Below are 71,875 nucleotides of genomic sequence, written 5' to 3'. Positions count from 1 at the left end.
CTTTTCACCGCTGCGTCTCATTCTCCCTCTCCTGGGGAGAGTGAGGCGAGAACGTCTGTCAGTCATCCTAGTCCGGACCGCGTTGGGGCGCCGTGGTACTCAGAGATGACACAGATGAAGGTGGGCCAGCCCTGGGCGGTTCCCCAATTCTGGGGAGCGATGTCTCAAGAGGCAGGTGCAATCGGGGCGTTACCCACTCTCGGCCAACCTCTCCAGACTTGGCTCCTGAGAGGGACAGGCTGAGACAGGGTGGATTGACTGACAGTGTTATTCAGTCTATCCAGGCAGCTAGAGCTGGATCCACCACAGCCTGTTACAGGCCAAGGTGGCTAGGATGTCAGCGATGGTGTGAGGAGAGGAGAATAGAGCCCCTATCTAGTGAGTGAGGCTCTATTTCTTTCCTTCTTACAGTTACTGGTGGACAGAGGGCTTGCGCATTCAACAGTGAAAGTGTATGCAGCAGCCATCTTGTCCTGCCATGAGGGATTTGGCGGCAGGTCAGCCTTTAGTCAAGCTTCCTCATACGTTGCACTCGGAGAGAAATAGTTGAGACGGAGACGTCTTTAGCAGCAGGGAGGAGTAACGTTTCACCAATGTTGTGAGGTTTACCTGCCTTAGCTATCCGTAACGCCACTCGGTATGATGCTTCGGTTTCCTTTGTATTCACAGTGCTAAATGTGTCAATGACATTTTTCTGTGACTGCAATTCCTTCAGCTTCCGGTCAAAAAACTCCCGTGGCTTTGTCACCAAACATGGGTGTTTCGTCTCAATATGACGCCAGAGTTTACATGGTCTCATACTGTCATTAGCTAGCACCTTGTTGCAGATAACACACTGTGGAGTGTCATCAGGACCGGTCCATGAAAATCCTAGCTTCAAATAATTATTGTCATACTTCCTCCGTTTTCTGACAGACGCTGTCTCCTCTCTCACTTTAGGGAACTTCACTAAAAATCTATCCATATGTTGCTGCTCGCATACATTTAGCTGAAGTTAGCTAGCTAGATTTCACTGTTTCTCTTTATTTTTTTCTGGCGGCTGCGCCTCCCTTGCAGCTCTCTGGCGCCCCCCAGGGGAGGCGCGCCTCAGACTTTGGGAACCCCTGGTCTATGGTGTCAAATGTATTTTTTAAGTCACTAAATACACCTATTGTGTATTTCTTTCTTTCTATAGCTGCTGTAATTTCTTCTGTTATTTTCATTAAAGCTAAACCTGTAGATCGATTTTTCCTAAATCCATACTGATACTCACTCAACTCATTTCTTTCAATAAAATTATCAATTTTTTGGACAAACAATTTCTCAAGGACCTTTGAAAATTGTGAAAGCAATATATGAGTATTGATATGGCTGGGTGGAGTGGCCTCATTTATGCTGACATATTCTTCATGTCTCAACCAAGTTTCAGTGAGACAGCATATATCAATATTATAATCTGATATTAAATCATTTACCAGTATTGCTTTAGATGCTAGAGATCTTATGTTCAAGAGACCAAATTTCATCTTCCTGTTTTGTTGCACTGTAGTAGTTGTTACATTTATATATATATACGTTAATATTGGGTATTTTATTGGGTTCGGGATTCCTATGGATGACTGCCTAGGAGAGAGCGCAGAGAAGCGTGTAAGACTCCGCCTCCTGGTCTCAACTCCAGTTTGTCATGGATTGAGTCACAAAGCCCTGAAATGTTTGCCGAAATGAGATTTGCACCTTCCAAAGTAGGATGAATGCAGTCTCTCTTAGTCAGACCAGGTTTTCCCCAGAAGGCTGTCCAATTATTTACAAAGCCCACATTGTTTGCTGGGCACCACCAAGACAACCAGCGCTGAAATGATGACATGCGGTGTTTTCTTAAAACCCAGAGACTAGGATAAACTGAAAAGAGTACAAGGAAGCTTATGAAAGTTAACAGCATTTAATTAGACAAAGGATGCGATGACATACAATGAAATGTGCAGTTGGTGGCTCCCCCCATCCCAGCTGTTGGTCCCGTACGTAAGTTAGTGTGAACTTCAGTTTTTTCAGAATAAAACGGCAATAAATTAAAACCCTGTATTTAATTGAAATTACGCCATATCAAAATTGATTTTAATTTATTACAAAGGCTATACATGTCGTCATTGATCAGATTGGGGAGGGGACCAGAGAAATTTTAGCATATCTACACATCGACGCTACTTTATTAATCCCCGTGGGGAAATTGTTTCTCTGCATTTGACCCATCCGAGTGTTTGGAGCAGTGTGCTGTCATTTTGAACGGCGTCCGGGGAGCAGTGTCGGGAACGGTGCCTTGCTCAGGGACACCTCGGTAGCACTTTGACTTGACTTGACGGGACTTGAACTGGTGACCTTCCAGTTGCCAAGCCAAGTCCCAATCGACCTCGCCTCCACCACCCTTCAGTTTAAGATGCGCCTCATCGTCAATTTGACTGAGATTATAAAATACTATAACTATAAAAATAGTCCTCTGCAGTAACACATTTTATTAAACATAAGATCCAAAACACACACACACACACACACACACGCGCGCGCGTCCGGTCCTCCATCTGAGGAAACACAGGAGTTACTGCAGTTCTCATATTTATATATACAGATAGAGTATTAATACATACAGTGTGTACTCCACAGAGTATTAGTACGTACAGTGTGTACTTCAGCGAGGGTTAGAAGGCTCAAGGCGAGTCGAAGAATTTCCTGCCCAGGTTGGTTCTCCCTCTGCAGAAGGGGATTTAGAGTGAGTGTTCCTCATACTGTTCTGTACAGACTGAAGATGGAGCAGGAATAGGGTTGCAAAATTCCGGGAATTTTCAAAGATGGAAACTTTCCACGGGAATTAACGGGAATAAACTAGGAATTTTCAAAATTGAAGGTTGGCTCTTCATAGGGAACTTAAATATAGTTGGGGAAAGTATATGTTAGCCTAATCTTGACTAAAACAAACAGATTCAAGTACACTTGCATATCCATGCCATAGCACACTGCTCACTGCATAGCTATTGAGACCACACAAAGGTTCGCAACAGGATCACACATGTGAGAGTGGAAAAACTGGTTGGCATTCGGGCAAACCTAAGGCTCTCTGAGCCGGACACAGAGCCATCCTTAACCAGGCTGGACAGAGACACGGAAGAGGAAGACTCAGAGTGTGATGTTGATGAGGAAGAGCCCATCGACTGAAAGGCTTTAGCAAAAATGCAGAGGATTGCTTGAAGGAAGATGTGCATGTTTAATGGGGCTTTGTGGAGGGAGAAGGGCTCTTTCCATTTAACATTTTGAATTTGACTTTGTGGGGATTTGTGGATGGGGAGGGCATTTTTGTTCATTTTTTAATGAGTGGGGTTGGGGGTGGATGAGTAATATTTAACTCAACATTCCTGTTTTCGTTCTTCAATGAAACAAATAATTGTTCAATAAAATAATGAAAACGTGTTCTGTTGTACCATTTTTTTTGTTTAAATAATCTGTTGAAATGTCATGTTTTTTTGTTTAATTTTGTATCGAATATTTCCAAAATTCCCCAGCTTAACTTCCCATGGAAACTTTCAGGAAATCTACTGGAAACTTTCCGCCTCTTTGCAACCCTGAGCAGGACTGAATCTCTTTCTGGAGAAGAACATTTGGTCTGTACTAAAGAGTTCCTGTGTCTGACGCAGAACCCATGTTAGTACTTCAGGGTTCAAACAACAATAAACAAGGGTATCGTCAGAATAGAGGTATTCTGACCCGAAGAGAGGGTCCTAAACCTGACCCCTGTGGAAACAGAGAACCAGCGTTAGAGGAGAGACATATATTAAAGAGACAGGTATTAGAGAGACAGGTATTAGAGAGACAGGTATTAGAGAGACAGGTAGAGACAGGTATTAGAGAGACAGGTAGAGACAGGTATTAGAGAGACAGGTAGAGACAGGTATTAGAGAGACAGGTAGATACAGGTATTAGAGAGACAGGTATTAGAGAGACAGGTATTAGAGAGACAGGTAGAGACAGGTATTAGAGAGACAGGTAGAGACAGGTATTAGAGAGACAGGTAGATACAGGTAGAGACAGGTATTAGAGAGACAGGTAGAGACAGGTATTAGAGAGACAGGTAGAGACAGGTATTAGAGAGACAGGTATTAGAGAGACAGGTATTAGAGAGACAGGTATTAGAGATACAGGTATTAGAGAGACAGGTATTAGAGAGACAGGTAGATACAGGTAGAGACAGGTATTAGAGAGACAGGTAGAGACAGGTATTAGAGAGACAGGTAGAGACAGGTATTAGAGAGACAGGTAGAGACAGGTATTAGAGAGACAGGTAGAGACAGGTATTAGAGAGACAGGTAGATACAGGTAGAGACAGGTATTAGAGAGACAGGTAGGTAGAGACAGGTATTAGAGAGACAGGTAGAGACAGGTATTAGAGAGACAGGTAGAGACAGGTATTAGAGAGACAGGTAGAGACAGGTATTAGAGAGACAGGTAGATACAGGTATTAGAGAGACAGGTAGAGACAGGTATTAGAGAGACAGGTAGAGACAGGTATTAGAGAGACAGGTATTAGAGAGACAGGTATTAGAGAGACAGGTAGATACAGGTAGAGACAGGTATTAGAGAGACAGGTAGAGACAGGTATTAGAGAGACAGGTAGGTAGAGACAGGTATTAGAGAGACAGGTAGAGACAGGTAGAGACAGGTATTAGAGAGACAGGTAGAGACAGGTAGAGACAGGTAGATACAGGTAGAGACAGGTATTAGAGAAACATGTAGAGACAGGTATTTTAGAGACATGTATTAGAGAGACAGGTATTAGAGAGACAGGTAGAGACAGGTATTAGAGAGACAGGTAGAGACATGTATTAGAGAGACAGGTAGAGACAGGTATTAGAGAGACAGGTATTAAAGAGACAGGTAGAGACAGGTATTAGAGAGACAGGTAGAAACAGGAATGAGAGAGACAGGTAGATACAGGTAGAGACAGGTATTAGAGAGACAGGTATTAGAGAGACAGGTAGATACAGGTATTAGAGAGACAGGTAGATACAGGTAGAGACAGGTATTAGAGAGACAGGTAGAGAAAGGAAGAGACAGGTAGATACAGGTATTAGAGAGACAGGTGGAGAAAGGAAGAGACAGGTAGATACAGGTATTAGAGAGACAGGTAGAGACAGGTATTAGAGAGACAGGTATTAGAGAGACAGGTAGAGACAGGTATTAGAGAGACAGGTAGAGAAAGGAAGAGACAGGTAGATACAGGTATTAGAGAGACAGGTAGAGACAGGTAGATACAGGTATTAGAGAGACAGGTAGAGACAGGAAGTGACAGGTAGACACAGGTATTAGAGAGACAGGTAGAGAAAGGAAGTGACAGGTAGACACAGGTATTAGAGAGACAGGTAGAGACAGGTAGAGACAGGTATTAGAGAGACAGGTAGAGAAAGGAAGTGACAGGTAGACACAGGTATTAGAGAGACAGGTAGAGACAGGTAGACACAGGTATTAGAGAGACAGGTAGAGACAGGTATTAGAGAGACAGGTAGAGACAGGTATTAGAGAGACAGGTAGAAACAGGAAGAGAAAGGTATTAGAGAGAAAGGTAGAGACAGGAATGAGAGAGACAGGAAGAGAAAGGTAGAGACAGGAATGAGAGAGACAGGTAGAGACAGGAAGTGACAGGTAGATACAGGTATTAGAGAGACAGGAAGAGAAAGGTAGAGACAGGAATGAGAGGGACAGGTAGATACAGGTATAAGAGAGACAGGTAGAGGCAGGAAGAGACAGGTAGATACAGGTATTAGAGAGACAGGTAGAGACAGGAAGTGACAGGTAGACACAGGTATTAGAGAGACAGGTAGAGAAAGGAAGAGACAGGTAGATACAGGTATTAGAGAGACAGGTAGAAACAGGAAGAGAAAGGTATTAGAGAGACAGGTAGAGACAGGAATGAGAGAGACAGGTAGATACAGGTATTAGAGAGACAGGTAGAGACAGGTATTAGAGAGACAGGTAGAGACAGGAAGAGACAGGTAGATACAGGTATTAGAGAGACAGGTAGAGACAGGAAGAGACAGGTAGATACAGGTATTAGAGAGACAGGTAGACACAGGTATTAGAGAGACAGGTAGACACAGGTATTAGAGAGACAGGTAGAGACAGGAAGAGAAAGGTATTAGAGAGACAGGTAGAAACAGGAAGAGAAATGTATTAGAGAGACAGGTAGAGACAGGTAGAGACAGGAATGAGAGAGACAGGTAGAGACAGGTAGAGACAGGAATGAGAGAGACAGGTAGAGACAGGAAGTGAAAGGTATTAGAGAGACAGGTAGAGACAGGAATGAGAGAGACAGGTAGAGACAGGAATGAGAGAGACAGGTAGAGACAGGTATTAGAGAGACAGGTAGAGACAGGTATTAGAGAGACAGGTAGAGACAGGTATTAGAGAGACAGGTAGAGACAGGAAGAGACAGGTAGATACAGGTATTAGAGAGACAGGTAGAGACAGGTAGATACAGGTATTAGAGAGACAGGTAGATACAGGTATTAGAGAGACAGGTAGAGACAGGTATTAGAGAGACAGGTAGATACAGGTATTAGAGAGACAGGTAGAGACAGGAAGAGACAGGTATTAGAGGGACAGGTAGAGGCAGGAAGAGACAGGTAGATACAGGTATTAGAGAGACAGGTAGAGACAGGTATTAGAGGGACAGGTAGAGGCATGAATGAGAGAGACAGGTAGAGACAGGAAGAGACGGGTAGAGACAGGAAGAGAAAGGTATTAGAGAGACAGGTAGAGACAGGAAGAGAAAGGTATTAGAGAGACAGGTAGAGACAGGAAGAGAAAGGTATTAGAGAGACAGGTAGAGACAGGAATGAGAGAGACAGGTAGAGACAGGAATGAGAGAGACAGGTAGAGACAGGAATGAGAGAGACATGTAGAGACAGGAAGAGACAGGTAGAGACAGTTATTAGAGAGAGACAGGAAGAGACAGGAATGAGAGAGACAGGTAGAAACAGGTAGAGACATGTATTAGAGAGGCAGGAAGAGACAGGTAGATACAGGTATTAGAGAGACAGGTAGAGACAGGAAGAGACAGGTATTAGAGAGACAGGAAGAGACAGGTAGATACAGGTATTAGAGAGACAGGTAGAGACAGGAAGAGACAGGTATTAGAGAGACAGGTAGAGACAGGAAGAGAAAGGAAGAGACAGGTAGAGACAGGAAGAGAAAGGTATTAGAGAGACAGGTAGAGACAGGAAGAGACAGGTATTAGAGAGACAGGTAGAAACAGGAAGAGACAGGTATTAGAGAGACAGGTAGAGACAGGAAGAGAAAGGTATTAGAGAGACAGGTAGAGACAGGAATGAGAGAGACAGGTAGAAACAGGAATGAGAGAGACAGGTAGATACAGGTCGAGACAGGTAGATACAGGTATTAGAGAGACAGGTAGAGACAGGAAGAGACAGGTATTAGAGAGACAGGTAGAAACAGGAAGAGACAGGTATTAGAGAGACAGGTAGAAACAGGAAGAGACAGGTATTAGAGAGACAGGTAGAAACAGGAAGAGAAAGGTATTAGAGAGACAGGTAGAGACAGGAAGAGAAAGGTATTAGAGAGACAGGTAGAGACAGGAAGAGAAAGGTATTAGAGAGACAGGTAGAGACAGGAATGAGAGAGACAGGTAGAAACAGGAATGAGAGAGACAGGTAGATACAGGTAGAGACAGGTATTAGAGAGACAGGTAGAGACATGTATTAGAGAGACAGGTAGAGACAGGTAGAGACAGGTATTAGAGAGACAGGTATTAGAGAGACAGGTATTAGAGAGACAGGTAGAGACAGGTAGAGACAGGTATTAGAGAGACAGGTATTAGAGAGACAGGTATTAGAGAGACAGGTATTAGAGAGACAGGTAGAGACAGGTATTAGAGAGACAGGTATTAGAGAGACAGGTATTAGAGAGACAGGTAGAGACAGGTATTAGAGAGACAGGTAGAGAAAGGAAGAGACAGGTAGATACAGGTATTAGAGAGACAGGTAGAGACAGGTATTAGAGAGACAGGTAGAGACAGGAAGAGACAGGTAGATACAGGTATTAGAGAGACAGGTAGAGACAGGAAGTGACAGGTAGACACAGGTATTAGAGAGACAGGTAGAGACAGGAAGAGACAGGTAGATACAGGTATTAGAGAGACAGGTAGAGAAAGGAAGAGACAGGTAGATACAGGTATTAGAGAGACAGGTAGAGACAGGTATTAGAGAGACAGGTAGAGACAGGAAGAGACAGGTAGACACAGGTATTAGAGAGACAGGTAGAGACAGGAAGTGACAGGTAGACACAGGTATTAGAGAGACAGGTAGAGACAGGTAGAGACAGGTATTAGAGAGACAGGTAGAGACAGGAAGTGAAAGGTATTAGAGAGACAGGTAGAGACAGGAATGAGAGAGACAGGTAGAGACAGGAATGAGAGAGACAGGTAGAGACAGGTATTAGAGAGACAGGTAGAGACAGGTATTAGAGAGACAGGTAGAGACAGGTATTAGAGAGACAGGTAGAGACAGGAAGAGACAGGTAGATACAGGTATTAGAGAGACAGGTAGAGACAGGTAGATACAGGTATTAGAGAGACAGGTAGATACAGGTATTAGAGAGACAGGTAGAGACAGGAAGAGACAGGTATTAGAGGGACAGGTAGAGGCAGGAAGAGACAGGTAGATACAGGTATTAGAGAGACAGGTAGAGACAGGTATTAGAGGGACAGGTAGAGGCAGGAAGAGAAAGGTATTAGAGAGACAGGTAGAGACATGAATGAGAGAGACAGGTAGAGACAGGAAGAGACGGGTAGAGACAGGAAGAGAAAGGTATTAGAGAGACAGGTAGAGACAGGTAGATACAGGTAGATACAGGTATTAGAGAGACAGGTAGAGACAGGAAGAGAAAGGTATTAGAGAGACAGGTAGAGACAGGAAGAGAAAGGTATTAGAGAGACAGGTAGAGACAGGAATGAGAGAGACAGGTAGAGACAGGAATGAGAGAGACATGTAGAGACAGGAAGAGACAGGTAGAGACAGTTATTAGAGAGAGACAGGAAGAGACAGGTAGAGACAGGAATGAGAGAGACAGGTAGAAACAGGTAGAGACATGTATTAGAGAGGCAGGAAGAGACAGGTAGATACAGGTATTAGAGAGACAGGTAGAGACATGTATTAGAGAGGCAAGTAGAGACAGGAAGAGACAGGTATTAGAGAGACAGGTAGAGACAGGAAGAGAAAGGTATTAGAGAGACAGGAAGAGACAGGTAGATACAGGTATTAGAGAGACAGGTAGAGACAGGTATTAGAGAGACAGGTAGAGACAGGAAGAGAAAGGAAGAGACAGGTAGAGACAGGAAGAGAAAGGTATTAGAGAGACAGGTAGAGACAGGAAGAGACAGGTATTAGAGAGACAGGTAGAAACAGGAAGAGACAGGTATTAGAGAGACAGGTAGAGACAGGAAGAGAAAGGTATTAGAGAGACAGGTAGAGACAGGAAGAGAAAGGTATTAGAGAGACAGGTAGAGACAGGAATGAGAGAGACAGGTAGAAACAGGAATGAGAGAGACAGGTAGAGACAGGTAGAGACAGGTATTAGAGAGACAGGTATTAGAGAGACAGGTATTAGAGAGACAGGTAGAGACAGGTATTAGAGAGACAGGTAGAGAAAGGAAGAGACAGGTAGATACAGGTATTAGAGAGACAGGTAGAGACAGGAAGAGACAGGTATTAGAGAGACAGGTAGAGACAGGAAGAGACAGGTAGATACAGGTATTAGAGAGACAGGTAGAGACAGGAAGTGACAGGTAGACACAGGTATTAGAGAGACAGGTAGAGAAAGGAAGTGACAGGTAGACACAGGTATTAGAGAGACAGGTAGAGACAGGTAGAGACAGGTATTAGAGAGACAGGTAGAGAAAGGAAGTGACAGGTAGACACAGGTATTAGAGAGACAGGTAGAGACAGGTAGAGACAGGTAGAGACAGGTAGAGAAAGGAAGTGACAGGTATTAGAGAGACAGGTAGAGACAGGTATTAGAGAGACAGGTAGAGACAGGTAGAGACAGGTATTAGAGAGACAGGTAGAAACAGGAAGAGAAAGGTATTAGAGAGAAAGGTAGAGACAGGAATGAGAGAGACAGGAAGAGACAGGTAGATACAGGTATTAGAGAGACAGGTAGAGACAGGAAGAGACAGGTAGATACAGGTATTAGAGAGACAGGTAGAGGCAGGAAGAGACAGGTAGATACAGGTATTAGAGAGACAGGTAGATACAGGTATTTGAGAGACAGGTAGAAACAGGAAGAGAAAGGTATTAGAGAGAAAGGTAGAGACAGGAATGAGAGAGACAGGTAGATACAGGTATTAGAGAGACAGGTAGAGGCAGGAAGAGACAGGTAGACACAGGTATTAGAGAGACAGGTAGATACAGGTATTAGAGAGACAGGTAGAAACAGGAAGAGAAAGGTATTAGAGAGACAGGTAGAGACAGGAATGAGAGAGACAGGTAGAGACAGGAAGTGAAAGGTATTAGAGAGACAGGTAGAGACAGGAATGAGAGAGACAGGTAGATACAGGTATTAGAGAGACAGGTAGAGACAGGTATTAGAGAGACAGGTAGAGACAGGAAGAGACAGGTAGATACAGGTATTAGAGAGACAGGTAGAGACAGGAAGAGACAGGTAGATACAGGTATTAGAGAGACAGGTAGATACAGGTATTAGAGAGACAGGAAGAGACAGGTAGATACAGGTATTAGAGAGACAGGTAGAAACAGGTAGACACAGGTATTAGAGAGACAGGTAGAGACAGGAAGAGACAGGTAGATACAGGTATTAGAGAGACAGGTAGAAACAAGTAGATACAGGTATTAGAGAGACAGGTAGAGAAAGGAAGAGAAAGGTATTAGAGAGACAGGTAGAGACAGGTAGACACAGGTATTAGAGAGACAGGTAGAGAAAGGAAGAGACAGGTAGACACAGGTATTAGAGAGACAGGTAGACACAGGTATTAGAGAGACAGGTAGAGACAGGTAGAGAAAGGAAGAGACAGGTAGACACAGGTATTAGAGAGACAGGTAGAGAAAGGAAGAGACAGGTAGATACAGGTATTAGAGAGACAGGTAGAGACAGGAAGAGAAATGTATTAGAGAGACAGGTAGAGACAGGTAGAGACAGGAATGAGAGAGACAGGTAGAGACAGGAAGTGAAAGGTATTAGAGAGACAGGTAGAGACAGGAATGAGAGAGACAGGTAGAGACAGGAATGAGAGAGACAGGTAGAGACAGGTATTAGAGAGACAGGTAGAGACAGGTATTAGAGAGACAGGTAGAGACAGGAAGAGACAGGTAGATACAGGTATTAGAGAGACAGGTAGAGACAGGAAGAGACAGGTATTAGAGAGACAGGTAGAGACAGGAAGAGAAATGTATTAGAGAGACAGGTAGAGACAGGTATTAGAGAGACAGGTAGAGACAGGAAGAGACAGGTAGATACAGGTATTAGAGAGACAGGTAGAGACAGGAAGAGACAGGTATTAGAGAGACAGGTAGAGACAGGAAGAGACAGGTAGATACAGGTATTAGAGAGACAGGTAGATACAGGTATTAGAGAGACAGGTAGAGACAGGTAGATACAGGTATTAGAGAGACAGGTAGAAACAGGTAGACACAGGTATTAGAGAGACAGGTAGAGACAGGAAGTGACAGGTAGATACAGGTATTAGAGAGACAGGTAGAGAAAGGAAGAGACAGGTAGATACAGGTATTAGAGAGACAGGTAGAGACAGGAAGAGACAGGTAGATACAGGTATTAGAGAGACAGGTAGATACAGGTATTAGAGAGACAGGAAGAGACAGGTAGATACAGGTATTAGAGAGACAGGTAGAAACAGGTAGACACAGGTATTAGAGAGACAGGTAGAGACAGGAAGTGACAGGTAGATACAGGTATTAGAGAGACAGGTAGAGAAAGGAAGAGAAAGGTATTAGAGAGACAGGTAGACACAGGTATTAGAGAGACAGGTAGAGACAGGTAGAGACAGGAAGAGACAGGTAGAGACAGGTAGACACAGGTAGACACAGGTATTAGAGAGACAGGTAGAAACAGGTAGAGACAGGTAGACACAGGTATTAGAGAGACAGGTAGAAACAGGTAGACACAGGTATTAGAGAGACAGGTAGAGACAGGAAGTGACAGGTAGATACAGGTATTAGAGAGACAGGTAGAGAAAGGAAGAGAAAGGTATTAGAGAGACAGGTAGAGACAGGTAGAAACAGGTATTAGAGAGACAGGTAGAGACAGGTAGAGACAGGTAGAGACAGGTAGAGACAGGTAGAGACAGGTAGAGACAGGTAGAGAAAGGAAGAGAAAGGTATTAGAGAGACAGGTAGAGACAGGTAGACACAGGTATTAGAGAGACAGGTAGAGACAGGTAGAGAAAGGAAGAGACAGGTAGACACAGGTATTAGAGAGACAGGTAGACACAGGTATTAGAGAGACAGGTAGAGAAAGGAAGAGACAGGTAGATACAGGTATTAGAGAGACAGGTAGAAACAGGAAGAGAAAGGTATTAGAGAGACAGGTAGAAACAGGAAGAGAAAGGTATTAGAGAGACAGGTAGAAACAGGAAGAGAAAGGTATTAGAGAGACAGGTAGAGACAGGAAGAGAAATGTATTAGAGAGACAGGTAGAGACAGGTAGAGACAGGAATGAGAGAGACAGGTAGAGACAGGAAGTGAAAGGTATTAGAGAGACAGGTAGAGACAGGAAGAGAAATGTATTAGAGAGACAGGTAGAGACAGGTAGAGACAGGAATGAGAGAGACAGGTAGAGACAGGAATGAGAGAGACAGGTAGAGACAGGTATTAGAGAGACAGGTAGAGACAGGTATTAGAGAGACAGGTAGAGACAGGTATTAGAGAGACAGGTAGAGACAGGAAGAGACAGGTAGATACAGGTATTAGAGAGACAGGTAGAGACAGGTAGATACAGGTATTAGAGAGACAGGTAGAGACAGGTATTAGAGAGACAGGTAGATACAGGTATTAGAGAGACAGGTAGAGACAGGTAGATACAGGTATTAGAGAGACAGGTAGATACAGGTATTAGAGAGACAGGTAGATACAGGTATTAGAGAGACAGGTAGAAACAGGTAGACACAGGTATTAGAGAGACAGGTAGAGACAGGAAGTGACAGGTAGATACAGGTATTAGAGAGACAGGTAGAAACAGGTAGACACAGGTATTAGAGAGACAGGTAGAGACAGGAAGAGACAGGTAGATACAGGTATTAGAGAGACAGGTAGAAACAGGTAGATACAGGTATTAGAGAGACAGGTAGAGACAGGAAGAGACAGGTAGATACAGGTATTAGAGAGACAGGTAGAGAAAGGAAGAGAAAGGTATTAGAGAGACAGGTAGAGACAGGTAGACACAGGTATTAGAGAGACAGGTAGAGACAGGTAGAGAAAGGAAGAGACAGGTAGACACAGGTATTAGAGAGACAGGTAGACACAGGTATTAGAGAGACAGGTAGAGAAAGGAAGAGACAGGTAGATACAGGTATTAGAGAGACAGGTAGACACAGGTATTAGAGAGACAGGTAGAAACAGGAAGAGAAAGGTATTAGAGAGACAGGTAGAGACAGGAAGAGAAATGTATTAGAGAGACAGGTAGAGACAGGAATGAGAGAGACAGGTAGAGACAGGAAGTGAAAGGTATTAGAGAGACAGGTAGAGACAGGAATTAGAGAGACAGGTAGAGACAGGAATGAGAGAGACAGGTAGAGACAGGTATTAGAGAGACAGGTAGAGACAGGTATTAGAGAGACAGGTAGAGACAGGTATTAGAGAGACAGGTAGAGACAGGAAGAGACAGGTAGATACAGGTATTAGAGAGACAGGTAGATACAGGTATTAGAGAGACAGGTAGAGACAGGTATTAGAGAGACAGGTAGATACAGGTATTAGAGAGACAGGTAGAGACAGGAAGAGACAGGTATTAGAGGGACAGGTAGAGGCAGGAAGAGACAGGTAGATACAGGTATTAGAGAGACAGGAAGAGACAGGTATTAGAGGGACAGGTAGAGGCAGGAAGAGAAAGGTATTAGAGAGACAGGTAGAGACATGAATGAGAGAGACAGGTAGAGACAGGAAGAGACAGGTAGAGACAGGAAGAGAAAGGTATTAGAGAGACAGGTAGAGACAGGAAGAGAAAGGTATTAGAGAGACAGGTAGAGACAGGAAGAGAAAGGTATTAGAGAGACAGGTAGAGACAGGAATGAGAGAGACAGGTAGAGACAGGAATGAGAGAGACATGTAGAGACAGGAAGAGACAGGTAGAGACAGTTATTAGAGAGAGACAGGAAGAGACAGGTAGAGACAGGAATGAGAGAGACAGGTAGAAACAGGTAGAGACATGTATTAGAGAGGCAGGAAGAGACAGGTAGATACAGGTATTAGAGAGACAGGTAGAGACATGTATTAGAGAGGCAAGTAGAGACAGGTATTAGAGAGACAGGTATTAGAGAGACAGGAAGAGAAAGGTATTAGAGAGACAGGTAGAGACAGGTAGATACAGGTAGATACAGGTATTAGAGAGACAGGTAGAGACAGGAAGAGACAGGTATTAGAGAGACAGGAAGAGACAGGTAGATACAGGTATTAGAGAGACAGGTAGAGACAGGAAGAGACAGGTATTAGAGAGACAGGTAGAGACAGGAAGAGAAAGGAAGAGACAGGTAGAGACAGGAAGAGAAAGGTATTAGAGAGACAGGTAGAGACAGGTAGATACAGGTATTAGAGAGACAGGTAGAGACAGGAAGAGACAGGTATTAGAGAGACAGGTAGAAACAGGAAGAGACAGGTATTAGAGAGACAGGTAGAGACAGGAAGAGAAAGGTATTAGAGAGACAGGTAGAGACAGGAAGAGAAAGGTATTAGAGAGACAGGTAGAGACAGGAATGAGAGAGACAGGTAGATACAGGAATGAGAGAGACAGGTAGAGACAGGAAGAGACAGGTAGAGACAGTTATTAGAGAGAGACAGATAGAGACAGGAAGAGACAGGAAGAGACAGGTAGAGACAGTTATTAGAGAGAGACAGATAGAGACAGGAAGAGACAGGTAGATACAGGTATTAGAGAGACAGGTAGAAACAGGAAGAGAAAGGTATTAGAGAGACAGGAAGAGACAGGTAGAGACAGGAAGAGACAGGTAGAGACAGGAATGAGAGAGACAGGTAGATACAGGAATGAGAGAGACAGGTAGAGACAGGTAGATACAGGTATTAGAGAGACAGGTAGAGACAGGAAGAGAAAGGTATTAGAGAGACAGGTAGAGACAGGAATGAGAGAGACAGGTAGATACAGGAATGAGAGAGACAGGTAGAGACAGGAAGAGACAGGTAGAGACAGTTATTAGAGAGAGACAGATAGAGACAGGAAGAGACAGGAAGAGACAGGTAGAGACAGTTATTAGAGAGAGACAGATAGAGACAGGAAGAGACAGGTAGAGACAGGAAGAGAAAGGTAGAGACAGTTATTAGAGAGAGACAGATAGAGACAGGAAGAGACAGGAAGAGAAAGGTATTAGAGAGACAGGTAGAGACAGGAAGAGAAAGGTATTAGAGAGACAGGTAGAGACAGGAAGAGACAGGTAGAGACAGTTATTAGAGAGAGACAGGAAGAGACAGGTAGAGACAGGAATGAGAGAGACAGGTAGAAACAGGTAGAGACATGTATTAGAGAGGCAGGTAGAGACAGGAAGAGACAGGTATTAGAGAGACAGGTAGAGACAGGAATGAGAGAGACAGGTAAGGACAGGTAGATACAGGTATTAGAGAGACAGATAGAGACAGGTATTAGAGAGACAGGTAGAGACAGGTATTAGAGAGACAGGTAGAGACAGGTAGAGACAGGAAGAGACAGGTAAGGACAGGTAGATACAGGTATTAGAGAGACAGGTATTATAGAGACAGGTAGAGACAGGAAGAGACAGGTAAGGACAGGTAGATACAGGTATTAGAGAGACAGGTAGAGACAGGTATTATAGAGACAGGTAGAGACAGGAAGAGACAGGTATTAGAGAGACAGGTAGAGACAGGAATGAGAGAGACAGGTAGATACAGGAATGAGAGAGACAGGTAGAGACAGGAAGAGACAGGTAGAGACAGTTATTAGAGAGAGACAGATAGAGACAGGAAGAGACAGGAAGAGACAGGTAGAGACAGTTATTAGAGAGAGACAGGTAGATACAGGAATGAGAGAGACAGGTAGAGACAGGTAGATACAGGTATTAGAGAGACAGGTAGAGACAGGAAGAGAAAGGTATTAGAGAGACAGGTAGAGACAGGAATGAGAGAGACAGGTAGATACAGGAATGAGAGAGACAGGTAGAGACAGGAAGAGACAGGTAGAGACAGTTATTAGAGAGAGACAGATAGAGACAGGAAGAGACAGGAAGAGACAGGTAGAGACAGTTATTAGAGAGAGACAGATAGAGACAGGAAGAGACAGGTAGAGACAGGAAGAGAAAGGTAGAGACAGTTATTAGAGAGAGACAGATAGAGACAGGAAGAGACAGGAAGAGAAAGGTATTAGAGAGACAGGTAGAGACAGGAAGAGAAAGGTATTAGAGAGACAGGTAGAGACAGGAAGAGACAGGTAGAGACAGTTATTAGAGAGAGACAGGAAGAGACAGGTAGAGACAGGAATGAGAGAGACAGGTAGAAACAGGTAGAGACATGTATTAGAGAGGCAGGTAGAGACAGGAAGAGACAGGTATTAGAGAGACAGGTAGAGACAGGAATGAGAGAGACAGGTAAGGACAGGTAGATACAGGTATTAGAGAGACAGATAGAGACAGGTATTAGAGAGACAGGTAGAGACAGGTATTAGAGAGACAGGTAGAGACAGGTAGAGACAGGAAGAGACAGGTAAGGACAGGTAGATACAGGTATTAGAGAGACAGGTATTATAGAGACAGGTAGAGACAGGAAGAGACAGGTAAGGACAGGTAGATACAGGTATTAGAGAGACAGGTAGAGACAGGTATTATAGAGACAGGTAGAGACAGGAAGAGACAGGTAAGGACAGGTAGATACAGGTATTAGAGAACATCTGTTGATGCAGTTGTTGAGCAGCCTGGGGGAGCACTGCCTGTCAGTAAAGGGAGAACAGGTTCCTACAGAACTATGAACACATGTGAAAAGGTCTGGTTCTGGTCTTACAGGTTGCTGAGGCCAGGGTTCCTGGCCCCCCCCCTCAGGGTTCCTCTGATGGGGTTCCTGTAGCAGCTGGACAGTTCTGGAGACGTCAGCGGCTCGAAGAAGCGTCCTGGAAACAAAACCCTGATCAGGAACTGAGATCTGGATCCACCCGACCTGCTTCTGGTTCAGTTCTAACCGGATTGCAAGGAGCCCACCTCGTCCAGCGGCCTCCGGACCGAGGGCCGACCCAGGAACCGAGATGTGGTCCTTCTGGGCCAACCCAGGAACCGAGATCTGGTCCTTCTGGGCCGAGAGGACTCGTCTCCAGTAAACTTCAGGGAGGGACAGCAGCCGAACCACCACCTGCAGAAGGAACAAGTACTCACATCATGTGTAAAAGTACTCAGATAATGTGTAGAAGTACTCAGATCTGGTACTTCTGGTTCTTGAGTAAAAGTAGAAGTACTCGGATCTTGTACTTTAGTAAAAGTAGAAGTACTCAGGTCTTATACTTGAGTAAAAACAGAAGTACTCAGGTCTTGTACTTGAGTAAAAGTAGAAGTACTAGTAAAGTAGATAAGGTAGGACCTTGGGCTGGGTGCTGGTCTCCCTCAGGATGGTGGTGGGAGACGGGTCTGGCGTCCCGTGACCCACCAGAGTCGGTCCAAAGACCCGGGACAGGTTGTTCTGGTCCATCTGACAGGGGGGGCTCCGTACCACCCTGAAACCGTCATTTGAGTGTAGAGTTATATTCATCATATATGATGTAGACATGTTCTTAAGGTATGATGTCATGGGGGGGGGGGGTTAGTACTTTTGTAAGTGGAGCATGAGGAAGGCCAGGGTGTCTCTGTGGGGGGGGGGGAGCTCAGAGAGGGCCTGGTACACAGCTGCAGTACTGCTGTCTTCATCCTGCAGCTCTAATACACAGGAATACACACGTAAATACACACGTAAATACTAGGGATGCCAGTGATTATTCGATTTTTCGAATATTCGTTACAGTCTCCATAATCGAAAATAAAAAATTTTTAATTTGATTTTAAATAATCGATTAATATTCGCACAGGCTGTCCGATTTTCGAATTTGATCATGTTCAGTTTCTGGCATCCCGAGTAAATAAACAGGAATACATGACTGCAGTACTGTTGCCTTAATAATGGATAATATTAAAAGTATATTTGTTATTATTGTTATTATGAATTACCTGCAGCCTCCATGAAAGTTCGATGCAGTCTGAAGGTCAGCAGCGGTTCCTTCAGGTTCCTCAGGAAGTCCTTCAGGAACCCACAGAGAACATGGACGTCCTGCACCTTCCCCAGGGGGGGGGTCTTCCCCTGCAGGACCATCATCCTGAGCTCCTTCACCAGCCGCTCCCCCCCCGGGACCCGGTACAGGCCCCTCTGTAGAACCACACTGTTAGCATGTAGCTGTTAGCATGCAGAACCTCCCATCAGGACCCGGTACAGACCCCTCTGTAGAACCACACTGTTAGCATGTAGACCCCCCCCTCTCACCTCCTGCAGCCCCCTCCTCTCGATCTCGGCGACACACTCCACCATCAGGTGGGGCACCCAGGGGGGGGCACCCGGGGAGAAGTCCTCCAACGAGTTCTGCAGAGGAGATTTTACAGGATAAAGCACTGGTTCTGTCCCCCCGATCATCACTAATGCCCCCTCATTACCCGTGTTTCCCCCTCCCCCCCCCTCTCTCATTACCTGTGTTGCCCCCCCCCCCTGAGGAGGTATGGTGGAACAGTCGGAGCTGAACCTCATTTTGCACTCTGGATGAGCGACTGCTCTGCAGGTTCTGCACTTCAACGCCATTCTGCCGAACCGGATCCTCTTCCCACAGAGAGAACAGGTCTCCGGCATGATCACCTGCAGAACCAAAGAGAACCTGAAACATCTGTAGTCCACCTGCAGAACCAAAGAGAACCTGGACCGTCTGTAGTCCACCTGTAGAACCAAACACACCCTAACCAAACACACTTGAACCGTCTGTAGAACCTAACCAAACACACCTGCTCTGTAGTACTGATGGTTTAGTTATGGTTCTGGTTCTTACAGTTTTTGTAAGGAACTCATGTTTCAGGGTTCTCTCGAGGGGTTTTTGGTACAGCGCTCTGACCGCCGCGCTCTCCTCCATCTTGGATTCAGGTTCTGGCTGCAACAGCGTTTTGTTGGCAGGTAACCGGATGGAGGTCTGATCTGAGGAGAACCACAGAACGTCAGAGAAATGATTTACTACCACAGAAGAAGAGCAGAACCACAGACCGTCAGAGACATGATTTACTGCCACAGAAGAAGAAGAGGAGGGAACCTCACCTCTTTCCGGGGGCACAAAATTCTCCTGTGGGTTGGTCTGCTGTGTGAGGGGGAGCTGTAGGGGGTTCCTCTGGGTTCTCTGAGTGTTCCCCAGCTCCATGTGGATATCCCCGGAGTCGGGGGTTTGAACCGAGGCCTTCACCACAGTCTCCACCTCCTGACAGAGGACACAGGAAGGAAGAGAGAACCGTGATCAAAACCAGATCTACACGTGAAGAGAGAACCGTGATCAATACCAGGTCAACACGTGAAAAGAGAACCGTGATCAGTACCAGGTCAACACGTGAGGAGAGAACCGTGATCAATACCAGGTCAACACGTGAAGAGAGAACCGTGATCAATACCAGGTCAACAAGTGAGGAGAGAACCGTGATCAATACCAGGTCAACACGTGAGGAGAGAACCGTGATCAATACCAGGTCAACACGTGAGGAGAGAACCGTGATCAATACCAGGTCACCACGTGAAGAGAGAACCATGATCAATACCAGGTCAACACGTGAAGAGAGAACCGTGATCAATACCAGGTCAACACGTGAAGAGAGAACCGTGATCAATACCAGGTCAACACGTGAAGAGAGAACCGTGATCAATACCAGGTCAACAAGTGAAGAGAGAACCGTGATCAATACCAGGTCAACAAGTGAGGAGAGAACCGTGATCAATACCAGGTCAACACGTGAGGAGAGAACCGTGATCAATACCAGGTCAACACGTGAGGAGAGAACCGTGATCAATACCAGGTCAACACGTGAAGAGAGAACCGTGATCAATACCAGGTCAACACGTGAGGAGAGAACCGTGATCAATACCAGGTCAACACGTGAAGAGAGAACCGTGATCAATACCAGGTCAGCACGTGAGGAGAGAACCGCTATCAATACCAGGTCAACACGTGAAGAGAGAACCGTGATCAATACCAGGTCAACACGTGAAGAGAGAACCGTGATCAATACCAGGTCAACAAGTGAAGAGAGAACCGTGATCAATACCAGGTCAACACGTGAGGAGAGAACCGTGATCAATACCAGGTCAACAAGTGAAGAGAGAACCGTGATCAATACCAGGTCAACATGTGAGGAGAGAACCGTGATCAATACCAGGTCAACACGTGAGGAGAGAACCGTGATCAATACCAGGTCAACACGTGAGGAGAGAACCGTGATCAATACCAGGTCAACACGTGAGGAGAGAACCGTGATCAATACCAGGTCAACACGTGAGGAGAGAACCGTGATCAATACCAGGTCAACAAGTGAGGAGAGAACCGTGATCAAGGTCAACAAGTGAAGAGAGAACCGTGATCAATACCAGGTCAACACGTGAAGAGAGAACCGTGATCAAAACCAGGTCAACAAGTGAAGAGAGAACCGTGATCAATACCAGGTCAACACGTGAGGAGAGAACCGTGATCAATACCAGGTCAGCACGTGAGGAGAGAACCGTGATCAATACCAGGTCAACAAGTGAAGAGAGAACCGTGATCAATACCAGGTCAACACGTGAGGAGAGAACCGTGATCAATACCAGGTCAACACGTGAAGAGAGAACCGTGATCAATACCAGGTCAACACGTGAGGAGAGAACCGTGATCAATACCAGGTCAACACGTGAGGAGAGAACCGTGATCAATACCAGGTCAACACGTGAAGAGAGAACCGTGATCAATACCAGGTCAACACGTGAGGAGAGAACCGTGATCAATACCAGGTCAACATGTGAGGAGAGAACCGTGATCAATACCAGGTCAACACGTGAGGAGAGAACCGTGATCAATACCAGGTCAACAAGTGAGGAGAGAACCGTGATCAATACCAGGTCAACACGTGAGGAGAGAACCGTGATCAATACCAGGTCAACACTTGAGGAGAGAACCGTGATCAATACCAGGTCAACACGTGAGGAGAGAACCTTGATCAATACCAGGTCAACACGTGAGGAGAGAACCGTGATCAATACCAGGTCAACACGTGAAGAGAGAACCGTGATCAATACCAGGTCAACACGTGAGGAGAGAACCGTGATCAATACCAGGTCAACATGTCAGGAGAGAACCGTGATCAATACCAGGTCAACACGTGAGGAGAGAACCGTGATCAATACCAGGTCAACAAGTGAGGAGAGAACCGTGATCAATACCAGGTCAACACGTGAGGAGAGAACCGTGATCAATACCAGGTCAACACTTGAGGAGAGAACCGTGATCAATACCAGGTCAACACGTGAGGAGAGAACCGTGATCAATACCAGGTCAACACGTGAGGAGAGAACCGTGATCAATACCAGGTCAACACGTGAGGAGAGAACCGTGATCAATACCAGGTCAACACGTGACATGCGTCAGAAAGACTGAAGTCACACGTTTTTCCCTCAGAGAACAGAAGGGAGAGAACCTCTGAACTTTAGATTTTGCTGTGAACGTTAATAAACCCATAGAAGAGATCCTCATGTGTTTATGAACCTGCTCCAGCGTCCTCCCTGGAGGTTCTGCAGAGATGTTCCCACTCCGTCCTCTCCTCCGGTCCGCAGTTCCAGAACCATTAACAGCTCCAGAACCAGGCCCAAGCGACGAGCGCTGCAACACCCAGAACAAAAGCACAACGTTCCAAACAACCAGAACCTTCTAGAGTACAACAGGAATTTCTAAAGTACAACAGGAAGTTCTAAAGTACAACCGGAAGTTCTAAACACCCAGAACAAAAGCACAAAGTTCCAAACAACCAGAACCTTCTAGAGTACAACAGGAAGTTCTAAAGTAAAACCGGAAGTTCTAAAGTACAACAGAACAAAAGCACAATGTTCCAAACAACCAGAACATTCTAATGTGCGACGGAGTACTATAATAAAGTACATGTACACAGCATGTTGGAGAACTCTGACCCGTTTCTCTCGGGCTCGAGGTCTCAGAGGTTTGATCACCGAGGTGTCCAGGTCCTGAGAACAATAACAACACACACATAATAAGTACATTATAATATATACTGTATGTATTATAATATATGTGAATATATTAACAGTGATAACTCACGACGTCGTCGTCGGTGCGGTCGTAGCTGATGTCGGAGTGGGACAGGAAGGACGACTCGTCCACCACGCGCAGCCTGAACATCAAGAACACGTTCTTTATTACGAATCACTCTATAATAGATGTATTAGTGGTTAGGGTTAGCCTTAGATAGGTTTGATGGGTTTGATGGGTTCGATGGATTAGATGGGTTCGATGGATTAGATGGGTTCGATAGATTAGATGGGTTGGATGGGTTAGATAGATTAGATGGGTTAGATGGATTCGATGGGTTGGATGGGTTGGATGGGTTCGATGGATTAGATGGGTTCGATGGATTAGATGGGTTCGATAGATTAGATGGGTTGGATGGGTTAGATAGATTAGATGGGTTAGATGGATTCGATGGGTTGGATGGGTTGGATGGGTTAGATGAATTAGATGGGTTCGATAGATTAGATGGGTTCGATGGATTAGATGGGTTCGATGGATTAGATGGGTTCGATTGATTAGATGGGTTCGATGGATTAGATGGGTTCGATGGATTAGATAGATTAGATGGGTTGGATGGGTTCGATGGATTAGATGGGTTGGATGGGTTAGATAGATTAGATGGGTTAGATGGATTCGATGGGTTCGATGGATTCGATGGGTTCGATGGATTAGATGGGTTCGATGGATTAGATGGGTTCGATGGATTAGATGGGTTCGATGGATTAGATGGGTTAGATGAATTAGATGGGTTGGATGGGTTAGATAGATTAGATGGGTTGGATGGGTTCGATGGATTAGATGGGTTGGATGGGTTAGATAGATTAGATGGGTTAGATGGATTCGATGGGTTCGATGGATTAGATGGGTTCGATGGATTAGATGGATTAGATGGGTTCGATGGATTAGATGGGTTCGAAGGATTAGATGGGTTCGATGGATTAGATGGGTTGGATGGGTTAGATGGATTCGATGGGATGGATGGGTTGGATGGGTTAGATGAATTAGATGGGTTAGATGGGTTAGATGCAGGGACGTCACAGGTACGGGCTAATGTTGCCCGGGCAACGGCCCGTTTGGCCTTTTTGGCTGACCTGCCCCTCTGGAGAGAGCGAGAGTTTGTTTTTCTTTTTTCTGTTGTGGCCGAATCAACATGATGAGCCCACAATTAGTATTGTAGCGTCTCGCTGCGGGAAACACACTTTGTCAGCGCTGTCATCTGCCGGTGCGTTAAGACCATCTCAGTGTCGGATTTTGGAAACTTGATTTTGAGTTGTCTCATGGCGCAGTTAGGGTATAAAGGACAAACCAGGGGACTTTACTTCCTCTTGATACCGTCGGTTATTTTAAAAGAACACCTAAATATAGCCTACTTGTTGTTTTTGTGCTTCTGTCTTTCTGTGTCTTCTCATCTGTAAACTCCCTCAACGGGCCGCTCGCTCTCTTTTCTTGATCGCCCTCTCACGGGTGAACAGTTCAATGTCCCGCTTCATTGTAGGATTTCTGCCATGTCTCTAATTTAGTTTGACCATCTCCGTTATTAAGTTATGGAATACTAAATAAATAAGTAATTAGATACCTTACCGTCACTGCGCAAAGAATGATAAGAATAAGAATAATGCGTCTTGAACTGGTTTCATTAATTAGTGAGTTAATTTAACGTAATTAGTTAGAGGCCCTATTTTATCAGTATGTCTGGACTGCACAGAAGTTACAATGGTCAAACTACATTAGAACATAATTGTCCTCATTTTGTCTTTAATAGTTACTAACACTAGATATTTTAATGAGATATGGACCACACAACAAAAAATGTCCATGGTTTTAATTTAAAATCAAGTCACTGAATGCAAGTAGTGGCCTTAGTTTATTTTGTTATGAGATGATAATGTGAATTACTTTTTCCAGTTTAGAGCAATAGCCCCTCCAAATGTCTGTGCACGTCCCTGATTAGATGTATTAGATGGATTAGATGGATTAGATGGATTAGGGTTAGCCTGGATGGATTAGATGGATTAGATGTATTAGAGTTAGCCTGGATGTATTAGATGGATTAGATGGATTAGATGGATTAGATGGATTAGATGGATTAGGGTTAGCCTGGATGGATTAGATGGATTAGATGGATTAGATGGATTAGGGTTAGCCTGGATGGATTAGATGGATTAGATGGATTAGGGTTAGCCTGGATGGATTAGATGGATTAGATGTATTAGAGTTAGCCTGGATGTATTAGATGGATTAGATGGATTAGATGGATTAGATGGATTAGATGGATTAGGGTTAGCCTGGATGGATTAGATGGATTAGATGGATTAGATGGATTAGGGTTAGCCTGGATGGATTAGATGGATTAGATGGATTAGGGTTAGCCTGGATGGATTAGATGGATTAGATGTATTAGAGTTAGCCTGGATGTATTAGATGGATTAGATGGATTAGATGGATTAGATGGATTAGATGGATTAGGGTTAGCCTGGATGGATTAGATGGATTAGATGGATTAGATGGATTAGGGTTAGCCTGGATGGATTAGATGGATTAGATGGATTAGGGTTAGCCTGGATGGATTAGATGGATTAGATGTATTAGGGTTAGCCTGGATGGATTAGATGGATTAGATGGATTAGATGGATTAGGGTTAGCCTGGATGGATTAGATGGATTAGATGGATTAGGGTTAGCCTGGATGGATTAGATTGATTAGATGTATTAGGGTTAGCCTAGATGGATTAGATGGATTAGCCTAGATGGATTAGAGTTAGCCTGGATGGATTAGATGGATTAGGGTTAGCCTAGATGGATTAGAGTTAGCTTGGATGGATTAGAGTTAGCCTAGATGGATTAGATCAGGGGTTCTCAAAGTTTTGATGAGTGAGGGCCAATTTAGGTACCCAATATTGGATTGAGGGCCGCCCAAGAAAAAACGGAACACAAAATTCCAAAACACATATTTTCTTTCACACACACACACACACACACACACACACACACACACACACACACACACACACACACACACACACACACACACACACACACACACACACACACACACACACACACACACACACACACACACACACACACACACACACACACACACACACACACACACACACACACACACACACACACACACACACACACACACACACACACACACACACACACACACACACACACACACACACACACACACACACACACACACAGAGAGAGAGTATTGCGCTGGAGTTAGTGATATGCTGTGGATTTCCTGTCTTATCAGCAGGGCCCTGTTTCAGAACCAATTCCAGCTACTCAAGCACCACAGGATAGTCTCTGCAAGACAAATACAGAGAGGGGGGAGGGGGGAGGGAGAGAAAGAGACTTTTAAAATAGAAGCTTACCAAAGACCACAATAACACAGTATTCATCATCATCATTGTTATTATTATTGTTGTTGTATTTGTAACACAAATCGGCTATTATTGCCTGTCATCAACATACCTTTTCCTACTTTGAATGGGATTTATGGTGCTGTCGTCTGTTGGCTACTATTCCTTTGATGTCCGGTTCCATCTCCGTTGTTGCTATACGAAGGACAGCATGTAGATGGGCATCCGTCAGCCTGGATCTCAGCTGGGATTTGTTGATGGCCATGGTGGAGAAGGTTTTCTCACAAATGTATGTGCTTCCGAACAGAGAGGCCATTCTGATGGCATGTTGGCGAAGTGCAGGGTACGTAGATGGGGAAAGTCCTTTGTAGAACTCGATGAGATTCTTGTCTCGATATGCTGCTCTGGCCTCAGAGCTCTCCTGCAGGTCGATGAGCTCGAACTGCATTTCTGCAGGCTCTTCTTCGGGTGCACATGTGAAGGGATCTTGGAATAGGTTGAATGACTTCTCGTGGTCACTGAAGTCCGAGAAGCGGTGGTGGAATTCCTCTTGGAGTTTTTCCATGAGGTTGTGGTTCTTGTCTGAACACAGGTGATGTAAAACGTCACATTCACCTGCGAGCACCTTGCAGGCGGGGAAATGGGTTAGATCCCCCTCTCTGAGCTGTCCCTGCACTAGTTGAAGTTTTCGCTGGAAAGCTTTGACGCTTTCAAACAATGTGGAAATGAGCTTCACATTGAGATCGCTGAGAAAGGTGTTCAGGTCAACAAGGAACGCTAGGTCACAAAGCCATTCAGTGTCACTTAACTGTGGCAGATCTTGTCCTTTTGATTGCATGAACTCAGCGATTTCTTTCCTCAAATTAAAAAAACGCTTCAGTGCTGCACCTCTGCTCAGCCACCTGACAGCAGTGAAGTATATGACGTCACCAAATTCAGCCTCTGATTGCACCAAAAAAGTTTTGAATTGACGGTGATTCAGACCTCTGGACTTTATGAAATTCACTGTCTTGACAACAATGTCCATGACATGTTTCATTTCAAGCGTATGAGCAGCAAGGGCTTCTTGGTGAATTATGCAGTGATATTTGATTAGGTTCTCACCTCCGTTATTGGCCACTTTGTCGCTGAGCAAAGAGACAGCGCCCCTGAGGTAAAACGAAGTAAGCGTTGCTCCATTTCTCCTGGAACTTCCTTTTCTCCTCACTGACAAAACGTTTTTTACGCGACGGCCCTGGCTCCTCCATCTCGCTTACACAACGAAAACTTCCAACAAATTTTGTTTCCGCTGTTCACGTGAACACTTTGCCGCCTTTGGGACGTGCATCCAATCAGGGAGTGAGTTTGGGGATGCTCGCGCTGGGGGTATTCAGTGGAAATAACAGTGTGCCTGAGTGTGGACGTTGGGAGAGACAGCTTGTTGTTTTATTATTGTATAACCGGACTTTTGTGTGCGTTCATATACTTAACCACACACGCAAACACACACACTCTTTCTCTGCCGTTACATAGCAGACACTACTTTATCTGTCAAGTTGTCTCCGATGCCACCACAACTTCCTGTCAAACACGTTATCTCACCTTCAAAATAAAAGCATGCAAACGGAACTGGAAGTTAACCTAAATTAAATCCAAAATACACATAAAACTACAACGAAGGCAACAAAAACAATGCAACATCTCCTTCAGTCTCAGAGGACACAAAGTTGGGTTATCTACAGACAGTGACTAGCTAAAATCGCTAGCTAACTCCCGTTTCTGATAACTTACAACAGATTTTCCGCTTAACTGCAACTCGCGAGATTTGCGAGATTCAGGTTACCAAATAAGGAGTGAGAGTGACGCGTAGAGGAACCGGAAGCTGCGCTAGCCTCCGGTGGCTACCATAATGCTATCATTTAGTTTCTCCGATTTTTGCACAAAAATGGATTGATGGACCATCAATAAATAAGCCATGCCTGCTTCATGTATGGAAGAGGACCAGCGCCTCAAGAAAGCAATCATATCATCAGGTGTGGTCTCTAACATTTATAAATTATTATCTAGGGCTGCCCCGAATACCTATTCTCCTGTCCAACTGTCCTGGGAGCATACCTTGAATATCTCTCTGTCTGCTTTGCAATGGAACTCCATTTGGCAGTCAGCTATGTTCTCTTCTAAATGTGTAAGACTCAGGATCATACAGTTCAAAATTCTCAATAGAGCTTACATCACCCCTGTTACAAAATCCAAGATGGACAATAAACACAGAGATGTATGCTGGCATGAATGTGGCAAGCAAGGTACATTGTTGCACCTACTCTGGGAATGCCCAGCGGTAAAAAAACTTTGGTCAGAAGTAATATCCTTATTGTCTGAATCTTTAAAAGTTAATTTAAATTAGCCACAAAAAGACTCATCCTATTAAACTGGAAGGAACGCAAACCAGCCTGCTTTACTAGGGACTCATGGCTGAGGGAGTATCTGGACCTACTGAACATGGAGCGTGCAGCTTCTCTGCTGGGGGATTTTGAGGGGAGACAGGAGGATTGCGGTTCACTGTCCGCAGCTCTCCTATCTAACCCTGTCAATATGGCATCTCCTGTGTAATGTATAATGTATTGTGTATGTAATGTCCTGTGTATGTCACAATCAGCTGTCTTAGGAAGTCATCCTTGCATCCACCCCCCTCCCCCGTTACGTTTTGTTTAGTTGTTTGTTGTTACATGTTTTGATGTACGGTTTGTTATCTGGAGCAATGTCTGTTAAAAAAAATTAAAAAAAAATAAAAAAGAATAATAATAATAATTTTACTGTACTTGGGGTTTAACAGGTTAACTATCGCGGGCCGCCAGAAACATTTCCGAGGGCCGCCATTGGCCCGCGGGCCGCACTTTGAGAACCCCTGGATTAGATGGATTAGATGTATTAGGGTTAGCCTGGATGGATTAGGGTTAGCCTGGATGGATTAGATGGATTAGGGTTAGCCTGGATGGATTAGATGGATTAGGGTTAGCCTGGATGGATTAGATGGATTAGGGTTAGCCTGGATGGATTAGATGGATTAGTCACCGCCTGGTGGTCCGGTGCAGCGTGGTGTTTCCCGCTTTGTGCTCGAAGGTCGCCAGCAGAGACTTCTGCTCAGCGTTCAGACCGGCCGACGTCTTGCTGTCCTGAACCAGGATATCACACATCAGCTGCATCTGCCGCTGCTGCATCATGGGAGAAAACACACTGCATCATGGGAGAAAATAATTACTGCATCATGGGGGTGTCGCTACCCGATCTGCAGCTCTGCCCGATCTGCAGTGCGCATGTGCGAGATGATCCGCCATATTGGACAACTCCGGACGGCAACCCAAGTAGGACACTTGACACAGTGGCTTTTGGCAAAGCTCAAAAAGAAAACTCGAGAGGGATGAGTTATTGTTATTACAGCGTGACTTCACTTTTATTTAACAACTCTTTTTATTGGGTTCTTTTATTTGGGGTTCAGTTCATTGTCAGAATAAGTGAGAAATGAATTGAACTTCTGTTAGACAGCTATCATACTGAATCCATATTTACTGTGAATGTATGCAAACATGTATGGCATATAGCTGTCTGGGAGAAAACATACTGCGTCATGGGAGAAAACACACTGCATCATGGGAGAAAACACTGCTGCATCATGGGAGAAAACACTGCTGCATCATGGGAGAAAACACTGCTGCATCATGGGAGAAAACACACTGTATCATGGGAGAAAACACACTAGAGGCTTCTCAATACTCAAATTTCCCCTCCTCGACTCCTCGGTCCTCCGGTAGTGACCCGGAAATGAATTTCAGCGCGCCATGTTGAAGGCAGGGCTCGAGCTTAAGGACGTCCCGTCGTCGATAAAAATAGTGTCAGGGAGGATAAAAAATAATTTTGGGACGAATTTGGGACGAGAGTTAAAATAAAAATACCCTGCTAACTCTACTACAAACGGCGATGAAAATGAAATCGATTGCACGTTGTGTGTAGCACACAGTTATTAAACCTCCTTGTCAACATAAACACACAAAACATTTAGCCACACACACACACACACACACACACACACACACACACACACACACACACACACACACACACACACACACACACACACACACACACACACACACACACACACACACACACACACACACACACACACACACACACACACACACACACACACACACACACACACACACACACACACACACACACACACACACGGCAGTGCCCGCAAATTCCTGGCCCGCAAATTCGCGGGTCTATCTACAGTAGGCTAGGTACTGAGTGTGTGTATATCCCGTGGAGGAATTCTGAAATGTTTTACCGTTACATCACAAAAACGCACAGCAGAACCAGACCCTGGAGCGCCGGCCTCTTTATTTACTTACTCCTCTTCATCCCTTATGGGTAATAAGGCTGAGATGAGAACCCTCCATCGTATTTAGTCCTTAGCAATATGCTGCGCCTCTCCCCATGTAGGGGTGGGTACCGAGCCCCCGGTATTAAACGGTCCCCGGGCCGGAATTATTAAAGACAGTGGTAACGTTAAGCTCCGACGTCATCTGACTTTTTATCGGTACTGGAGACATTTAAAAAAAATATGTCATATGTAGTATTGCTACATAAACATTATATCGCAGTTTTAGTTTATCCAACTCCGTTTCTAATATGCAATAAGACTACAACATGCGCCCATGATGTATTTTCGAGCTTTCCAATCCAGACGAGATCTCTCTCTCCCGTCTGTGTGCGAGGGGGCGGGGCAGTTTGTAAAGGTCTCCTGACTGTGTTACAGACTGTCCTCCTGGTTAGTGGTTACTCTGGGTTCTGTCTTCAGGACAGACTGTTGGATTTTTTTGTTAATTGGATGGGACTTGATTTGATTCAATATTAGAGTAATTTTCTCGTTTGTGTGTTTGTTTAAATATATTTGGCCTTTGTCATGTGATTGACTGATTTACTCAAATAAAAAGGTTGATGAATTATCATCTAATGATTTGTATGATGTTTTATTTATGTTAAAGGTCACTTTGAATGATTTTAACCAATGATAAGTAGTAGAAAAACTAATATTTTAAATTCGGGACGGTCCACATTAATTTCGGGACGGCTTAGATTGTATTTCGGGACGGTTCCGGGATGATGGTGAAAAAAAGTTAGTCGAGAGCCCTGGTTGAAGGACATCTAATTTCTCTAAATGCACTTCGAAGACCGAGCATCGAGCGTTGAGAAGGCTCTCTGGAGGAGCTATGAGAGAGGAGAGAGGAGAGAGGAGAGAGGACGCTCTCTGGAGGAGCTCTAACCGAGGAGAGAGGAGAGAGGAGGCTCTCTGGAGGAGCTATAACAGAGGATACACTGATGGTTCCTCCACGGATGCATTTCCGGGAACGGTGGAGGCGTGACGCACGGCTGGACTGATCTCAGCCAATCACAGCTCTGCATGCATCGTCTGGATATTACTTTAGTAACTGCTTTCATCACGATGTTTCCAGAGAGAACAGCTGAGAGGTCCGTGCAGAAAGCAGAGCAGTGTGTATAATATATATCACTCAGTGTAACAGACCTACTCTCTGTCTCTGCTTTAGTTTAGTAGATATCTACAAACAAAGAGTCCAGATGATTCTAAAACCAGTTAGTGCTTCACAAAATAAAATACACAACGGCTGTGTGTGTGTGTGTGTGGTACAGTGTGTGTGTGTGTGTGTGGTACAGTGTGTGTGTGTGTGTGTGTGTGGTACAGTGTGTGTGTGTTGTACAGTGTGTGTGTATGTGTGTGTGGTACAGTGTGTGTGTGTGTGTGGTACAGTGTGTGTGTGTGTGTTGTACAGTGTGTGTATGTTTGTGTGTGTGTGTGTGTGTGGTACAGTGTGTGTGTGTTGTACAGTGTTTAGGTGTGTGTGTGTGGTACAGTGTGTGTGTGTGTGTGTGTGTGTGTGTGTGTGTGTGTGGTACAGTGTGTGTGGTACAGTGTGTGTGTGTGTGTGTGTGTGTGTGGTACAGTGTGTGTGTGTGTGTGTTGTACAGTGTGTGTGTGTGTGTGTGTGTGTGTGTGTGTGTGTGGTACAGTGTGTGTGTTGTACAGTGTGTGTGTGTGTGTGTGTGTGTGTTGTACAGTGTGTGTGTGTGTGTGTGTGTGTGTGTGGTACAGTGTGTGTGTGTGTGTGTGTGTGGTACAGTGTGTGTGTGTGGTACAGTGTGTGTGTGTGTGTGTGTGTGTTGTACAGTGTGTGTGTGTGTGTGTGTGTGGTACAGTGTGTGTGTGTGTGTGGTACAGTGTGTGTGTGTGTGTGGTACAGTGTGTGTGTGTGTGTGTGTGTGTGTGTGTGGTACAGTGTGTGTGTGTGTGTGTTGTACAGTGTGTGTGTGTGTGTTGTACAGTGTGTGCGTGTGTGTGTTTGTGTGTGTGGTACAGTGTGTGTGTGTGTGGTACAGTGTGTGTGTGTTGTACAGTGTGTTTGTGTTGTACAGTGTGTGTGTGTGTGTTGTACAGTGTGTGTGGTACAATCTGTGTGTGTGTGTGTGTGTTGTACAGTGTGTGTGTGTGTGTTGTACAGTGTGTGTGGTACAGTGTGTGTGTGTGTGTGGTGTACAGTGTGTGTGTGTTGTACAGTGTGTGTGGTACAGTGTGTGTGTGTGGGTGTTGTACAGTGTGTGTGTGTGTGTGTGTGTGTGTGTGTGTGTGTGTGTGGTACAGTGTGTGTGGTACAGTGTGTGTGTGTGTGTGTTGTACAGTGTGTGTGTGTGTGTGTGTGTGTGTGTGTTGTACAGTGTGTGTGTGTGTGTGTGTGTGTGTGTTGTACAGTGTGTTGTACAGTGTGTGTGTGTGTGTGTGTGTGTGTGTGTGTGTGTGTGTGTGTGTGGTACAGTGTGTGTGTGTGTTGTACAGTGTGTGTGTGTGTGTGTGTGTTGTACAGTGTGTGTGTGTGTGTGTTGTACAGTGTGTGCGTAGATGCAGCGGACAGACGGGTCTCAGTTGGTTTGGTGTCCTCTGCTTACTTTTTATACTTGTAAATAAAACTTTTGGCCCGTAATTTCAATTCCCCATTTCAGCGATCAGAGAGAGGGGGGATATATCCAGTCTCTGATTGTGTTACATTATTATGAGAGTGCTCTCATACTTTAAATTGTATATATTTATATAAATATATTTGTGTGTGTGTGTCCGCATCTGTAGCCTGTTATTGTCTCATTATACCGCACTCTCAATGAATTCAAAGTAAATATGTTGGGGAACAATGTTCAGCTGATCTAACAGAGATTATAAAATAGAGTGCTATGACAAAACACTCGACAGCTGATGCAGCTGTTGCCACGTCATAATGAACGGACGTCTCTTTAATACGACCGCTCAGAGGAGAGGAGTTCTCATTTCTTTAAACGTCTGCTGCTTCCCCTCCTCTCTCCTCGGTTCCCCTCCTCAGTCCTCCACTCGCCACTGGTGTGTGTACCAGGTAGTGTGTGCTTGTGCCAGGTAGTGTGTGTGTGTGTGTCCCAGGTGGTGTGTGTGTGTGTGTGTGTGTGTGCCAGGTAGTGTGTGTGTATGTCCCAGGTGGTGTGTGTGTGTGTGTGTGTGTGTGTGTGTGTGTGTGTGTGTGTGTGTGTGTGTGTGTGTGTGTGTGCGCCAGGTAGTGTGTGTGTGTGTGTCCCAGGTGGTGTGTGTGTGTGTGTGTCCCAGGTGGTGTGTGTGTGTGTGTGTGTGTGTGTGTGTGTGTGTGTGTGTGTGTGTGTGTGTGTGTGTGTGTGTACCAGGTAGTGGTAGTCCCTCTCTATCCTGCAGCGCTTCCTCAGCTCGACGTCCAGCTGGTTCCTGGAGTGTTTGAGCTGCACCTCGCTCCTCAGCAGCTGCTCCTTGGTGTGTTTGAGCAGCAGCTCGTGCTCCTGGAGCTGCAGCTCAGCATTCAGCCAGCGCTGCCGTCCGGCCTCCAGCCCGCGCACCACCGCTACTAACTCTGTGACAACAATATATTCATATATATATATATATATGTATATATATATATGATAAACTCTATATATATATATACACACACATACATAACTATATATGAATAAATATATAGTCACCTTGCTCGCTGCTCCTCACGTTCTCCTCCACAGAGATCCTCTGCAGAGCCAGAGACAGAACCTCCTCCAGCAGCTGACGCTCCCCCATCACGCTCTTATTCTGAAGGGCTGCTCCACACTTCCTGTTACAGCAGCTGTTAAACTGTTAACCCTTTAAGTAACTAATGTCAGATATATATATAGTAATATTTAATAAACATGTTGGTCTTAATCTTTAGAATAAATCAGGCTTTAAATAAGAACTTGATATCATTTATATTTTTAAAATGTAATTATGTATATATTTAAAGTCAAGTTTGGATCTCAGTAGAGACAGAGACTGTTTCCTGTAATTTCAGGCTGGATACTCGTTTGAACCGGACACCTGTGCAGGTGACGCTCGTTCCGCGATAACAACAAACAGCGCGTGCAGTTTCAGGAGGAGCACGCGGCTCTGAGAGCTCGCGCTGTGTCTCGCGGCTCACCTGCACAGGTAACAGCCGCTTGATCTCTGAGAGGATCCATTGAATAATTAACACGAGACTCACCTCCACGTGCAGCTCCTCTCACCAGCTGCTCTCTGCGATCACGTGACCTCCTCATCTTCTTCTCTGGTTTTTAAAGTGAATGTAAACAAACCTCTGTACCCCCCCCACCAGCAGCGTCACACGGACCGCTCAGTGTTTACTAAACTACTTTAAATACTTTATCAAAGTATATAGATACTTCTTCATCTCAATCATAACGATCAGAGGAGGACATAAAGCAGCAATACTGCAGTGTAGAAGTACTCTGTAAAAGTACTGCGTTCATAAAGTACTAAAAGTAAAAGTACTCCAGATTATCTCTGTTATTTATTCAGATGATCAAGAATCAAGGTTTTTATTGGTCATGCTGCAGAGACGTGTTGCGGCTCGCCTCGAAAGTAGACGAGAATAGCCGATCGCAGCCGGGGGAGGTCTCAAAAAGCTCGCATGAAGTCGGACAGCTCCGAATCGGATTCTTCTTCTTCTTCTTCTCTCGGTTTTTTGGCGGATTGCAAACAACTTTAAGGTGCATACCGCCAACTCCGTTGTCTGGTGGGGGAGGCAGTGTTTTCAGGTGTTCTCAGGTGCTCTCAGGTGCTCCCATGTGTTCTCGTGGGGGGGGGGGGGGGGGGGGGGGGGGGGGGGGGAAGCGTTCTCATGTATTCTCGTGGGGGGGGGGGCAGTGTTCTCAGGTGAGCTCAGGGTCATGTAACATTATGCTTGTTGTTTATGTTTCTTATCAATAACAGGAGGTCTCACTCTGATGGGTTTTTCTTCACAGTTTATTCATACAGCTCAGTTAACACTAAAACAATATTAACAACAACACCAGATTCACCGTCACCATGGAAACGTGTCTTAGAGGACTAAACCCTTCAGAGACACGGCGTTACCATAGCAACACACTGGAGCCAACATGGCCGACAGCGAAGCTCACGATCTTTGACGCTGCAGATACAAAACCTTCGGGGGGGTCATACAGGGGTCACCATAGCTCATACAGGGGTCAGAGGTCCTACAGGTGGATCATACAGGGGTCACCATAGGTCATACAGGGGTCAGAGGTCAAATGGGGGGGGGGGGGGGTCAGCTACCTGCAGGCTGCACCTGGATTATTTTTTAGCACCGTTTATTTGTATTCATGTTCCAGCAGTCAGAAGAGTTTCAGTATAAAAATTATAAATATGAAAGTAGGTCAGAGCAGCAGAGGTACGAGAGTACACAGGTCGTATATTATAAAGGACTAACAGGTTTTAGTAACACCATATACAAGTACACAGGTAGTATATTATAAAGGACTAACAGGTATTAATAACACCATATACAAGTACACAGGTAGTATATTATAAAGGACTAGCAGGTATTAGTAACTCCATATACAAGTACACAGGTAGTATATTATAAAGGAGTAATAGGTATTAGTAATACTCAGTGATACTCAGTGATTCTCAGTGATACTCAGTGATACTCAGTGATTCTCAGTGATTCTCAGTGATACTCAGTAATGCAGTATCCTGGTAGTTATTTTCTACCCGCTGGGTTTCCAGATGAACAGGGAGTACTGGCAGTATTCATTCAGGTACTTATACTATTAATAGTTATGCTACTACTACTACTACATGTATCAGAGCACAGTGGGGTTAGGGGACAGGATGCAGTTTGATGAGTACATGTACACAGCATGCCTTGAGAAAAACACCAACAACTGTAAGTACTAGTTAAAGTACCATTATTGTAGGATTGAGTACTACTGCTGGAGAAGTACAGTATGTGTAGGATTCAGTACACAGTTAATGAGGAGTGTAGCAGTATTTGTAGAGGTGTTTTTGGGTTCAGTGGTATTTAAAGTACCACAGTTACAATAGGCGCTTTCACACCGCAGTACTTTTCCCCCAAAGGTTCATGAGAACTTAGTTCATCAGAACTCTTTAGTTCTGATGAACTAAGTACAGATCGCGTTCACACTGGAATAAGTTCCTGGGGGAGGATTAGGCAAATGAAGCCGCTGACGTCACTTCTTCTTCTGCTTCGGGTTTACTGGCAGGCCGCAAACAACTTCACTTCGTATACTGCTGCCCGAAGTCCCCGGAGTTGGGGAAGGCTTCAGTAGAAGCTTACTGAAGCCTTCCGAGTAAATCTCCTGAACGCCGACACCTCCTCATCTCCACCGCTACCATGTTTTATTTTGTGTTGCCATAAATTAGTCTCTCTGCGTTTCTGCGCTGGGCTAAAGCTAATAATGCTAATAATGAGGAAATAAAATGGCGGCTTCACAAAACCTTTTTTGAGTTTTACGGGGCGTGGTTTGCAATCCGCCCAGCCAATCAGAAATATAGCTCTTTTCTCACAAGAGAGCCGCATGAGAGTCCCTGCTCTCTAAAGGGACGGGAAAGGGGTTAAAAAGGTTCTAATGAAATAATTTTTGTTCCGGCTCTTTTTGGTGTGAACGCGACATTTCGGAATTATATCGGAACTAAAGTGGGAAAAGTACTGTGGTGTGAACGCGGCTTATGTTTACTACTACTGTACATGAGAGGTTGTTGTAGTATTAGTTTAGGGATGTAGTACTACATATATCTTTAGTATTAGTTGAAGTACTTCTCCAGAAGGGTTAAGTAGCAGTTGGAAGGAGTACTTTTTGAAGTATTTTATCAGGAGGTCCAGTCAGTACTACTTGAAGTATACTGACTGCAGGGTTCAGTGTGTTGTTCACTCTAAGATAAGGAGGAGAAGGAGGAGCGTCCGCCGGGAGGAGCCACGACTCTCTGGGAGGAGCGCAGAGGGAGGTGGTCGTCTACCTGACCCCCTGTGGAGAGGAAAACAGCCGTGAGTGTGTGTGTGTGTGTGTGTGAGCGTGTCTGTGTGTTAGCGTTTGTGTGTGTGTGTTAGCGTGTGTGTGTGTGTGTTAGCATTTGTGTGTGTGTCTGTTACTCTACCTGCCAGTGTGAATCCGGATTGGTGGAGATTTCGGAGGCTGGTCTGGGTCTTCGGGCAGGGCGGCCCCCTGGTGGTCGGAGTGGGTGGGACCGATTTAGTCATGCCGATGACATTATGGACCGGACCATCATAGTTTCCACGGGGGACGCCGCGGGCCTCCGCCATCTGAGACCAGGAGACAAAATATCCATGGTCAGTTTTTTTCCGCTGACAGCTAGTTATAGAGATAACTAGTTAACCAACCGACAACTAGTCAGTCTGCAGGGAAGGTCGCTTGCTAACCAGTAGGTAAAGGTACTAGTTACCCCACAAGTTAACAGAACTGGGGCGAAGCCTGCGAGCTAGTTCAGGCAGTCAACTTGAGCACCAATTAAACAATTACACTTGACAAGCCTCGTCCCTCTAACAATCACGTTCTCCCAAACCTGCCGCTCTATTTAAAGTGGACCTATTATGCAAAATGCACCTTTGTACGTCTTTTATACATGAACATGTGTCCCCGGTATGTCAGGGAACTCACCAAGTGTCAGAAAAAACCCTCTCTCTTTTCCTCAATACCCAAATCTCTAAAAACGGGGCTGCAACGGATCTGATACAGACTGATCCAGATTTGAATTATTCACAGAAGTGGTGCTCCGCTTAGTGGTCAACTCTTCACCTATCAGGGGGTTGGGCCACGGCCGGCCATTGCCGCTCGAAAGCGCTGGAGAGGCTGTAGTACATATGCCAGGCCTGTAAGTGGCGCTGTAGTCTGCCACAAAAGCAGCGAAGAAGACTTCCCTTGCATGGTTGCCATGGTTGCCCTTCTGCTTATTCTCCGCTGTGGCTCTTTTTCTCCCTCCCCGAGGCAAGCGTTTGCTCCTGCTGCTGTAATTCAATGCAATCCCTCCCCGTCAAGGCAAGCACTGTAATTATCTCCGGTTAGTCCACCAGCAGATGACAAACACCCACCTCTCCGCCTCTTCCAAGGGATGAGGGGACCGTGCGGCAGAGTTTCAGTTAGATTTTTTATCGCCGGTCAACATGTCCATTAAAGTTCAAATCTTCCGGACAAAATTGTGCCGGTCAAAGGTCGTCTTTGTTATTTATTGAGCTTTAAAACAAATAATGACTCTATATAATCATATATAAGAATAAAACATGGAGGACGGAGCCTCTCTTTTCCTTCCCCTCTTCTGACAGCCCAGCAGCTGATCAGAGCATGCTCCCCTCTCCTGCAGGGGGGCATGGTCAGCTGCAGGGGACGTGGTCAGCTGCAGCTCACAGAATCAGCCCCCTGCAAAAACAGGGCTGGAAAGAGCGAAATGAGGCATGGCTAAAATGCATGATCTGTTTGGTATTTTGAAAAAAAAACTATATTTATATACTTTATATAGGTATGGACCTACAATATATTGTTCAAATATAGCATGATAGGTCCACTTTAAGCTGCCAGATCTGCTGCCTCTGCCTCGCTAACGCTAATGCTGCTGCTAATGCTGCTAATGTTGTTCCTGCTGCGTTAACAAACCTGTAGGTAATGTAACTAGTACACCTGTAGGTAATGTAACTAGTTCACCTGTAAATAAAGTTACTAGTTAACCTTTAGGTAATGTAACTAGTTAACCTGTAGGTAATGTAACTAGTACACATGTAGGTAATGTAACTAGTTCACCTGTAGGTAATGTAACTAGTTAACCTGTAGGTAATGTAACTAGTACACATGTAGGTAATGTAACTAGTTCACCTATAGGTAATGTAACTAGTTAACCTGTAGATAATAGAATATAATATAATTTATTTATTTATTGTCATCGCACCAGGTAAAACAAAAATAATGTAACTACTTAACCTGTAGGTAATTTTAATAGTTCACCTGTAGGTAATGTAACAAGTTCACCTGTAGGTAATGTTACTAGTTAAACTGTAGTTGATGTAACTAATTCACCTGTAGATACAGTTACTAGTTAACCTCTAGGTAATGTAACTAGTTAACCTGTAGGTAATGTTACTAGTTCATCTGTAGGTAATGTTACTAGTTCACCTGTAGGTAATGTTACTAGTTAACCTGTAGGTAATGTAACGAGTTCACTTGTAGGTAATGTTACTAGTTAACCTGTAGTTGATGTAACTAATTCACTTGTAGATACAGTTACTAGTTAACCTCTAGGTAATGTTACTATTTAACCTGTAGGTAATGTTACTAGTTCACCTGTAAGTAATGTTACTAGTTCACCTGTAGGTAATGTTACTAGTTCACCTGTGGGTAATGTAACTAGTTCACCTGTAAGTAATGTTACTAGTTCACCTGTAGGTAATGTTACTAGTTCACCTGTGGGTAATGTAACTAGTTCACCTGTAGGTAATGTAACTAGATAACCTGTAGGTAATGTAACTAGTCCACCTGTAGGTAATGTTACTAGTTCACCTGTAGGTAATGTTACTAGTTAACCTGTAGGTAATGTAACTAGTTCACCTGCAGGTAATGTTACTAGTTCACCTGTAGGTAATGTTACTAGTTAACCTGTAGGTAATGTTACTAGTTCACCTGTAGGTAATGTAACTAGTTCACTTGTAGGTAATGTTACTAGTTCACCTGCAGGTAATGTTACTAGTTAACCTGTAGGTAATGTAACTAGTTCACCTGTAGGTAATGTAACTACTTAACCTGTAGGTAATGTTACTAGTTCACCTGTAGGTAATGTAACTAGTTAAACTGTAGTTGATGTAACTAATTCACCTGTAGATACAGTTACTAGTTAACCTCTAGGTAATGTTACTATTTAACCTGTAGGTAATGTTACTAGTTCACCTGTAAGTAATGTTACTAGTTCACCTGTAGGTAATGTTACTAGTTCACCTGTAGGTAATGTAACTAGTTCACCTGTACGTAATGTAACTAGTTCACCTGTAGATAATAGAATAGAATATCATTTATTTATTGTCATCGCACCAGGTAAAACAAAAATAATGTAACTACTTAACCTGTAGGTAATGTTACTAGTTCACCTGTAGGTAATGTAACTAGTTCACCTCTAGGTAATGTAACTAGTTCACATGTAGGTCATGTTAATAGTTCACCTGTAGGTAGTGTAACTAGTTCACCTGTAGGTAATGTTAATAGTTCACCTGTAGGTAATGTAACTAGTTAACCTGTAGGTAATGTAACTAGTTCACATGTAGGTCATGTTAATAGTTCACCTGTAGGTAATGTAACTAGTTCACATGTAGGTCATGTTAATAGTTCACCTGTAGGTAGTGTAACTAGTTCACCTGTAGGTAATGTTAATAGTTCACCTGTAGGTAATGTAACTACTTAACCTGTAGGTAATGTTACTAGTTCACCTGTAGGTAATGTAACTAGTTCACCTCTAGGTAATGTAACTAGTTCACATGTAGGTCATGTTAATAGTTCAACTGTAGGTAGTGTAACTAGTTCACCTGTAGGTAATGTAGTTAACATGTAGGTAATGTAACTAGTCAACCTGTAGTTGATGTAACTAATTCACCTGTAGATACAGTTACTAGTTAACCTCTAGGTAATGTAACTAGTTCACCTCTAGGTAATGTAACTAGTTCACCTGTAAGTAATGTTACTAGTTCACCTGTAGGTAATGTTACTAGTTCACCTGTAGGTAATGTAACTAGTTCACCTGTACGTAATGTAACTAGTTCACCTGTAGATAATAGAATAGAATATAATTTATTTATTGTCATCGCACCAGGTAAAACAAAAATAATGTAACTACTTAACCTGTAGGTAATGTTACTAGTTCACCTGTAGGTAATGTAACTAGTTCACCTCTAGGTAATGTAACTAGTTCACATGTAGGTCATGTTAATAGTTCACCTGTAGGTAGTGTAACTAGTTCACCTGTAGGTAATGTTAATAGTTCACCTGTAGGTAATGTAACTAGTTAACCTGTAGGTAATGTAACTAGTTCACATGTAGGTCATGTTAATAGTTCACCTGTAGGTAATGTAACTAGTTCACATGTAGGTCATGTTAATAGTTCACCTGTAGGTAGTGTAACTAGTTCACCTGTAGGTAATGTAACTACTTAACCTGTAGGTAATGTTACTAGTTCACCTGTAGGTAATGTAACTAGTTCACCTCTAGGTAATGTAACTAGTTCACATGTAGGTCATGTTAATAGTTCACCTGTAGGTAATGTAACTAGTTCACCTCTAGGTAATGTAACTAGTTCACATGTAGGTCATGTTAATAGTTCACCTGTAGGTAATGTAACTAGTCAACCTGTAGGTAATGTAACTAGTTCACTTGTAGGTAATGTTACTAGTTCACCTGCAGGTAATGTTACTAGTTAACCTGTAGGTAATGTAACTAGTTCACCTGTAGGTAATGTAACTACTTAACCTGTAGGTAATGTTACTAGTTCACCTGTAGGTAATGTAACTAGTTAAACTGTAGTTGATGTAACTAATTCACCTGTAGATACAGTTACTAGTTAACCTCTAGGTAATGTTACTATTTAACCTGTAGGTAATGTTACTAGTTCACCTGTAAGTAATGTTACTAGTTCACCTGTAGGTAATGTTACTAGTTCACCTGTAGGTAATGTAACTAATTCACCTGTAGATACAGTTACTAGTTAACCTCTAGGTAATGTTACTATTTAACCTGTAGGTAATGTTACTAGTTCACCTGTAAGTAATGTTACTAGTTCACCTGTAGGTAATGTTACTAGTTCACCTGTAGGTAATGTAACTAGTTCACCTGTACGTAATGTAACTAGTTCACCTGTAGATAATAGAATAGAATATCATTTATTTATTGTCATCGCACCAGGTAAAACAAAAATAATGTAACTACTTAACCTGTAGGTAATGTTACTAGTTCACCTGTAGGTAATGTAACTAGTTCACCTCTAGGTAATGTAACTAGTTCACATGTAGGTCATGTTAATAGTTCACCTGTAGGTAGTGTAACTAGTTCACCTGTAGGTAATGTTAATAGTTCACCTGTAGGTAATGTAACTAGTTAACCTGTAGGTAATGTAACTAGTTCACATGTAGGTCATGTTAATAGTTCACCTGTAGGTAATGTAACTAGTTCACATGTAGGTCATGTTAATAGTTCACCTGTAGGTAGTGTAACTAGTTCACCTGTAGGTAATGTTAATAGTTCACCTGTAGGTAATGTAACTACTTAACCTGTAGGTAATGTTACTAGTTCACCTGTAGGTAATGTAACTAGTTCACCTCTAGGTAATGTAACTAGTTCACATGTAGGTCATGTTAATAGTTCAACTGTAGGTAGTGTAACTAGTTCACCTGTAGGTAATGTAGTTAACATGTAGGTAATGTAACTAGTCAACCTGTAGTTGATGTAACTAATTCACCTGTAGATACAGTTACTAGTTAACCTCTAGGTAATGTAACTAGTTCACCTCTAGGTAATGTAACTAGTTCACCTGTAAGTAATGTTACTAGTTCACCTGTAGGTAATGTTACTAGTTCACCTGTAGGTAATGTAACTAGTTCACCTGTACGTAATGTAACTAGTTCACCTGTAGATAATAGAATAGAATATAATTTATTTATTGTCATCGCACCAGGTAAAACAAAAATAATGTAACTACTTAACCTGTAGGTAATGTTACTAGTTCACCTGTAGGTAATGTAACTAGTTCACCTCTAGGTAATGTAACTAGTTCACATGTAGGTCATGTTAATAGTTCACCTGTAGGTAGTGTAACTAGTTCACCTGTAGGTAATGTTAATAGTTCACCTGTAGGTAATGTAACTAGTTAACCTGTAGGTAATGTAACTAGTTCACATGTAGGTCATGTTAATAGTTCACCTGTAGGTAATGTAACTAGTTCACATGTAGGTCATGTTAATAGTTCACCTGTAGGTAGTGTAACTAGTTCACCTGTAGGTAATGTTAATAGTTCACCTGTAGGTAATGTAACTACTTAACCTGTAGGTAATGTTACTAGTTCACCTGTAGGTAATGTAACTAGTTCACCTCTAGGTAATGTAACTAGTTCACATGTAGGTCATGTTAATAGTTCACCTGTAGGTAATGTAACTAGTCAACCTGTAGGTAATGTAACTAGTCAACCTGTAGGTAATGTAACTAGTCAAATTGTAGGTAATGTAACTAGTTCACCTGTAGGTAATGTAACTAGTACACCTGTAGGTAATGTAACTAGTACACCTGTAGGTAATGTAAATAGTACACCTGTAGGTAATGTAACTAGTCAAATTGTAGGTAATGTAGCAAGTTAACCTGTAGGTAATGTAACTAGTCAACATGTAACTAGTCAACCTGTAGGTAATGTAGCAAGTTAACCCAGGTAATGGTTAGTTAGGTCACCTTGCTGCGGGCTCTGATCCTCTTGTACACGGTGTCAGGGAACGCCTTCCTGTTTACGAAGCGTCCAGATCCTTCGCTCACGTTCAGCTTCCCGTCCTGAAGAACCACCCGACCCCCGCAGATCACAACAGATGGAACGCCCCGGAACTCTAGACCCTCCAGAATGTTCACATCCAGACTCTGTGAAGAGGAAGAGGAGGTAACACTGATGATGAAGAGGAGGTAACACTGATGATGAAGAGGAGGTAACACTGATGATGAAGAGTTACCAGGTTGTGAGTCTTTGCAGAAACGGTCCGGCTCTCTTTAGGGTTCCAGACGACGAGGTCTGCGTCCGAGCCCACAGCGATCCTCCCTGAACACAAGATGATCCATTACTTATGTCTGAGTGTCATTTTTATTTATCTGAGTATAGATTACTCAGCCTGCTGTTGTCATGGTTACCTTTGCGGGGGTACATGTTGAACAGCTTGGCGGCGTTGGTGCTTGTCACGGCAACAAACTCGTTCTCATCCATCTTCCCCGAGCACTGCAGAGACACACACACTTTATACACACTTTATACACATTACATCACATTTAGCTGAGGCTTTTATCCAGAGAGACTTACAATAAGTGCATTCGACCAACAAAATACAACCTTGAAGAAAACAGAATCATATAAGAACATCAGGTTCCATAGAGCCAAACATTTCAAGTGCTACTCAACTGGCTTTAGATAAGCCAGTCCTTTATTAGTATTAGGGTTGCCAGAAACTGACCATGATCAAAATCGATTATTCGGCAGCCCTGGCGAATAATAATCGATTATTCGATCGCTATTAATAATACAGGCTGTAGCCTGTATTAATAATAATGGCAGCATTGCAATAAATAAATTGTGCGCGCATCGCGCATCTTCAGATAAAGGCCATTGCCTTTATTGCCTATATGCAGGCACTTTAGAAAATAACAAAAAATAAAGCACCATACTGTAGCCTGTATTAATAATAGCAGCATTGAAATACATTCAATAAATAGTCTATTGTGTGTGCGTGCATCTCGCAGAAGTTGAAGTTGATAATGGCTGGCTGTGTTGCGTCTTTCTCTGTAACCTATTTGGCGTGCATCGCACTCAAATGCGAACGCATTTTTGAGGTTGAGCTGTGATAGACCAACGTCTTTTCGCAGAGCTTGCATTTAACTTCCTTTGGACTTGTAAGTTCGAAGTAGTTCCACGAGGAGGAACTCTTTTTACCTAGTTCATCTTTAGTCGCACGTGTGAGGGAGAGGGGGGGGCGGGGTCGGTGTGTAGCGCTGCAGCAGCAGTCTGCTCTGCACGCAGGCTTCATCCAAGTTTACAGTAAAACAAACTGGTGGTGTGACCAATGGCCATTTACAATTATTAATACTATTTATATTATTAGCATTAGTCTATATTTTGGTTGAAACTAAGCCAGAAAAAAAAAAAACATAAATAATAATAAAAAAATATATAAATAAAATCGATTTTTCAAAATAATATTCGATTATGGAGACTGTAATGAATATTCGAATAATCACTGGCATCCCTAATTAGTATATAAGTGCTTTGTTAGTAATTCTATCGCTCGAAGTGGAGTCCAAAGAGATGAGTTTTCAGTCTGCGCCGGAAGATGCTATCTGCTGTCCTCAAATCAAATCAAGTTTTATGTATAAAGCACATTTAAAAGCGATTTTTGGTCGAGCCAAAGTGCTGTACAGTACATGTGATAAAAACACATTACTACAATCACAATAAAAGACAATACATTACAACAGATATAAAAAACACAGGGAAAAGTCAGGAGTCGTGCTCCGCTCTGACTAGAAGGCCAGGGAGAAGAAGTGTGTCTTAAGAGTAGATTTAAAACCCCCAGGGTCTGGGCCGACCTCACATGGAGGGGCAGAGTGTTCCAGAGGGCCAGCTGCTGTGAAGGCTCGATGCCCTCGGGTTTTGAGCCTGGTCTTAGGCACTACCAGCAGCAGCTGGTCAGCAGACCTTAAGGCTCTGCCTGGGGTGTAGAGATGGAGGAGTTCAGCTATGTAGGCAGGAGCCAGCCCATTTAGGGCTTTGAAAACAAATTAAAGGATTTCAATGGGGAGCTCATTCCACCATTTTGGAGCCAGGATAGCAAACCCATGTGTTTTTGCTGATGGGAACTTGGGTCCCCCTCGCAGTGCGGGTGCAGCGAGTTTTTTGGCCGACACACTTTATACACATTTTATATTTTACACACTTTATCTTCTACACCAACCCAGTCTCATGGCATTTCGTGTTATAGTCACGATATTTAATCTATTGATTCGTGTTCACCAACACGATTTTCCCCTTTTTTTCGTGTCACACAGAACGATTTTAAAAGCAATGTATTTCTATTGGTAATGTGTTTCGTGCCTGCAGCACGTCTTTCTGTCCGTTCGGGTCTTGGAAGACCGGAAGCTGTGTGGTTCATAAAAACATGTTCTTACCCAATATCAAGCCACGATTATTGTTTCTATTTTAAATTGTATAATGTCTGACTTTTTTTGTCGTCAGTGAGGAAAAGAAATGGCTCGGAACCTCAGAATACTGTATTATTTAAAATCTTTTTTTCCCTTCTAATTTGTTATTCCTTTCTAAATAACACACAATTATCCTTGTTTTTATTTAATTCCATAATCTCTGGCTTTTTTGGCGTCCGTCAGGAACTGAATTTCAAAATAGAAATAACCGGAAACAGACGTAGCATCCTTGCGATACACAGCCACTGAACTGATTACCCAAGATCCTCAGCTATGGTTTAAGCTCGCTGATTGGATGTTTTAGCCGCAATGCATGTAGGGATATGGTGTTAATGGGATATGAAATCTGAAAAATTTATTTTTTATAAAATAATACTTATTTCCGAGTGTTCTTGCTTTTCTCTTTGAAAGTCATCACATGACGGCATTGTAATACACGGTCCGGCTGCATTACATATTACAGATCTGCCGTAGTTCTTTATTTATAGAGCCCTGATGAGAAGACCTTTGGACAAACTGGAAGAAATGCCGCCGAAACTGAATACTTGACGTGGAAAGTAATAAAAAATCTACAATTAAACAACATCTTCAATTTCTCTTAACACAACACGTCTCCTTGCAGTATCAACACTAATTCGGCCGACTTTTATATTTACACCATAACGGTGCACAGCTGATATAAAAGGACTTGTAGTTTTTAAAGATATTACTGATTTTCTTTGAATATAAGAATGTAAATACTGAGTTTGAAATAGTATAGCAATATGCTGTACTATGTGAAAACATGAATAAAACTACACATCTTCAGATGGTGTACATACATAAGTGTCCTACACTAATAATACAAAGTTATTATGGCTGTGTGTACCTTGTGTGCACCGCCTAGTGGTTAAAGCACGTTATTGAATTATTGTTTTTATGTGTTATATTTGATGAAAAACATATTTAGAGCACATACTTTCATAGGGGGAAAGTAGAAGGTCAATGATAGAAATATAGAATATAAAAAATCAAGAAGATACTGTAAGTGATCTCTACAATAAAACAGTTTAGAGCAGGATGTACAAAGATATTAATATGAGGATGTGCAAAACAGACAAACTAATTAACCTTTATTAACACATTAAAGAATACTTTAGATTAAGGTCTTCTTTCAAATAAGAAAAAAGCTTTGGGGGTATCTACAGATAAATATTAAGCCTGACAAAGTACTTAACGTCTAATATATTGCTTTCCTGTAATGTTAACTATGAAGCACTTATTTTAACTGATATTATACACATTAATGATACTCTTATGTAGATAGTATAAGAAATGTGCAGAATATTACAGTTTAAAGGTGGAGGTATTCACACATATTGATAGATGTCTTGCAGTTGTGGGACTAACACGTTACTGTAACGCGTTACTGTAACGCGTTACTGTAACACGTTACTGTAACGCAACTACTTTTTGTGGTGACTAATAGCGTTACTAGTTACCTATTCCCATTAAGTAACGCCGTTATAGTTACTGCGTTACATTATGTGATGGAACTGAACCGAATCTCCCTGCGGATGTAACTTACAGGCGAATACAGCGATGTCCTCTCACAGCACCATGGAAAAGTGAAAGTGACCAGAGAGGAGTGATGATTGGTTAACGCGGGGTAACATTTCAGGGTAAGCCAATCAGAGGCAGAGTTGGGCGGGTCTTGCCTTATGGGGAAAATACACAGACACACAAACACTTGCTCATGCTAAAACACACACACTCTCTCTCTCTCTCTCTCTCTCTCTCTCTCTCTCTCTCTCTCTCTCTCTCTCTCTCTCTCTCTCTCTCTCTCTCTCTCTCTCTCTCTCTCTCTCTCTCTCTCTCTCTCTCTCTCTCTCTCTCTCTCTCTCTCTCTCTCTCTCTCTCTCTCTCTCTCACACACTCACACACTCACACACACACACACACACACACACACACACACACACACACACACACACACACACACACACACCGGCAACGCCCACCAACAGCACACAATGGCAGATGCAGGTATCAGCGAGAGCAGCAGTGCATTTACAACTTGGAGATATAACACTATTTTCAATTTGTGGGGATAAAGGACGCAAAAAATATTACGGTCAAATGTAAAGTGTGTGCAGGACAGAAAGCATTGTCCACATCGAATAACAGCAATGCCAATCTCCTGAAGCACCTAACTAATGTACATGGGGCTATAAAACTAGTCGCCAAAGACCCCACCGTCTCAACCACCGGCAGTGACCCAGATGGAGCAACACCATCTAAACAGCCAAAAAACGATTTTTTTAAATCGCCACATGTCACCCAGAGTCAACTAAACAGATGGCCAGGTATGTTGTTGAGGACATGCTGCCCATCGCAACGGTCGAGTCTGTTGCCTTCAGAGAACTAGTCAGCAAAAAAACACAAAAAAACTTGTATTTTTATTGTTATTATTTTTAAGGCGAGACACGGCAGGCAAAAACATCGTTTTTCAAGCACTGGTCAATTTTGAGATTTTGTGCTATTTTGATTCTAAAACATGTTTTCTTTCAGGCTTTTGGAAAACTTACAAAATACACAGTTAAGTGTTTATTTTAATATAGTTTGTCTATTTGCGTCAGTAGATTTCTCCTAAATTCACCAAAAGTTAGCATTCTAACGTAACATGAAGTACCGCGACCGCTGTGTGCACCATGTCAACAGAGATATCGTTGGAAAGCTCCGTCTCTCCTGCACAATCTCATCGGATCCAAATATGGTCGTTTCCTTTGCATCAGCAACCAATCGTGAAAGTACAAAAGGGTCTTAAACCAAGAAACGAAATCTCATTGGCTGGTGTCAATTTCTGACAACGTGATTCGTTCAGATGCGTCACGTTGTGTGCTAAAACACTTCCTGGTTAGCTTTCCGCTAGAAATGTAAATCTCAAAATGGCAAAAGAACAGCGAAAAAAAACGTTTACAGAGAAGACGACAACAATTGTTACTTGCACGAAGCAAGGTTATATAAAAAAGAAATGACCCCGAACATGAAATACCTTCACGGAGTGCGTCGAGGCGCAAGCTGTCCTCCAGAGAGCAGGAGGGTTTAGCTCGCGCCTCACTGCAATCTGTAAAGGTCCTTTTCTCAAAATGAGTTTTTTCTCCTACTCTTGAGTTCGAAATCTCAACTTCAGTAGCACGTAGACACACCAAACCTTCCAGTTATATTCCTATCAATATTATGAAGGCTTTTACAGAAGGGTTTGTTCATATATCATTCATAGCCTGAATTATACAACATTGTTTACCTAAAAACATGGCAAAAATTGATATTTTAGGGCTGTTGACAGTATTTTCTGATTTATGGAGTGATAAAAAGAGATATCCCAAATCCCTTCTGTAAAAGCCTTAGAAACTAATATGACTACAAAATGAAACAACCTGGGTTTATCCAAAGTTCAGATTTTGATTCCTGAAATTTGTTAAAATATGCACATATTTAATGAGATAATGGCTCATTTGCATATTCAAACATGTTATCTCAGAAAACTTGTAATACAAAAAACAATTGCCTTATTGTAAGTAATTAACTGGAGAAATTTCTAGCTGATACCTTTAAGTTAAACAAATTACCCCTATTCACCTGGGATGTCTTGCCTTAAAGTAAAGTCACGTGTTACGAGTTACTTTTATAATTTAGTAACTAATAAAGTAACTAGTTACTTTTTTGAGAGCAGAAACAATAACTATTACTAGTTACTTTTTAAAAGTAACTTGCCCAACACTGATGTCTTGTACTGCGCTGTTGAGGAACCTGTGACCCAAGTTTTTTAATTCATTGCATAACTACACCGTAGTTGTTTATATGATATGTCAATAAGCCTTAGAAAAACTTTAAATCTTGAAAGGGATGTGCAAAATAGCCATTATACAGTCTTTAATGAACTATTAGTAGAGAATAACGAGTAATTAATATACTTTATAGAGATCTGCAGATAAATGTTTAGTCTTCTCAAGCACCAACTATCAAATATCTCTCCTGATTGTTGGCACTTGACAATCACCTTCCCTGAATCTTACTCAGGTTTAACTAAAGTCTGATTTAAGGGATGTTTATATTTCACATCATTAATCAGAATCTGTAAAGTAACTCAAATAAATGTAGTGGAGTATAAATACCAGATTAACCTCTGAATTGTGGAGTAGAATTACAAAGTAACAATGAGCTGTCATGTGGGTATATATTAATGCTGCGCATTATGGACACAAGCGATTTCCACCCATTTATTAATTATATGTTTTACATTTGATAACACCAATGTGTTTAATACTGGCAACTTCTAATAGTGGGAAAAATAAAAACGTTCAGTAGAGACGTCCCATAGAACATTTTGCGAAACACAATAGCCAGCATGTGTACTTCTGGGGGGGCGTTCGATTCCAGTTTTGGATAGTCTGGCGTGGTTTCGTTCCATTTCAAACAGCTGTTTAACGCTCAGCGTAACCTTGGCGCACTACCGCTCCATCATCCAATCCCAGAGCTTGAAGATTAATCACGGGGACTGTAGTCCTAAACGATAGCTGGGGATTATGGGTAGTGTAGTGTCTTCGGCCATCTTAAACTCAGAAATGTTTTTCGGATTTGATATTGCATTAACACCATATCCCAACGTGCATTGCGGCTAAAACAAATCCAATCAGTGAGCTTAAACCATAGCTGAGGATCTTGGGTAATCAGTTCAGGTGCTGTGTATCGCAATGATGCTCGAAATGTCCCTTATAGGCCTACGTCTGTTTCCGGTTATTTTTATTTTGAAATTCAGTTCCTGACGGACGCCAAAAAAGCCAGAGATTATGGAATTAAACAAATAAATAAAAACAAGGATAATTGTGTGTTATTGGTGAGTAAATAACAGAGTGTTATTTAGAAAAGAATAACAAATTAGAAGAAAACAAAAAAAGTACGACATTATACGATTTAAAATTAAAGCAATAATCGTGGCTTGATATTGAGTAAGAACATGTTTCTATGAACCCCACAGCTTCCGGTCTTCCATGACCCGAACGGACAAAAAGACGTGTTGCAGGCACGAAACATACTACCAATAGAAATACATTGCTTTTAAAATCGTTCTGTGTGACACGAACAAAAGGGGGAAATCCTGTTGGTGAACACGAATCCATAGATTAAATGTCGTGACTATAACACGGTCTACACACAGCACGATGTCTCCTATTAGTCCAGAGAGGAACATTTGTAGAAACTCTATATATGTATAACGTTAGATCTTCCTGTTATAGATGACTATGTGTGACCTTCAGAGGTCCCTCACCACGCCGCGGTCCCAGACGACCGACAGCCTCTCCTCGATGCCGCTGGCGCCTTCAGGGATCAGCGTGAAGTCGTCTTTACCCACGGCCTTCTGAGCAGTAGAGAAGCTGGCCTGAGCGCTGGATGTCACCTGGAGGCCTCCACTGCAACCATGACGACAGCTTAGCAACCATGCTAACAGTTTAGCAACCATGCTAACAGCTTAACAACCATGCTAACAGGGAGGTACTAATGCTAACAGGGAGGTCAGGTACTAATGCTAACGGGGAGGTCAGGTACTAATGCTAACAGGGTGCTAACAGGTACTAACTATGCTAACAGGTACTAACTATGCTAACAGGTTCTAATCATGCTAACAGGTGCTAACCATGCTAACAGCTGCTAACCATGCTAACAGGTTCTAACCATGCCAACAGGAGTTAACCATGCTAACAGGAGCAAACCATGCTAACAGGTTCTAACCATGCTAACAGGAGCTAACCATGCTAACAGGTACTAACCATGCTAACAGAGAAACCAGGCTCTGAGGTGTTGAGGGGTCCGGGTTGAGGGGGGGGCTCATGACGAAGGCAGCAGCAGTGGCCCAGTCTTTGGACCAATAGTGAGAGCCGTCAGTGGCCAGGCCGGCTGTGATTGGCTCCCCGTAGACCACCATACCTGAGGACAGAAACAGGAAAACCTTATTGCAGTGAAGGGACCCGGAGCTGAGGGGAGGAGGGGGGGGGTCATGTATCTTTAAATATATCTTTTATTATACAGGTAAATCTCACGATGACCTCACCTTTCTTCCTGGCCTTGGCGATGATGTCAGCGGCGGACTTGCTCATCACCTTGGTAACGTACAGCGGGCAGTTGGCCTGTTTGGCGATGGTGATGGCCCGGTAAACCGCCTCCGTCTCCACCTGAGGACCATAATATATACAGGTGTCTTACAGGAGTAATGACAGGTGTGTCACAGGTGTGATGGAGCTTTAATAACAGGTGTGTTACAGGTGTTATATAGGTGTTATACAGGTGTGTTAAAGGCATTGGTACCTCCTCAGGGTGAGATAAAACGTGTCCTTCAGGTCCGGTGATGCCGAGACAGAGCAGCTTCTTCTGCTCCTGATTACGGAAAAATAACTTTACTTTATTCTACTTCCCTTTACTCCCCTTTACTCCTATTTACTTCCTTTTACTCTCCTTGACTTCCCTTCCCTTTACTTCCCTTGACTCCCCTTTACTTCCCTTCCCTTGACTTCCCTTTACTCCCCTTTACCTCCCTTCCCTTGACTTCCCTTTACTCCCCTTTACTTTCTGTTGTGATTACCTCCTCTATGATGTCTCCGTTCTCAGCGTGCACCTGAGCGATGGCTCCGAGATCCCGGAGGACCCCGAACGCCTCGTAGAGCTGAGAGCAGGAGACAGGAAGTGGATTCAGGCAGAATAATAACATGGTTTATATTTCATTACAGATATTGTTTACTGAAGTGATCTGAGCGTGGCTCACCTGTGAGTCGGAGCTCTGGTATCTGTCTTTGTAGGACATGAAGAACAGGAAGGAGTTCACACCTGAAACAGAGGTATTTACCTTTTAGTAAATCTGAGACTCAGGTGTCTCTGCAGATCATGTTACTTCATGTGTCTCACCTTCCTGCAGAGACACCTGAGGTCACGTGACTGGGCAGGAAGTCTCTCTCTAAAGGTATGATGGGGACCTCAGGTGTCTCTACAGCAGCTACGTGCAGTCATGGGAGGTCATACTCCAATGTAACGGGAAAACAACTAAAGAAAAACTCAATAATAAAATGTCTCCACTGATCTGTGTTGTAAGTGTGATTTCTTTATGATTCCAATCGCTTTTTAAAGTCAAAATCAGCAAATTTGCCGAGCTCCGCTACAACTACATGGGAGCGATGAGAAGTGAGGCGGGGACGAGCTCTGCCTCTCGTAACCCCACAGGAACTGGCTGGAAAGCGGGCACTAAGCTCATGCCTGTTACCATCTCACTGTAGGTCACCAATGTAATGTTTGTAGATCCCTTTATTACATTTATCCTCGCCATCCAAAGTCTCTAAATAACTTATTTCAGGTATATATGATATTTAGGCTCGCTGGTCTCATCATACAACGGCAATGAAAAAAGCACCAGGAGAGGAAGCCATAAACTCTGCCGCACTGAAGGGGGCGCACGTGAGCCCACAGGTTCTTGCTGCTACTGTTATTCTACGCAGAGACGGATAGACACAAACAACAAACTAGACTTTTGAAACTACAGGAAGATAAGGAGGACTTTTACAAAAAGAGATTGTTGTCCAGAAGGAGAGCATGGACTTCATCTTCAAGTCAAGGTAAGACCACCATTGTAATGAAAATGGGATCTTACTAAGAAAGAACAATCCAATATTTAGATTTTGGTATCCTTTTGTTGAACGGTCTGTTTAAAATGAATCATAGCATCAGACTAAAAAAGCTTTTGAAAAAAGCAGAATATTTCGATTGAGGTCAAAACATAATATTTTAGGGATGCACGATATTGTTTTTTTGAAACCGATACCAATACCGATAACTTCCTGCTTCTCAAGACCGATACCGATACCGATAACCGATAATAATATAATATATATATATATATATATTAAATGTACCTGTAGTTTTAAGCACACCTTGTGGTAAAAAAAAGACTTGTAGGTGGGGGTGGGGTCGTCTCTGGCAAACTTCTTGCCTTTTCCAAAAGCCTCGTCGATAGGTAAAAGCCCCGGTGCCTTTGCAGCTGGCTTTGGATTTGCCACTAGTTTAGCAGCGCAGGCGTCTGCGTACGCTTTTAACACACCATCGTAGCGATGGCGATGTTTCAGGTGACTCATCAGGTTGGAAGTATTATAGCTCGTTGCCTTTTTCCCTCCTCGTGGAACTTCTGCATTGCATTTGTTAATACAAAATGTTTGTTTACTGTCCTGGCTTCACGGCCGCTCACCATTTACGTCACAGCCAGGCATGAGTTAGGGAGCGCTGGATTTGTGAAAAACTCCCCTCTTCCTAAACCACTAATACCACAGTCCTGGCAAAACGGGAGGAGCCGAATGAAAAACAAGCGCCCCTCATCCCAATCCACCCACACCGCAGTATTTTTTTCTTTCTTTTTACCCAAAAGATATATTGTATATTATCGGGACTATTAATACTTTTATCGGGATGACGTCATAATTCCTAATATCTGACCGATAATTATCGGGCCGATAATTATCTTGCACCACTATAATATTTGTAAATCTGACTCTGAAAGACTCAGTTCCTCACAAGCCATGAACCTCAACGCACGTCACTGCTCTACAGGTATGATGGTGACCTCAGGTGTCTCTACAGGTATGATGGGGACCTCAGGTGTCTACAGGTATGATGGGGACCTCAGGTGTCTCTACAGGTATGATGTGTACTCAGGTGTCTTTACAGGTATGATGGGGACCTCAGGTGTCTCTACAGGTATGATGGTGACCTCAAGTGTCTCTACAGGTATGATGTGTACTCAGGTGTATTTACAGGTATGATGGGGACCTCAGGTGTCTCTACAGGTATGATGGTGACCTCAGGTGTCTCTACAGGTATGATGGGGACCTCAGGTGTCTCTACAGGTATGATGTGTACTCAGGTGTATTTACAGGTATGATGGGGACCTCAGGTGTCTCTACAGGTATGATGGGGACCTCAGGTGTCTCTACAGGTATGATGGGGACCTCAGGTGTCTCTACAGGTATGATTGGGACCTCAGGTGTCTCTACAGGTATGATGGAGACCTCAGGTGTCTCTACAGGTATGATGGGGACCTCAGGTGTCTCTACAGGTATGATGGGGACCTCAGGTGTCTCTACAGGTATGATTGGGACCTCAGGTGTCTCTACAGGTATGATGGTGACCTCAGGTGTCTCTACAGGTATGATGGGGACCTCAGGTGTCTCTACAGGTATGATGGTGACCTCAGGTGTCTCTACAGGTATGATGGGGACCTCAGGTGTCTCTACAGGTATGATGGTGACCTCATGTGTCTCTACAGGTATGATGGGGACCTCAGGTGTCTCTACAGGTATGATGGTGACCTTGGGTGTCTCTACAGGTATGATGGGGACCTCAGGTGTCTCTACAGGTATGATGGGGACCTCAGGTGTCTCTACAGGTATGATGGGGACCTCAGCTGTCTCTGCAGGAAGTGTCTCTCTACAGGTATGAAGGTGAATCTGACCTTGGTCCTTGACGAGCGCCTCCACCTCCTCGATCAGCCCGTCGTGCCAGCGCGTGATGTCCAGGTGAGCGGAGAAGTCGCAGCACGCCTTCTGCTCTGCCGTATCCCTCCACTGCTGGAAGGCCGTCAGTAAACTAGTTCCTGGCTCCACCAGCACGTGGTCCACTGCAAACAAAGCCATGTGAACACCAGCAGGTACTGTGTTTATATGCAGGTGTACCTACAGATGGTGCAGTGTTTACAGGTGTACCTACTGATGGTGTTTATATACTAGTGTACCTAGAGATGGTGCAGTGTTTACTAGGGATGTAACGATACCCAAAACTCACGGTACGATAATATCGCGATAACAAGTCCACGGTACGGTATTTATCGCGATATTGAATAATAAAGGGAAGAAAAAAAAATCATACATTTTTTTTTTCAATAAAACATTTTTTTACTCGGAAAATGTTTCTTTATTACATAATAAATCTGATTTTTACAGCCTTTTTGTAGGATAGCAGTATTTTAAAGTGTCAAAAACAAAGTGACAGTAACAGACTGGAACAAGAAAACCAGTGTTTTTGTACCTACTGGTACTACCAAACAAAGTAAGCATTTTCTTTATGCCACTGCATCTCACAAATAAACAAGGACATTTAATAATCAGACCCTGCAATAAAATAAATCAAGTTTCACTTTAGTTTTTCAAGTAACTCAACTCAAACTCACTAGTCACTCACTCAGCATCATCAGACAGGTTTTTAGGAATATGAGAATGTCCACATTTCCAGGTATTTATAAGCTGGGGTGTTTGGGCATTTACAATATCCCCTGCTCTGGAAACAACTCTCTCGCTTGGTACTGATGTTGCTGGGACACCAGTGGTCGCGTTAACCGAATATTTTATTTAACAATGACGGAAAAATCTGAAAGCAGTCTGTCATTTTGCCAGATTAGAACAAACTCGGAACAGCGCCAACGTTTCCCCGCAGCGAGGCTCTGGTGTTATGCATGCCCTCCAAAAGGAAATGATATAGTTCCCAAACCGTACTTTGCCGTACAGATCAATACATGTCTGGGAGGTTTTGCTTCACGCTGTGCGCGTCCCGCGAGGTGCATGCACACACGGCATAACACCGCCCCCCCCCGTTGACAGTTCACGAGCATGCTCTATCGTGAACTGTTCAGACCCGACGGGTAATAAGGGATTATGACGGATATTTTACGATCCTGTCTGTCAAAATTACGGACAGCGAAAAAGTCTAACGCCAGGCTTATTGACATGGCGAGATATAAATATATGGTTGGTACTTGTCAATGTCTCTAGGTGTTTAAATGTAGCCCTGTAAATACGATGTCCTTTTGTGTTATCTGTTGTTTTATTTTCATGTTGTAACCTACTTGCTGCCATGTTGGACAGGTCTCTCTTGAAAAAGAGATCGATGATCTCAATGGGACCACCTGGTTAAATAAAGGTTTAAAAAAAAAAAAAGTGTTTTAAAAAAATATATTTTTAATTTTTTTTTTTTTTTTTTTAAATCGCGGTAGATTTTGTCAGTCTCACGACGGTATTGGGAAGTTTATTTACCGCGATACCGCGATATTCGGTATATCGTTACATCCCTAGTGTTTACAGGTGTACCTAGAGATGGTGCAGTGTTTACAGGTGTACCTAGAGATGGTGCAGTGTTTACAGGTGTACCTACTGATGGTGCAGTGTTTACAGGTGTACCTAGAGATGGTGCAGTGTTTACAGGTGTACCTAGAGATGGTGCAGTGTTTATATACAGGAGTACCTAGAGATGGTGCAGTGTTTACAGGTGTACCTACAGATGGCACAGTGTTTATATACAGGTGTACCTAGAGATGGTGCAGTGTTTACAGGTGTACCTACAGATGGTGCAGTGTTTATATACAGGTGTACCTAGAGATGGTGCAGTGTTTACAGGTGTACCTACAGATGTTGCAGTGTTTACAGGTGTACCTAGAGATGGTGCAGTGTTTACAGGTGTACCTACAGATGGTGCAGTGTTTACAGGTGTACCTACAGATGGTGCAGTGTTTATATACAGGTGTACCTAGAGATGGTGCAGTGTTTACAGGTGTACCTACAGATGTTGCAGTGTTTACAGGTGTACCTACAGATGGTGCAGTGTTTACAGGTGTACCTACAGATGGTGCAGTGTTTACAGGTGTACCTAGAGATGGCACAGTGTTTATATACAGGTGTACCTAGAGATGGTGCAGTGTTTATATACAGGTGTACCTACAGATGGTGCAGTGTTTACAGGTGTACCTAGAGATGGTGCAGTGTTTACAGGTTTACCTAGAGATGGCACAGTGTTTATATACAGGTGTACCTAGAGATGGTGCAGTGTGTACAGGTGTACCTAGAGATGGTGCAGTGTGTACAGGTGTACCTAGAGATGGTGCAGTGTTTACAGGTGTACCTACAGATGGTGCAGTGTTTATATACAGGTGTACCTAGAGATGGCACAGTGTTTATATACAGGTGTACCTAGAGATGGTGCAGTGTTTACAGGTGTACCTAGAGATGGTGCAGTGTTTACAGGTGTACCTACAGATGGTGCAGTGTTTATATACAGGTGTACCTACAGATGTTGCAGTGTTTACAGGTGTACCTACAGATGGTGCAGTGTTTACAGGTGTACCTAGAGATGGTGCAGTGTTTACAGGTTTACCTAGAGATGGCACAGTGTTTATATACAGGTGTACCTAGAGATGGTGCAGTGTGTACAGGTGTACCTAGAGATGGTGCAGTGTGTACAGGTGTACCTACAGATGTTGCAGTGTTTACAGGTGTACCTACAGATGGTGGTGGTTCCTCCCCACAGAGCCGCTCTGGTTCCTCGCTGCAGGTCGTCTGCAGGCTGCTGGCCTCTCTGGGGGGAGAACAGGCTGGTGTTAGCATCGACGCCTCCAGGAAACACCAGCTGACCGTAGGCCTCCACCGTCTGGAAACCCCCCCCCGGGACCAGGAGGCTCTCCCCCATCTGCCTGAGAGGACAAGAGGAAGTCAGAGAGGAAACAGGAAGTCAGAGAGGACAACAGGAATTCAGAGAGGAAACAGGAAGTCAGAGAGGAAACAGGAAGTCAGAGAAGAAACAGGAAGTCAGAGAGGACAACAGGAAGTCAGATAGGACAACGGGAAGTCAGAGAAGAAACAGGAAGTGAGAGAGGACAACGGGAAGTCAGAGAGGACAACGGGAAGTTAGATAAGAAACAGGAAGTCAGAGAGGACAACGGGAAGACAGAGAGGACAACAGGATGTCAGAGACATATCTGAAAGGACAACAGGAAGTCAGAAAGGACAACAGGAAGTCCGAGAGTACAACCGGAAGTCAGAGAGGACAAAAGGAAGTCAGAGAGGACAACAGGAAGTCAGAGAGGACAACAGGAAGTCAGAGAGGACAGCAGGAAGTCAGCAATTCATAATAATGAAGGTACTTGATGATCCCGTCCTCAACGTAGATGTCGGCGTAAAACGACTGATCATCGTTCACGACTTTCCCTCCTTTGATGAGCAGACGGTCGCCCTGGAAACAGATAGAGTGCATTCTGGGTAAAACATCAAACATCTGTATTTAATGTGAAAATAAAAACTCGGGGGGGGGGGGGGGGTTAGGGTCAGATCTAACCCTACCCCCCCCTAAATCTCAGTTAATGGGGCTCATTCACGGGAGCTTCCACAAACAAGAATCAACTTAATTATTACATTCAATTATTCAAGTTTACATTCACTTTGGAGAATAACACGGGAGAAATGAGCCGAAGCGCTCTCTTTTCCCCTCTCCCTTTCCCCTCTCCCTTTCCCCTCTCCCTTTCCCTCACAGCGGGTGGAGCTGCAGGATTTCTGCTTCAAACACGTTGCATACCGCTATTTTACTGTCTGTTTCAGACACCTTAAATACTGCCAGACCGGTGAAGCCATTTTGGCGAGCTTGTTTTGCTGCGCACAGAGAAGAGTGTCATGTATTTTACGTCATGCGATCGGTATGTTTAGAGAGCACCGATCGATCGGTAGAGAGTGAGTATCGGCTGTTCTCGATCGGTGACCGATCGATTGGAGCATCCCTATTTTAAACAAATTAGACCTTTCTTAAATGAGGGGTAGGTAATTTTGGAGAAGCCAGCTCGAGTGTGCTAGAATTTGAAAATACACAACTGGAAAAAATCCGCCACTTCCTCACAGAGCCCCTCCTCCAACACACATGAATGCGCACATGACCAATGAGGGCACGAGATAAGTTTGTGCACAGATGGAAGGCTGACAGGCAGGTAGGCCATCCAGTTACTTTAGCCGGGCCGGCTCAGATGACTGGTCGTGCTTTTTATAGTACCACGGCTTCCACAGATGACTTTTTTGTATGGATTTGTTGTCAAAGCACTTCAGATATTCATTGCTATCGGGATGTTAAGAGCATTCCATGGAATACAACAAAAAGTGTATCTCGAGCCGGTTTCTCAAACTTACCTACCCCACCTTTAACTGTCAATGCTGCAAAGTCATACCTTCACTGTATGATTCTATCCCACATTGAATACTGTTTGACAAACTGGTCGTTTGCTTGAGCCACAAACCTGAAACCCATACAACAGCTGTACAAGAGAGCTATCCAGGTGTTTGACAGAAAGCCACATTCATACCACCACTGTACCATCCTTGAAAAACAACATTTATTGAGTTTTGACCATTTTAAGTCGAACTCATCCATAGAAAACACACTGGACGCTGCACTAGGTCAGAAACCAGAGCAGACTGTGAGGTCCACCGCAGACGGACCACTTTTGGACAAAATGTCCTCTCCGTTAAAGGCTGCTCTTTGTGGAACAGTCTCCCAACTGAGATACAGGATTGTGCCACTCTCAATAGTTTGAAAGGTCAACTCAAAGAATGGTTAAGAAACAGACAGACTTGCAATCACCGCTAAATGCACTTTAACACAGGGGTATCTCCTCCTGCACTTTGTATGTTGTAGCTGCTACATTGTGCTGCCATGTGGTAAATGCTTGTATGCTGCTCTTGTTCTTTCTGCATGTATTTATGTTTGCAATGTATATAAATGTCATGTTCTTATATGTTGTATGTGACGGGATGGAAATTAGCTTAAAGCTAAAATTTGGCTCATTTACGCTTATAAGCATTATTTTGTTTTAAAGTGTTCATCAATGTGCACTGTCCCGGTTCAAATAATTGATTAAAATGGGCGTCACAGCCATTATATGAGGGTGGGACAAGTCCCCCCCTCTTTTTCAAAAGATTAGTTTAGACCCCCCCACTTCTACCATGTGGAAAGTCCGTGAATCGGTCTATCCACTCGCCGCACTTTGTAGAGCGCTGTGTCAGTGCTTCACTATCAAATCCATTCCACTTGCTTATTGAGAGAATGCCCAAATCAATGAAACTCTGTCCCATGTTTTCACTGCTGCTTTGTACCAATGCAGATTCTCAGAGCCGTGCACATGAGCCATACACATGAGCCGAGAGCCGTGCACATGAGCCGTGCACATGAGCCGTGAGCCGTGCACATGAGCCGTGAGCCGTGCACATGAGCCGAGAGCCGTGCACATGAGCCGTACACATGAGCCGTGCACATGAGCCGAGCCGTGCACATGAGCCGTGAGCCAGTCAGACTGAGAGGCTGATAGCTACAGCTCAGTGAGGTGAAGGACTCTCTGAGAGCTGGAGGAGAGTCCTCTCCAGTCAGACTGAGAGGCTGATAACTACAGCTCAGTGAGGTGAAGGACTCTCAGAGAGGTGGAGGAGAGTCCTCTCCTGTCAGACTGAGAGGCTGATAGCTACAGCTCAGAGAGGTGAAGGACTCTCTGAGAGGTGGAGGAGAGTCCTCTCCAGTCAGACTGAGGGGCTGATAACTACAGCTCAGTGAGGTGAAGGACTCTCTGAGAGGTGGAGGAGAGTCCTCTCCTGTCAGACTGAGGGGCTGATAACTACAGCTCAGTGAGGTGAAGGACTCTCTGAGAGGTGGAGGAGAGTCCTCTCCTGTCAGACTGAGAGGCTGATAGCTACAGCTCAGTGAGGTGAAGGACTCTCTGAGAGGTGGAGGAGAGTCCTCTCCTGTCAGACTGAGAGGCTGATAGCTACAGCTCAGTGAGGTGAAGGACTCTCTGAGAGGTGGAGGAGAGTCCTCTCCTGTCAGACTGAGAGGCTGATAACTACAGCTCAGTGAGGTGAAGGACTCTCTGAGAGGTGGAGGAGAGTCCTCTCCAGTCAGACTGACAGGCTGATAACTACAGCTCAGTGAGGTGAAGGACTCTCTGAGAGGTGGAGGAGAGTCCTCTCCAGTCAGACTGAGGGGCTGATAACTACAGCTCAGTGAGGTGAAGGACTCTCTGAGAGGTGGAGGAGAGTCCTCTCCTGTCAGACTGAGGGGCTGATAACTACAGCTCAGTGAGGTGAAGGACTCTCTGAGAGGTGGAGGAGAGTCCTCTCCTGTCAGACTGAGAGGCTGATAACTACAGCTCAGTGAGGTGAAGGACTCTCTGAGAGGTGGAGGAGAGTCCTCTCCAGTCAGACTGACAGGCTGATAACTACAGCTCAGAGAGGTGAAGGACTCTCTGAGGGTTTAGATAGTTCACTTTAGTCTAAGTAGTGGCTCTCAAACGGTTTGCTCATCATTTACCTTTATATGATCATTATGAAAAACAAGAGAATAACAGGTATGAAATAATTCCAACTCCTACTATAGGACAGTAACACAGACATACAGTTTGAAAGGGGAGTGATTTGTAAAATATGCATAAAGAAAAAGTAAATCTGTTTCCAGGTCTGTTTCATATGGGTGTTGAGAGAGGTATCAGATCTCTCACGTTGCTCTCAAAGTGCATCAGATTGATGCTTTTAACTTCAACATTTAAAAACACATCTTCCCGGGGGAGCATGCCCCCGCACCACCCTAGAGGAGGTGAGGACCACCACCCGCCCACACCCCCTGTCAAATTGTCCCACCCACATTGAGGATGCTTCCTACGCCCATGCCTTGTATATTCACTATGTGTCAGATTATAACACTGCACTTATTATCTGATTCATTGTATTTCACTATGAATCAAATAATAATAATATATAATAATAATGATCCTTCTCTCAGGCTGCAGCACCCGCAACCCGGTGCTCTCCCCCCGGTCCTCCCGCTCCCCCCGGTCCCCACGGTCCCCCCGTTCCTCCCGGTCCTCCCAAACCCGGTACCGGAGCGGCTGCACCTACCGCGGGTCTCGCGCTGCTCTTCTTGTTCTGAAACGCCATGCTGACCGGCTGATAGACACACGCGCACACGCACACACACACACACACACAGTCTGCTATTGTTGCTGCCGTCAGCGATGACGTCACGGCTTCTGGTGTGGAGTTTCAAAATAAAGTCCCTGAACGTGTGTGTGTGTGTGTGTGTGTGTGTGCGTGTGTGTGTGTGTGTGTGTGTGTGTGTGTGTGTGTGTGTGTGTGTGTGTGTGTGTGTCCAGGATTTCGTAAATACCGAGGTCCAAAACATGCTAGTGGGGCTCGGGAGCATTCTTTTAGTGTTGTGAACTGCACATGCTTTTATTTTGAAAAGAGATCCCAGAAGAGTTTTCAGTGCTGGTTGCTGATTGGCTGTCACTGTAACGAGACCTGATTCCTCCTGTCACGGATTGGTTTATTATTTTATGGATTTATTTTTCCTCTCCATCATTTGGAAACAGAGAAACTCTTCCAGAATCAGAGTTAGTGATTTAAAGTAGGGAAAGTATTGCATCAGATTTGTGTTTCTGTAATTTACATGTTTCTGATTTAAAGGTCCCATGTGATGCTTTTCTGGTTCTTACCCGTCCCCTTGTGTTCTGTAGCTTCTGCATGTAACCGCTCTGCAGAGTCACAAACCCTCAAAGTACACCCTGTAGCGAGTAAAACTCTAACACAGAAAATACCTGTCTGTGCTGCCCCAGAACGCCTCGTTGGGAATTTCTCTTTTTCCATTTGTTTCTTCCTGAGTTCAGTGACGTGCCCATACCCAAATGGACCCATTGGTACCCTATTTATATTATTCATTTATATAGAATAATATAAATCTGACCTCGACAATGGAATTATGATCAGTAGAAATGGCCATGTCATGGGACCTTTAAATACATATCATATTGTTTTCTGATTTAAATATGAACTTCTGTAGAGCTGCCGTTCAGATCGAGATCAAATAAGTAGGGATGCACCGAATATTCAGCCACCGAAAATTATCGGCCGAAAATGGTTAAAAAGGCCATTTCGGCTTTCGGCCGAAAGGGTTTTAGCACCGAAAAAATATCACCGAATGTCAGGGAACAGGGTTACGTTGGTAAGCTAACGTGTTGTTGTGATGACGTAATCAAAAGGCGGCGACAAGCACGGCGCGCGACCATGCTCGCGGCTGGCTCACAGCCAACATGTCTGCCGCTTGGAGATATTTAAAAATATCAGAGAAAGAGGCGCAGATTGCGATTTGTAAAACGTGTTCAGCTGACATTTCTCGAGGGGGTGTAACTGCAAAGACTTTCACCACTTCGGGATTACTCCACCACTTGAAATCAAAACACCCGGACAAATATGCGGAGTAAGATCAAATCACAAGCACTGACAGCGAGAGACTGTTCAGCGCTGCCTCTCATGTGCTTGATGAGAAGAGGAACAGACTTATGGCTGATAAAGCAGAGAAGCTACTGTTCATTAAAAAGAACCTCCCACTTTTCCTTAATAAGTAGACGAGGCTGGCTTATCATAAGCTTATCTAGTTCTACATGTCCACTCTATACCCACTTTCCTGAACCATTTTCATTGTGAGTTCTAATTCACCATCTCAGGTTATCATGAGGGGGAAATGACAGCAGCACAGTGTTTAATATATTCTACTTTCGGTATCTCAATGATACGATGTGGTTTACATTGCTCATGAGGACAGACCACCTTATTTGCAGATTCTTGAAATTGTAATTTAATTTGTAATTGATTGTGGATTTTGTATCCAGTTTTCACTTTATGTATCTTTATACAATGTTTACTACTTTGCTTCTGAAATTGAATTGTAATTTCATTTGTAAAAAGTTACATTCATGTGGATTTATCCAGTTTGCACATTTGTATGCATGCACTTATAGGTGCATTTGTTGTTGTTGAAGGCCTGGCTGTTACAGTCTTTATTTACACTAGTTTGTTGTAGGCCTCCTGGCCTAGATGTTTATTTTAAAGCACCTTGGCTTTGTTCTGAATGCACTCTGTTGTAGTTATCCTACAGAGAAAAGAAAATGCACTTGACTTGAAATGAATGTACTGTATGCATTCAGAAGAGCTGAATAAATGTTTTATGGACCCATAATAGTGATTATTATTTAAGTTAAGTTTTGCCATAATCATGTCTTTTTCCATAATCAGGTAGCTGAACAACATTGGTAAAAAATGTATACATTATATATATATAATGTATACATTATATATATATATATATTTCTATTAATCATTTTCGGCCTTTCGGCTTTCGGTTTTCGGCCAACTGTTTCCTATTTTCGGTATTGGTTTCGGCCAAGAATTTCCCATTCGGTGCACCCCTACAAATAAGAGTTTCAGAGAAAATGATACTCCAATCAAAATGAATCTCAAAAATAGAACTATAACTTAGGGTTGTGTTGGAGTTAACGAGGAACCTCTGCTTCTCTTCTCTGATCTCACTTTCCTCTTGTTTGCTATTTTCTGTTAGCGTGGGCGGGACTTTCAGCGGAGCCACCCCATTGGCTACTCAGGCTGTTGAGTGACAGCACAGTTCTCCGGAGATTGGACAGTGAAACAACAGGAGCTGAGCAGGTTCCCCAGAGGAACCGACCTCAGAGGAACCGACCTCAGAGGAACCCACCCCAGAGGAACCCACCCCAGAGGAACCGACCCAGAGGAACCGACCCCAGAGGAACCGACCCAGAGGAACCGACCCCAGAGGAACCCACCCCAGAGGAACCCGACCCAGAGGAACCCGACCCAGAGGAACCGACCCAGAGGAACCCGACCCCAGAGGAACCGACCCAGAGGAACCCACCCAGAGGAACCGACCCCAGAGGAACCCACCCCAGAGGAACCCGACCCAGAGGAACCCGACCCAGAGGAACCGACCCAGAGGAACCCACCCCAGAGGAACCGACCCAGAGGAACCCGACCCCAGAGGAACCGACCCAGAGGAACCGACCCCAGAGGAACCCACCCCAGAGGAACCGACCCAGAGGAACCCGACCCAGAGGAACCGACCCAGAGGAACCCACCCCAGAGGAACCCGACCCAGAGGAACCGACCCCAGAGGAACCCGACCCAGAGGAACCCACCCCAGAGGAACCCACCCCAGAGGAACCCCACCCAGAGGAACCCACCCCAGAGGAACCCACCCCAGAGGAACCCGACCCAGAGGAACCGACCCCAGAGGAACCCACCCAGAGGAACCCACCCCAGAGGAACCCGACCCAGAGGAACCCAATCCAGGGGGAACCGACCTCAGAGAAACCGACCCAGAGGAACCCGACCCAGAGGAACCCGACCCAGAGGAACCCAATCCAGGGGAACCGACCCCAGAGAAACCCACCCAGAGGAACCCACCCAGAGGAACCCACCCAGAGGAACCCACCCAGAGGAACCCACCCCAGCAGGGAACCGTGTTGTCTGTACTACACATTCTCCGCTGGGTTCTGCTGAGTTTACATTTCACTAAAACACATAAAAAGAGTTGAATGAAGTTCATCACCTCTCTGTTGCCGTAGTTTTCCCGGGCGTGTCCGGAGGGGAACACCACCGTCTGTCCTCCTCCTCCTCCTCCTCCTCCTCCTCCTCCTCCTCCTCCTCCTCCTCCTCCTCCTCCTCTTCGTCTCTGTGGACTGAAGGTCAGCGTCTTGTTCTCGAACGCTCCCTCCACGCTGCAGAACATTCCTCCATATTTCATCCGAGGTCGAGGGGAGTCAGAACCCAGCCGGGAGAGAAGAGAGGAGGAAGAGTCCTGAGAACACCTCCTCTCATCAGACATCATTGAGAAGAATGAGAGGAGGAGGAGGAGGAGGAGGAGGAGGAGGAGGAGGAGGAGGAGGAGGAGGAGTACTGGGACACTCCTCTGAATCTGGGCATAGTGCGTAAAGAGGCCAAAGCTCTGCTCACTCAATAACTGCAGAGTTCCAGCTGGCATTAATATATATATATATTATGAATATATATATATATATATATATATATATAAATATATATATATATTTATATTATTATATATATATATATATATATATATATATATATATATATATTCATATATATATATATTCATATATACATGTGGAGGGTGTATAGACTGGACTCTGTAGCAGTGGAAACACACACACACACACACACACACACACACACACACACACACACACACACACACACACACACACACACACACACACACACACACACACACACACACACACACACACACACACAGGTCAGTGCTCATTACTCTGCTGTCTGAAGAGACACTGAAGTCTGAACTGGATTTATGTGCCTGTCAAATCCACTTTATGTTAACACACACACACACACACACACACACACACACACACACACACACACACACACACACACACACACACACACACACACACACACACACACACACACACACACACACACACACACACACACACACACACACACACACACACACACACACACACACACACACACACACACACACACACACACACACACACGGGAGTGAGGAGGCGGGTTCTCTCTCAATCCTGTTAACAACAATGTGTGTGTGTGTGTGTGTGTCTCCTCTGGCTCTGTATCTGGAGTTCTATCGGGGTGAAACGACAAAGACGATCCATCAGAGTCCACAGAAGCTTCTTCATCGTAGCCGTAGAACGTCTCTATGACCTGAGAGGGAGACAACGTTACTGGGACTGGAACCTCAAGTCCCTACAGACACGCCTAGTAACAACAAAAGTACTAATGTCAGTTGGAATACCAGTAATAGCAGCAGTACTAATGTCAGTTGGAATACCAGTAATAGCAGCAGTACTAATGTCAGTTGGAATACCAGTAATAGCAGCAGTACTAATGTCAGTTGGAATACCAGTAATAGCAGCAGTACTAATGTCAGTTGGAACACCAGTAATAGCAGCAGTACTAATGTCAGTTGGAACACCAGTAATAGCAGCAGTACTAATGTCAGTTGGAATACCAGTAATAGCAGCAGTACTAATGTTAGTTGGAATACCAGTAATAGCAGCAGTACTAATGTTAGTTGGAAAACCAGTAATTGCAGCAGTACTAATGTTAGTTGGAATACCAGTAATAGCAGCAGTACTAATGTCAGTTGGAATACCAGTAATAGCAGCAGTACTAATGTCAGTTGGAATACCAGTAATAGCAGCAGTACTAATGTTAGTTGGAAAACCAGTAATTGCAGCAGTACTAATGTTAGTTGGAATACCAGTAATAGCAGCAGTACTAATGTCAGTTGGAATACCAGTAATAGCAGCAGTACTAATGTCAGTTGGAATACCAGTAATAGCAGCAGTACTAATGTTAGTTGGAACACCAGTAATAGCAGCAGTACTAATGTCAGTTGGAATACCAGTAATAGCAGCAGTACTAATGTCAGTTGGAATACCAGTAATAGCAGCAGTACTAATGTCAGTTGGAATACCAGTAATAGCAGCAGTACTAATGTTAGTTGGAATACCAGTAATAGCAGCAGTACTAATGTCAGTTGGAAAACCAGTAATAGCAGCAGTACTAATGTCAGTTGGAATACCAGTAATAGCAGCAGTACTAATGTTAGTTGGAACACCAGTAATAGCAGCAGTACTAATGTCAGTTGGAATACCAGTAATAGCAGCAGTACTAATGTCAGTTGGAATACCAGTAATAGCAGCAGTACTAATGTCAGTTGGAATACCAGTAATAGCAGCAGTACTAATGTTAGTTGGAATACCAGTAATAGCAGCAGTACTAATGTCAGTTGGAATACCAGTAATAGCAGCAGTACTAATGTCAGTTGGAACACCAGTAATAGCAGCAGTACTAATGTCAGTTGGAATACCAGTAATAGCAGCAGTACTAATGTCAGTTGGAATACCAGTAATAGCAGCAGTACTAATGTCAGTTGGAATACCAGTAATAGCAGCAGTACTAATGTTAGTTGGAATACCAGTAATAGCAGCAGTACTAATGTTAGTTGGAATACCAGTAATAGCAGCAGTACTAATGTTAGTTGGAATACCAGTAATAGCAGCAGTACTAATGTCAGTTGGAATACCAGTAATAGCAGCAGTACTAATGTCAGTTGGAATACCAGTAATAGCAGCAGTACTAATGTTAGTTGGAATACCAGTAATAGCAGCAGTACTAATGTCAGTTGGAATACCAGTAATAGCAGCAGTACTGATGTTAGTTGGAATACCAGTAATAGCAGCAGTACTAATGTCAGTTGGAATACCAGTAATAGCAGCAGTACTAATGTCAGTTGGAACACCAGTAATAGCAGCAGTACTGATGTTAGTTGGAACACCAGTAATAGCAGCAGTACTAATGTTAGTTGGAACACCAGTAATAGCAGCAGTACTAATGTCAGTTGGAATACCAGTAATAGCAGCAGTACTAATGTTAGTTGGAATACCAGTAATAGCAGCAGTACTGATGTTAGTTGGAATACCAGTAATAGCAGCAGTACTAATGTTAGTTGGAATACCAGTAATAGCAGCAGTACTAATGTCAGTTGGAATACCAGTAATAGCAGCAGTACTAATGTTAGTTGGAACACCAGTAATAGCAGCAGTACTAATGTCAGTTGGAACACCAGTAATAGCAGCAGTACTGATGTTAGTTGGAATACCAGTAATAGCAGCAGTACTAATGTTAGTTGGAACACCAGTAATAGCAGCAGTACTAATGTTAGTTGGAATACCAGTAATAGCAGCAGTACTAATGTTAGTTGGAATACCAGTAATAGCAGCAGTACTGATGTTAGTTGGAATACCAGTAATAGCAGCAGTACTAATGTCAGTTGGAATACCAGTAATAGCAGCAGTACTGATGTTAGTTGGAATACCAGTAATAGCAGCAGTACTAATGTTAGTTGGAACACCAGTAATAGCAGCAGTACTAATGTTAGTTGGAACACCAGTAATAGCAGCAGTACTAATGTTAGTTGGAACACCAGTAATAGCAGCAGTACTAATGTTAGTTGGAATACCAGTAATAGCAGCAGTACTAATGTCAGTTGGAATACCAGTAATAGCAGCAGTACTAATGTCAGTTGGAATACCAGTAATAGCAGCAGTACTAATGTCAGTTGGAACACCAGTAATAGCAGCAGTACTGATGTTAGTTGGAACACCAGTAATAGCAGCAGTACTAATGTTAGTTGGAACACCAGTAATAGCAGCAGTACTAATGTTAGTTGGAATACCAGTAATAGCAGCAGTACTAATGTCAGTTGGAATACCAGTAATAGCAGCAGTACTAATGTCAGTTGGAATACCAGTAATAGCAGCAGTACTGATGTTAGTTGGAATACCAGTAATAGCAGCAGTACTAATGTCAGTTGGAACACCAGTAATAGCAGCAGTACTAATGTCAGTTGGAACACCAGTAATAGCAGCAGTACTAATGTCAGTTGGAACACCAGTAATAGCAGCAGTACTAATGTCAGTTGGAACACCAGTAATAGCAGCAGTACTAATGTTAGTTGGAACACCAGTAATAGCAGCAGTACTAATGTCAGTTGGAACACCAGTAATAGCAGCAGTACTAATGTTAGTTGGAATACCAGTAATAGCAGCAGTACTAATGTCAGTTGGAATACCAGTAATAGCAGCAGTACTAATGTTAGTTGGAATACCAGTAATAGCAGCAGTACTAATGTCAGTTGGAATACCAGTAATAGCAGCAGTACTAATGTTAGTTGGAATACCAGTAATAGCAGCAGTACTAATGTTAGTTGGAACACCAGTAATAGCAGCAGTACTAATGTCAGTTGGAACACCAGTAATAGCAGCAGTACTAATGTTAGTTGGAACACCAGTAATAGCAGCAGTACTAATGTCAGTTGGAACACCAGTAATAGCAGCAGTACTAATGTTAGTTGGAACACCAGTAATAGCAGCAGTACTAATGTCAGTTGGAATACCAGTAATAGCAGCAGTACTAATGTTAGTTGGAATACCAGTAATAGCAGCAGTACTAATGTTAGTTGGAACACCAGTAATAGCAGCAGTACTGATGTTAGTTGGAATACCAGTAATAGCAGCAGTACTGATGTCAGTTGGAATACCAGTAATAGCAGCAGTACTAATGTTAGTTGGAACACCAGTAATAGCAGCAGTACTAATGTCAGTTGGAATACCAGTAATAGCAGCAGTACTAATGTTAGTTGGAATACCAGTAATAGCAGCAGTACTAATGTTAGTTGGAACACCAGTAATAGCAGCAGTACTAATGTTAGTTGGAATACCAGTAATAGCAGCAGTACTGATGTCAGTTGGAATACCAGTAATAGCAGCAGTACTAATGTTAGTTGGAACACCAGTAATAGCAGCAGTACTAATGTTAGTTGGAATACCAGTAATAGCAGCAGTACTGATGTTAGTTGGAATACCAGTAATAGCAGCAGTACTAATGTCAGTTGGAATACCAGTAATAGCAGCAGTACTAATGTTAGTTGGAACACCAGTAATAGCAGCAGTACTAATGTTAGTTGGAATACCAGTAATAGCAGCAGTACTGATGTCAGTTGGAATACCAGTAATAGCAGCAGTACTAATGTCAGTTGGAACACCAGTAATAGCAGCAGTACTAATGTTAGTTGGAATACCAGTAATAGCAGCAGTACTGATGTTAGTTGGAATACCAGTAATAGCAGCAGTACTAATGTCAGTTGGAATACCAGTAATAGCAGCAGTACTAATGTTAGTTGGAACACCAGTAATAGCAGCAGTACTAATGTTAGTTGGAATACCAGTAATAGCAGCAGTACTGATGTTAGTTGGAATACCAGTAATAGCAGCAGTACTAATGTCAGTTGGAACACCAGTAATAGCAGCAGTACTAA

The 71,875-nt window shown here is 43.6% G+C and overlaps 3 protein-coding genes and 1 long non-coding RNA gene across 8 annotated transcripts in view; 1 reads left to right on the top strand and 3 right to left on the bottom strand.

The window, feature by feature from the left end:
- syde1 (synapse defective Rho GTPase homolog 1) overlaps positions 1–2,713 on the bottom strand; it is a 33,126-nt gene extending 30,413 nt beyond the window's left edge. For both annotated transcript variants that reach the window (XM_079657003.1, XM_079657004.1), the window contains exon 1: positions 2,650–2,713. The gene's annotated coding sequence lies outside the window, so the exon portion shown is untranslated. The remainder of the gene's footprint in view (positions 1–2,649) is intronic.
- A 15,094-nt stretch (positions 2,714–17,807) lies between these two features.
- Positions 17,808–34,895, bottom strand: LOC307023630 (rac GTPase-activating protein 1-like). Its single transcript, XM_079657005.1, has 14 exons — positions 34,519–34,895; positions 33,992–34,133; positions 33,674–33,876; positions 28,973–29,112; positions 22,576–22,648; positions 22,428–22,481; positions 22,009–22,122; positions 19,548–19,704; positions 19,288–19,430; positions 18,939–19,100; positions 18,738–18,833; positions 18,428–18,636; positions 18,034–18,139; positions 17,808–17,940 (listed from the first exon to the last, which is right to left on the bottom strand). The coding sequence occupies exons 2-13, from the start codon at positions 34,077–34,079 to the stop codon at positions 18,127–18,129; spliced, it is 1,452 nt and encodes a 483-aa protein (XP_079513131.1). The 5' UTR covers positions 34,080–34,133; positions 34,519–34,895; the 3' UTR covers positions 17,808–17,940; positions 18,034–18,126.
- Positions 34,896–35,261: 366 nt separating this feature from the next.
- Positions 35,262–66,812, bottom strand: dpysl4 (dihydropyrimidinase like 4). 4 transcript variants are annotated; one of them, XM_079656816.1, is made up of 15 exons: positions 66,533–66,812; positions 59,238–59,326; positions 58,600–58,787; positions 55,785–55,949; positions 53,058–53,119; positions 52,878–52,958; positions 52,604–52,672; positions 52,350–52,470; positions 52,069–52,225; positions 51,570–51,711; positions 44,201–44,285; positions 44,026–44,111; positions 43,757–43,936; positions 37,434–37,599; positions 35,262–37,303 (listed from the first exon to the last, which is right to left on the bottom strand). In XM_079656816.1, the coding sequence occupies exons 1-15, from the start codon at positions 66,809–66,811 to the stop codon at positions 37,212–37,214; spliced, it is 1,962 nt and encodes a 653-aa protein (XP_079512942.1). In that variant the 5' UTR covers position 66,812; the 3' UTR covers positions 35,262–37,211. The 4 variants fall into 4 exon arrangements, with proteins under 4 accessions (XP_079512942.1, XP_079512945.1, XP_079512944.1 ...); XM_079656819.1 differs by having other exon boundaries at positions 58,596–58,787; positions 66,533–66,631; XM_079656818.1 differs by lacking the exon at positions 66,533–66,812 and adding an exon at positions 63,016–63,261 and having other exon boundaries at positions 58,596–58,787.
- On the top strand, positions 52,435–53,324 carry LOC307023530. The gene is made up of 3 exons (XR_013803732.1): positions 52,435–52,549; positions 53,023–53,130; positions 53,208–53,324. It is a non-coding gene; the product is annotated as an uncharacterized lncRNA (long non-coding RNA).
- Positions 66,813–71,875: the final 5,063 nt, after the last annotated feature.

Source organism: Notothenia rossii (genome assembly GCF_949606895.1).
Source record: "Notothenia rossii genome assembly, chromosome: 11".
NCBI lineage: Eukaryota > Metazoa > Chordata > Actinopteri > Perciformes > Nototheniidae > Notothenia > Notothenia rossii.
Note: the sequence above shows the minus strand (reverse complement) of the source record. Positions and strands in the feature narration are given on the sequence as shown.

What these genes read in the sequence shown, in the direction of transcription:
- LOC307023630 (XM_079657005.1), bottom strand. Translation starts at nt 34,079, where the DNA reads ATGGGGGAGCGTCAGCTGCTGGAGGAGGTTCTGTCTCTGGCTCTGCAG. An exon ending in CGTGAGGAGCAGCGAGCAAG is followed by an intron (nt 33,877 to 33,991) that starts GTGACTATATAT and finishes TTGTTGTCACAG; the next exon opens with AGTTAGTAGCGGTGGTGCGC. An exon ending in ACCGCACCGACGACGACGTC is followed by an intron (nt 22,482 to 22,575) that starts GTGAGTTATCAC and finishes TATTGTTCTCAG; the next exon opens with GACCTGGACACCTCGGTGAT.
- dpysl4 (XM_079656816.1), bottom strand. Translation starts at nt 66,811, where the DNA reads ATGATGTCTGATGAGAGGAGGTGTTCTCAGGACTCTTCCTCCTCTCTT. An exon ending in AAAACTACGGCAACAGAGAG is followed by an intron (nt 59,327 to 66,532) that starts GTGATGAACTTC and finishes ATCTGTTTCCAG; the next exon opens with GGCGACCGTCTGCTCATCAA. An exon ending in CTGCAAAGACTCACAACCTG is followed by an intron (nt 43,937 to 44,025) that starts GTAACTCTTCAT and finishes TCCTCTTCACAG; the next exon opens with AGTCTGGATGTGAACATTCT.